Genomic DNA, 72,089 nt, shown 5'->3' on the forward strand with positions numbered 1-72,089 from the left:
GAAATTACAGCGTAAGGGATTGGCTGGATGGACACAGGCAGAGAGTTGTGGTCAATGGCTCTATGCCCAGTGGAGGTAGGTGACAAGTGGTGTCCCTCAGGGCTCTGTCCTGGGACTGGTGCTCTTCAATATCTTCCTCAATGACATAGACAGTGGAATTAAGTGCACCCTGAGCAGGTTTGCAGATGGCACCAAGCAAAGTGGTGCTGTTGGCACAACAGAGGGACAGGATGACATCCAGGGGGATCAAGCTTGTGAAGTGGGCCCATAAGAATCTCATGAAGTTGAACAAGTCCAAGTGCATCAGGGAAATCCCAGACATGATCATAGCCTGGGAGAGGAACTCATTGAGAGTAGCCCTGACAAGAAGGTCTTGGGGATTGTTGTGGATGGAAAGCTGGACATCACCCTGTGATCACTCACAGCCCAGAGTGTACTCCTGGGCTGCTTCAAAAGCAGCGTGGACAGAGGGTTGAAGGAGATGATTCTGCCTGTATTCCCCTCTGGTGACACCCCACCTTGACTGGTGTGTCCAGCTCTAGGGTCCCCACCACATGAATGGCGTGGATTTGTTATAGATCCATGGGAGGGACGAGAAGAGGATCAGAGGGATGGAGCACCTCTCCTATGCAGACCAGCTGGAAGAACTGAGTTGTTCAGCCTGGAGAAGAAAAGGCTCTGGAAGGACTTCATTATGACCTTCCAGTACCTAAAGGGGGCTTGTCAAAAAGGAGGGAGAGGGATTTTTTAATACAGGCAAATAGTGACAGGACAAGGGACAATGACTTTAAATTAAAGGAGGGTAGGTTTAGATTAGAAGAATGCCTTACTCAGAGGATGACTGGCAGTGGAACAGGTTGCTCAGAGAGGTTGTGGATGTCTTATCCCTGGAAGTGTTCAAGGCCAGGTTGGATACAGCCCTGAGGAAACTGATCTAGTGAGTGGTATCCCTACCTATTGTAGGGGAGACTGGGACTAGATTGTCTTTAAGGACCCTTCCAATCCAGGCCATTCTGATTCTATGATAAAAGTTAAACAGTAGAGGGCAACAAGTTTTGATCAGCCCACAGCTACAAACACAGCTTAGTTTGGACATCAAGGGAATTCTTGAATCTTGAGCAAACTGTCTTTTAATGAAAAATCAAGTGGCATAACATTATCCAAGTGTGTATTTCACCTGGGCAACCATGAAGTTGACTATATTTCTTTGCAAAAGTTTGCATGGACTTTCTGAAAATTGCAAATGGCCAACATCCCACTAGTGAACCTCATCGTGTGACTTGCATTCTTCTCACTTCTTCTGCATGTTCAGGAAAATCCTGAACAGTTATGAAAAGCATAGTGACATTTTAAGTATCAGTTGCTGTATTCTGTGTTTTTTGCACAAGTTTCCTCCAGAAGAGTAGCAAAAGCAATTTAAAGAATAAAAGTCTGTTTACTATAAAAGAAGGACTAGAAAGACAAAAGAGAAAAGTCAGGGAGAGAAAAGATATTTTTAATATGTATTTAAAAAATTAAATTTTTCTACTGTCATTATATGATGTATTTTTATTTTGATACAGAGAAACATAGTTGAGCATAATGGAACTTCATACTTTATCACCTTATCCAAGGTTATAAAAACATGTTGGCTCTGTAGTTAAGAGACATAAAAGAGTAACCTAGACTACCACTGTCACAAACCCCCCTTGGATATCCAAGTACAGGTAACCAGGTATGGTAACTAAAACAAGACTGGATGTAGGCATTGGCCTAGACCTGGGAATCACCTAGAACTACAGTGAAATACCTGACTCAAATACTCTGAGCACAGATCAAGAATGAGGTGCTTCAAATGTCATGGAAGTTGGAGGCAGACCTGAGTTTTTAATTCTAGGGACAAGGCAGGGTGATCTCCTTTTTTCCCTTCCCTTGATTCCTCCAGTCCCTTGTATTTACAACTACACCTGGGAAGGGAAAAATCTTTCTCCTTCTTCCACATCTCCTATCCATTTGTAAAATTTCCATAGTGTAATAAGTAATAATAACAACTTTGCAGTGGTTGTCTTCCAGGCTGTTTTTCTCTCACTATTTCCCAAACCCATATTAAAGTGACCTCTGCTTATTTGCAAACAGAGCGCAGAACTAAAACCAACGGAGGAGGACAGAACTCTTTGGCTGGGTTCAAATATTTTATTAAACATGATGCATGTCTCTTTGCAGATGAAAACAGACAAGATAAGAGGAATGACCTTCACTTTCTCATTAGAGAAATGTTTCTCCTTATTCCCTCCTGTTTTTGCTTTGTTTTGAATATCTTTTCTTGCAAGAAAAGCTTGTACAGAGACAGTAATCAAATGTTTTTTACAGTTATTAAACCACTATTGCGGTGGAAGCAACAGTTCTCTTACTCAAAAATGTGTGTGTAAAGTAGTCTAAAAATAGGAAGTGAAGTCCCCATGAACCATGATTGTTTTGTGCTTTCCCTGCTTACAGGCTGGAGTATTTGGTAAAACACAAGTTTCTAAGTTAATGCAGAGCTTTTAGGTGCCAGAATTGGCTGTTACCTGAGCATAAGAAAGGCCCAAGCAGCGTCCTCAGGACAAATTTTTAGAAGCAAATTGTTGTCTAATGAAAAAAGAGGGGCAGAAATACTTATGGTCCTTTTGAGTGTCTGTGTGAAATGTGTGTCAGCTTGGAGATATCCCATCTAGGAGGGATATACACTTTCCATGACCTCTGCAGTCACACAGTCTATTCCAAAAGACAGGACAGAGTTTACACCAGTTTTCCCTCTTCTCCCCATCCTACTTGTCTCCTGCACCCAGTCACAGATCTCCAACCCAAAATGCAGGTGCCAGACATTAAGACATGCAGGTAGAATGTTTGAAGGGGTGGTGTCTTTATAAAAAAGTTCAAATTCTGAGCAAAGAGTTCAGTACAGCTGTGTCTCTCCTGGATGAGTTGCAGGAATAAGGCTAAAAAGCTGTTAATTTGGTGTGCTGGCTTTAGCTGTGTTAATTTTCTTCACAATACCTGGTATGAGGCCATGTTTTGGATTTGTGAGGAAAACAGTGTTGGTCATTCAGGGATGTTTTAGTTATTGCTGAGCAGTGCTTACCTAGAGTCAAAGTCTTTACTACCTTGCACGCCCCCCCACCAGTGAGAAGGCTGAGGGTGTGCAAGAAGCTGGGAGAGGACACAGCCAGGACAACTGACCCACACAGGCCACAGGGACATTCCATACCATATGGCATCATGATCAGTATATAGAGCTGAGGGAATAAGAAGGAAGAGGTGTTTGTCTTCCCAAGTTACCATCAAGAGTGATGAAGCCCTCCTGTCCTGGAGATGGCTGAACACCTGCCTGCCCATAGTGGTGAATAAATTCTTTGTTTTCCTCTGCTTGCGTGCACAGCTTTTGTTTTACCTTTAAACTGTCTTTATCCCAATGCATGTGTTTTCTTACCTTTACCCTTCCAATTCTCTCATGCATCCCAACAAGGGAGAATAAGCGAGCATCAGGATGGTACTTCATTGCCAGCTGGGGTTAAACCATGGCACATAATCAACAGCCACACTGTAAAGGCCATGCTCAGACTAGAGCTGCTGGATCCAGTGTCACAAGAAGAGTTACATTTATATTCTTGATGCACTTGTATTCAGAGACCATCTATTCAAGATCACAAGACAGAAATGGTTTAGCCTTGACATCATTGGCAATTCTAAAATTGAAAAGGGTTTGTTGTTTTTCTCTCTCCCTTAGAGAATTATGCTCAATATTTTCAAGGAACTGTCATTTCCTGTAAAATAATGTTTATGGTGGCAGGCTCTCAGTCTTTCTGGTAATTTATTTTCAGAACATTATTATTTATTGTAGCTGTTCTTTGTTCTCTGGGTTTTTTTCTGGCTTTCAGCAGGACTGCCCCATGTCTTTCCAAACTGTGGAGATCTTACAGTGTAATGGCTCAGAGTCATTTCAAGCTATTTAAATGAATGCTGAAAATGCCATCAAACTTCAGCGCCCACTTGAAGAACACTGTAAAATTAACATCAAAGGAAGGGAATGCCCATGTCTGCATTTTCTCCCTCAAAAGCACTGGGCCACTCCATGCAACAGCCATGTTTGTTTAAATCAACATGATGTGGGAAGCTGTCTTTCAGTTTGCTGCTTTTCCTTAGATCTGCCAATAGCCACCCTATATCCTGATCACCATTAGGTTCATATAGATGAGTGATGTTCAACCACACACATTTACCATGAAAAGTAATATAAGGAGGATGCTGAAGACCTTGGCATGACAAAATAGATTCCTATTACTAGGTCATTCCTAGTTATTACTAGTCATTTCTAGAGTTCCACCTCTACCTCAAATCTTCTGGATAAATCTGCTGTCCAGTTGTAAACAGAAGGCAATCACACAGTATCAGAATTTAGATCTAGATCTAGCTTTTCTTGAAGGAACTTATCTCAATATGCTGCCCAGTTAATCCTCAAAAGAAATCAGTCACAAACGTGCTTCTGACACTAGGAAATGCTGCCACAGCATTTTCAAATCTGCTAGACTTCAAAAGCAAAATTATTTGCCCCATTCACAGTCCTTGTGAGCAATGTACTTTCCATTGGCTGCAAAAAACAGTAAGAATTGCTTAGTGGCAAAACATGAAATTGGCAATGCAGTTTGTGGTCACTAAAAGGAAATCCCATGACAACAATGACTTCAGGGAACAGGTTATGGCTCAAAGGCATGAAAAGAAAGGAATGAAAGGCTCAAGTTCAGTGCCTTTCCCTAGAGACAAAATGTCTACCAAAAGCATACTGTGACTGGTGACCTACTGGGGCTGAGACCCAAAGTGCATTGGGTCATGAAAGGTGCTGACAGCATCTCCCCAGAATGTGGAGTTAGAAGGAATATAGGCATAATATTCTGCTTCATTTTTACTAGGAAATGTGGAGACAGCAGGCAGTGTTCTCCCACTTCCCCTCTGCTCTCTCTCACAGACACTTCCTTTGTCTGTACCAGCTGGGTTATTAACAGAATATTGTTTTTCATTCCACTTCTCCTCCCTTTGGGCTTTCTATACTTCTGGTCACAGAGAATAAGGTAAATAAACCTTTTTAATTACATAGTCTGTCAGAATTTTTCCACACTCACCCAATCTATTAATTTTTTTGTACTTCAGATTTGTTTTTAACCCCTTTCCTTACACTTAGCCTCTTTCAGTTTGTATCTGAATGTACCAATAGAAAAAAGCACAACCCTTTCCCTGCAGAAATCCAAAAACAGTTCTTGCAAGACTCATTTTATGACATCAATTTTTCCCTTTATGTAGAAAAACTAATGCTTCTATAGACCTGAGAAATGGTCCAAAAGGGAAGATACTTATCATTACCTTCCAGCTGCGCAGTTTTCAAATCAGAGAACCAAATGGGCTTTGGTTTCTTGTCAGATGACTTTCACAGATATATAAGAATATATTTCTTACTTTCCAAGTGGACTTTAAATGTAACTACATTTTAAGAGCTGGTACTCCACAGACCAAACTTTGACAACAGAGGAAAAATACAATTTGGTATATTACCTTCCAGACTAGCATTACTTTGGCTTTTTGAGCTAAGTTGAATTGGTGCTGAAACTTGTCCTCCTGTAGGAAAACAACTATTTTAGCCTTGAGGAATCTTAAACACAGGGCATGGAGTCAACTGACATAAAAGAGTACAAAGATAATTTCTGTGCTAAATAAGAAAATAATTCCTTATTTGTAAGCATGATGGTTCAGATACAAGGAAGATCAAATAGTAGCTCATTTCTAAATGCATATGCAAACATATTTTCATTCATACCACCACTTCCTCTGCTTACCATTCCCTGAAACTACTTGTCCCTGTTCTGCCAGACACTCATCTCTAGCTCTTCCACGCTTACCCATGGAGACCCAGGACTCTGGATTCCCTCTTAATGCATATACAAAGAAAATCCTGGGCTACTCTTGAAAATACACTTTTCTGAACCCTTTCCCATGAAAACAGAGCAAGTAGCAAAGGCAATTGCCAAATGGAGATAGCCAGCAGTTTACTGTCATCAATTCACAGAGACAACCTGGACACTGAGAGAAGAATAATGTTTTGTGTGCTAGCAAAGTCTTGGGAATGAGAAATGTCACATATTTTTCAGCAAGAAAAGAAAGACTAGCTTTTTTCCTTTCAAAAAGAATTTGCAATCTTCTTTTAACCTCTAAGAATATTTGTATTCTATTGAAATATATATTTCTCCTGTATGTATACGCACATATAGTAATAGTCTAAGAAAGTGATAACCTCTCCAGAGATTTTTGAATTCACCTTATGAAATGAGAACTTAATGCTGTCAGCAGTGAGCAGGCCAACTATATTATGACTGCATTCAGATTCAGACTATTTCATGGTCCATTCCTCCCTCCTTCCCTCCATCCCTTTCTCCAGAAGAGGTAGTTCAGGTACAGAACCAAGGACCCTTGCCTGATCCAGAAGCTTACTTTCAAAGTCCCACTGTTAGACAGACCCTGCTCCTACCTTCCTTCCTGTATCCAACCAAATGCTGCTGTTGGCTAAAAGCAGGAAGCAATGGAGGTTGAAAATGCCACCCCCTACAGTCTGCCCTTTCTTTATGTGCCTGCCCCTGCTCCCCAAAAGCCTCAGAGAGGGAAGACAGAGGCAGGTCTGGGGACTGCAATGTTTTTTACTAACGACTTGTGAGACTGCTTTAGTTCCCCTGCAGAGAGATGCCTGGAAGAGTTGTCTCAGCATGAGTTTGAATCCCATTTCTGGCTGTTGTTATGAGCAAGTGGTTTCTACATGACCCTCTTGCTGTCCCACTCCAGCCTGGAGCAAGCTGTGGGGGTGTGGGTCCCTCTTCTCAGCCTGAGCCTCAGCCCTGCTGCACCTTTCAAAGCCTTTGCAGAAAGGAGCTAAGAGACAATCACAGTCTGTTTTCCCTGGTGTTCAAAAGCCTGCATTGGACAAGGAAAAAGATTTATGAGATCAGGACACTTTATTCAAGCCAAAATGAACTAATTAGACATAGATTTAACAAAATGTACAGCAGAAATGCTCATTGATTTCCCTGACCTCATGTAAAGGCCTTTATTGTATTGCTGCTTGCGTTACCATCCTTAACCAGAATGTCTGTGCTCCCATAAGGCTTGGTGGAGTGGTGGGAGGGGACCACACAGGAGTGATGGGGAGCCTGAGCACTCAGTGCATCCTTTACTAGAAGTGCTGTTATACAGCAGCTATGGGATCACCTGCAAGGGGGCTTTCTGAACTGGACAGTAACAGAGCAGAAACCAACATAGATGTGGCAGCAAGTAGCAGGGCCACAGTTGCCAATAAAACGTAACTAATTCCCAGATATTGCCTCAAACATCACACAGGTAACTGCAGTCATCGTGGTTCAGAGACAAGCCTGAAACATCTCACAGAGTGGCACATAAGAAATCTTTTCAAGATGAAAACTGCACCCTTCTTCTTTAAGCCTCCCTGACTTCTCCAGGCATTAGGTATTCGCCATAACCATCATGGGCACTGTTGTCATTGAGAACATTATCAGCTAGGTTATTCTTGTGCCTATTGGAGCAGACTGTAGAGTACTCACTGAATTTTTGGCTTGAGACCCAGTCTTTTGGTGGAGGAGGAGAACAGCATTGAATAAAAATATCTTGGAAATGAACTGGCTAGAAAAGGAGAACGTTGTGGGAGGCAGGGAGTAGCTCATGCTCAGTGCTTGGTTCACCCCCGCCGCTGAATGCTTTTACTGCACAGTCTGCCTGCTCAGGAATGAAATGCCTTCTTGTCAGGCAGTTTGAGGGACATCCAACTCATAGTCTGGCATTTCCAGGGTAAAAAGGCTACAAGAGACCTTCTGCTACTTGAGTCCAATTTTAGAACAGAGGCACTGCTCCCCATCAGCATCACCAGGACGCCATTGTCAATAGGCAGGGTGATAAAACAGACTAACGCCTTGCTGCACTGACACACATGAATTTCCATGGTCAGCAAAAGATCCTAATTTGAGGAAAACTGATCATTAAGTATCAACTCATTTGTGCTGAACCATCATCTGAAAGAGGATTTTAAAAGGCATACTGGGGGCTTAGCTGTCATAACTTGCTAATATGTAAGCAACTTCTATCCACAAAGCAACACGGAGACTGTTGCTGTTCCTTTTTGCAATTTTTTATGTCCTCAAGTGAACAATAAAACTTAAATAATGGGTAAATTTTTAGGGGGAAAAAAAAAAGAGGAAAGGAAGCTGGCCTCATCTCTTATTTTAACTGGATCTTTCAAGAGGAAATGCTATAAATTGTACATGTTACTATATAAGCATCCTATTAGTGACCACTGAAAAAAGTCCTAAAGAGACAAATGGGTTTTTTGCACGCACTACTTTGCTGTGAGTAGATGTATACGTTCTTAATTTATTTTCTTCACTATTATCAAATACAATAGTATTAAACCCTCAGGCATTAAGATGAAAGCCAGAAATGAGAATGGTGAGAGGAAGAAAAAATCCTGAAGTACCAAACTGAATGAGTGTAAGCTGCCAGGCAATACCCCTGACTGGCAGCTCCCCCAAAAAATGCTAGCTCTTTGCAGTGGTGAGATTTAACATGAAATATGTTCTTGCATCTTAGAGATGCTGGATTAAGGAAGAAGCTGGGGAGTCTGACCGGCCTGTCAAGACTGTGTTTAAAAAGGAGATAAAACACAAAGAAATAGAAAGAAACAAGAAAAGGATATTCATATCTCCTTGGGGCTGCTCTGTGCAGCTTCTAGCCAGCACTGAATAAATCTCAAACACAGATCTTCTGGGAATTCCAGTGCCTGGTTCTCAGCAGTACTTCTAGGCAAAGGTTCAGCAGATGCTTACCTTGGGGAACCTGTCTTAATGTGCATGGAAACACCCAGGGTACATCCATCCAGGTATCCCATAGCACTACATGATTCTGGGCAAATAGTGGCTAAGTAGGGAAATCTGCCTTCATAAAGCTGCACAGGGGTATAACAAAATAACACTTAAGATCTGCATAATGCAGCTGCTGTAACAATCTGTGATCATATTTGGCTGTTCTCATGTCTTATCTTAAAAATTAGAAACTTTCCTGGATCTACTCTCACGGAGCAGAGGTGATGTGATTGTGTCTAAGGAGCTGCATGCTGGGAAAAATACGCACTCTTTGAACACATTGTAACAGCCTCCAGTTATCCCAGCTATCAGAGTGAGTCAATATGGATTAAGGCCTGCCATCCCACTCAGCCAGTGCAGAAGCACACACTAACCACATCCTTGCAAGATAGCTTTGGTGCCATGTTGTTGAAGCTTATATCATACTTAGAGCACTTTGCATCCTGAAATTCCCCAACTCCAGCTTCTCTTTTGAACTCACAAGTTGCAACTGAAACCAACAAAAAGCTCTATTAAACATTATCCTTACCTAATTGAATATATTAGTTGCATATAGCAATTACCTTCTCCTTTTTACAGTATAGTAAAGCACTTATGGTATAATAAAATCTACCACACAGTGCTCAACAGCCCAGTGTGTTGAGCAATTCAGTTTTTAGTGCTTCATGTAGGTTAGGAATTGATTTTAATTGCCTGGCATAAATCACACAGTCCTACTGTAGAGACCCTTATTATTTCACAGACAGGGCTGGTTTTAAACCTGCATATTCATGAGGAATAAGAAGGAAGCAGAACAAAAAGAAAATCACATTTCAGAAGGTTACCTCTGAGGAAGAGAGATTTGTTCTGAATTCAATGAAAATTTAAGAAATGCTCTGTACATATAATGAGCACAGTAGTAAAGAAAAGTTTGTACATCACACTAAACCTCAGGCACTGCAATGGTTTCATGAGGTAAACCTTGACAAACTATGTGAGACTTACATAGAGAATTTGCAGTACAGATGGAAATTTATTTTGCTTACACAACTGCTTTAACCTCTTCCTAACATATCCAGAAATAATATCTCCATGTATTTTGCATGTATGTTTGGATTTACAATGCATGTGAGAGGGAAGAACTCTCTCATTAAGTTTGGATCCCATTTGTAGGTTTTCTGTTCCAACACAGTTGAGTCATTTGTCTTAGTAATAACTTAAGTAAAATGAAAACTAAACCTAAAACTAAACCAAAACATCCTGCATTAAAAAAAATAGCTGAAAATGTCTATTTAAGAGTGAAATTGAAGTGGAAATGATCTAGACATGATTGTGAGCCATCAGCCAATTAGTACATTCATGATGACACCATTTTTTTGTCTATACTGCACAATAGCTCCTGGGGACATATGAACATTACAGGAACGAGATTTTCATCTCATATCTTCAAACATCTAGACCACAAATTCAGGTCTAATCAATACTGATCCACCTTTTTGTGCAAATACCAGCCCTGAACATTCAGTGTCTGCAGTGTTAAAGCAAGTCTCCTTGGCATTGCAGAATTCTGATGTATCTATATTGTCTGTTTGGGGAAAAAGCAAAAGACAAGCACTCAGATCCCACAGAGAGGAGTTAAATGTTAGAGTCAAAAGCAATATTTATGGTGATAGAAAGAGATATCTTATGCTTTAGTTACAAGTATCTTATGATTTAGTTACAAGATTTTAAATCTTCAAAGCTATACTTCAAGGCTCAAAGAGGTTTTTTTATGTAGAGAGAAAAAACATCAATAATTTAAAAATCTGAAGTAATTTGCAAAGCAAACTGAAAAATCATTTACCTCTAATTAATCCTATTCTGAAGATGCTTAATTATTGCTTTCAGCATTTTTTAAGACCTTTTAAATTCATTATTGGACTATCAGCTGCAGATTTATCAAATCTGGACAGGCTAGGCCATCATTCATGGAACCAATTTATACAAGCACCAGTTAACCACCACATGCAAAAACTGGCTTTTAAAGTTCACAGTGCTGTTAAAAAGGTCATGGTGATACTTAGTGAAAATTGAATCATGCAGAAGTCGATACAAAAAGACATATTGTCTTCCTTCAATAAGGAGCTTTAATGCTATGCCAGTTTACTTACCATCAAACTCTGCAAAGTCAGCAAGCTAATAAAGAATTTAGGATTTATGGGCCCTTTAATTCAGCATAGAAAAAAATAGTTAGAAAGGGACAGACTAATAGGCCAATTATCTGAAGAATATTTTGTTTATTTGGCAGAAATTACAAGGAGATGCATAATAAAAACACCTTCAATAACCAATTTACTCCTACATTAAAATAAACTCATTCACGACTACTGTGCTACAGAAAGTACCATTAAAATGTTCAAAGTTCTTTCCTGATGCCAAACAAAAACTCTTAACCAAGGCAATATACAATATTAATATGGTTTTATGGTCAATTTATGTCTAGACACAAGCAATAAGAGGTGGAAGAATACTACAGAAATTACAGCTTTTATGCAGGAAACAGGAACAAAGCCCCAAAGGATTGTATCCACATTTGTCTTACTCCAGATTTAGAAATTATTATTTTTTCCGTATTAGGTATGGGTCTAAAATATTAGCTGTTTTCTTTGCATGAATGAACTCTGGAGAGGGAATAGTCTGACCGTTTTTTATTAAAAAATACTTGAATAAAATTTTGCCTTTTTTATTTAGCTGACATAACCCAGTTGTACTGTGCTTCATACTGGCTAACAAATGGACTTCATGAAAATAACCACAAGTGTCCGCAGACTCTGACTAATGACTCGGACTAAAGACCACAAACATCACATACTTTAGAAGTTTAAGCTCTGCTGAAAATTAAAGAAATGCAAGCCACTATGTTTCTAAAGCAATCAAAATAATGGTATCCCCATATTCTGTGATTTCACAAGCTTTGGCATGAGACATGAAAGAAAGTTTAAGCACTGTTTTTCTATTTGGGGTACTTTATAAAGAGCATGTCTGCATTAATAATCATAGGAAGATATTACAGCTTCAGTATGAAAAAAAAAATAACATACCAATGTATAGTTCACATATAATTAGTCCTATACATTATCTCCTCTGAGCATTGACTTCACTAAAAATAAAATAGATAAGGAGGTATAACTGCACAATTTCCTTACTAGGTCATGGGAAAAATGTTATTAGAGAACAATATTCTCAGGATTTTCTGAAATGACTAGTGTCTCTAAATATCCTAATCTGGGTCACCACTATTTAGGCATAAGGATTTTCATTGTTAAATCTTTAACAATGAAAATGTTAAGGATTTAGCAATGAAATCCTTGTGCCTAAATAGTGATGACCCAGATTAATGGGCTCTTCCATTTCTAAAATCAAGTTTCTTCAAGATACAAGAAACTGAACTTTGGGAATTAAGACACACATATCACTTTCAAAGTTCTTGGCTGGAATTTTAGTTTGAGTTGGTAGAAGAAAGAAAAAGCTATGAACTAATTTCTGTAGCCACTGAGTAACCTTTAGACCTAGCTTCTTCCCATATATGAGATTCCAGGAAACCAAGATATTTTGTTCCTACTAGATAACAGTAAATTCTTATTAAAGAGTTACTTGTTTTTCTCCATGAACTCAAATTTTGGATCAGTTGCTGAGACATGGTGGCCAGTGCTATCCTGTCCAATTGGTGCTCCTAGAACTGTCAGTCTCAAGATTAGTGTTTGCTTAAAGGAAATATAAACCAAAAAAACATACCAGCATAAAGAAAATTGTAATACTAAATTTGTCTGATTTTTACAGTGGAATTTTCCACTTACCAAAGAAAATTCCAGCAGACAGAGAACTACGCAATGTCAGAGTTTTGTTTTTTCATTTGTATTTAATGAAGAAGATAAAAGGAATCATTCATGTGGCAGATGAATCAAACCATCCTTTTATTGAAATACAATTATAGGTATAATGTACAGCAAATCAGACTGCTAAAGTGATCCCACACTAAAACAGTGGTTTGATAGCTTTCTCTCCTGCTTGTATGAGTTTGCAATGAAGTAATTTTTTTATGAGGCAACAGAGACACACCTGCACTATTCTACAAGATGCTTTGTAGGTTGGACAATAATTTCTAGATTTTTATTTCTCACAATTTCAGCTTTCTTACTGTCCATAGATCAGAGAATCATGTCAAAAGGAACTTGTGGAGATCCTCTAGTACAATTCACAGGATCAGGACTGGATCTGATATGTATCATCACCTGTTAAAGTCTTTTTATTTCAACCCATGAGTTTTTCTCCCTTTGACCCTTATGATTCTCTCCCCCATCCCACCAGGGGAGAGTGAGTGAGCATCTATGTATGGCTTAGTTGCCAGATGGAGTAAAACTAAGATGGAAATTTATGGGCCAGAATGCAGGCATAAAAATGACAGCTATTTTCTTGAGAGCTCATAGAAATTCAGTAGAATGAGTTGGAAAAATTCCTCAATTTATGCAGAACCCTCCTGCTCTAATACTATCAATTGTGTATCGTGTCCTCAGTACAGCCATTGTCTTCCTTTTCCCTTAGCAAAACCCATGATTTTGGTACTCAACAAACAAGGTAGAAATGCGGTGATTCACAAATACAGGTAGAACCACCAACCAAAATTCTGACAAAATTTTCATAAGAATTAAATCTTTTCAGATTATCACTCAGGGGTACTGAGTGATTTTCTAGAATAAGTTTATATAGTCATTAGTGAGGGGGAATGGGAAACAAGGCTGACATAATCAGCTTCAGTGCACCAAAACTTTCAATAAACACACTCTTTGGTAAGGTACAGTGCTGTAAAGGGCCCTCTACACAGCACAGAAGGAACGTAGATACTTTTTTGTTGAATGACTGAAAAAAAACCCAATCCAAAGGATCTAGAAGGGGGAAGCAAAGAGATAAAGCAGTATCTCTCACCAATGCATTTTTACCTGCAAATGCTTAGTGAAGAGCCCATGGGTAGATGCCTCACAGAAATAAAATTAAATAACAGAATTGTTCGATGAAATTAGTTCAAGTGTGTCACATGAGAGCTTTTTCAAGGACCATGGTTGCTTTCACAAAATAAGCGTACAACAATTAAAAACCAGCAGAAATGAGGACAGGGAAAGAGAAAATGCCTTACAGTAACAGTTTTAAAGGTTTTTTTCCTTTCAGTTTCAGGCAGGTAGTTCTGCTTTTGCCTGGAGCTGGGTGAAAGCAGAGCTCAGCTCTGCAAGTGTCTGCTGAGGGAGCACAGCCCTTGTCACCATCGGTGCTCTGGAGGCAGGGGAGCTGCATGACTGCTGCTGAACGAGAGCAGCCAGAAACCAGGCAGGGTCTTGGCAAGTTTCCCCATGCAGCATCCCTATGCTACTCTTTCTTAAGTGCCTCCTATGAAAGGGGTACTTTTCTACCAGGGAAAGACCAACTCTGCCCATGTGCCTGATGAGCTCCCAATTCCTTCACAGAGGCTGTTGACACAGCTGCCAATTAATGCCATTTGGGATGTACACAAATGACTACAGAGTCTTTGCACAGGCCAAACAGCACGTGGACTTTCATCCATTACTGACATAGGTTAAATTTAAGCTGGTGACAGAGAACAGATGTGAGGGGCCCTTTAATCTTGAGCTTTTCCATCCAGGCCTGGAAGTATTTCCAGGGATTTTTCTGAGGGCTATAGACCCAGTTAATACTGCATAAAAAATTATCAAGGTCACCAAAGGTCCATGTTTTGACAGTATCCAAGCAAAAGCACTTTACCCTGAGCACCTTTGACATAACCTTCATTCAAATCCAAATCTTGAGGCATTATTCTGCTATACAGAAGCAGAAGAAAGACTGTCAGCCATATCTCTGCACTGATCAGCCCCTCCCCAGATAAGAGGAAGAAAATTACACAGAGACCTTTGTTATTTTTGTATGAGTCATCAAGAGACAAAGTAAAAAGAGATGGATCCTCCATCCTACTGAAATGCATATGGCAGTGGCAGGCAGGACTAGTTTCTTCCACTATTCTCACCTCAGAAGATCCAAATCCTTCTAGGATGCCATTGTCACATCCCCAGCTGACCCGTAAGCACAGAGCATTTACTGCCGTGTTCTGGGGATGCACTTCCACAGCTATAGCTATGCTCCAATATCAAATTCCCTCCCTCTGTGGCTCAGTGTTAACATTAGTATGTGTCTGAATACAGAGGTGAATTTCCTCGTGTCTTCCCTATCATTGTGAGTCCTCACATATCCATAGTGTTAGTTCCAGAATACTACATTTACTACATAATACTACAAACCATTTAAATTGTATTTTACACTGAGAAAAACAATCCCACACAGACTAACTGCCCAGTTGCTTCATGTGTGGTATTCAGTAATTGCATGCACAGGGAGGTGATGATCTGTTGCTCTTTCAAAAATCTAGTAAGGATTAATGCAATCATATCATCTCTGTTCCAAACAGTCGGGCAACAGATATCAATGCAAAACAGGAGAGACCTTGACCCACTGACTTCAGGAAGAACCAGGTGTCTACTATACTGTTCCAAATCTGTTTGCACTTCTGAACTCTGCAGCTGTTAATATCTCTCCACAATCATCTAGCTAAACTGCTTCTATGCACATCTGTATCTGACAGGCTCAATTCTCCTGAGCACTTGAAATAACATACAACATGCAGAGATACCATTAATAGGAATTCAGATGGTGAGGCTGATATTTTCTTTCTTCATCAACATCAAGCATTTTCCTGGGAAAACAACATTTTCCTGCTCTTAGGATTCCAGTCACAGAAGCAGAAAAGGGAAGTAGGTAAAACTAGTAAAAACATTCAGGAAAGTAGACTGTACCATTCTGTGGATCACTTTTCATGATCATCTCATTTATTTTCTGTTTACAAGAAAAATTCTGGAGTAAAATATCTGAAAAACAGTCACAGAAAAAATCAGGTCTAATAGAGAGAAACAGCCCACAATTTAAATCCTTTTCTCTCTATTAAAGTACATTAGGGCTATTTCTGATGTTTTCTGGCTGTTTTGAAGGTGAAGCCACTCACATCAATAAATCTCTCCCTGATGCGTTGATTTCATTTTACTTTGTCTTTTTTATTGGCAAAGAGGTTAAAAGACATATTTACACATTAATTTCTACGATCTTTGGCTCAGGCAAAATAATCTACATCTACAGAAAAACAAACAGCCAACAAATGGATTATAGAGCAGTTGCCAAAGGTTCATACTCATTGCTGAATAATTTTTTCCTTTTAGTTTGGATACTAGCCCACAGTACTGAAAATTTACATTGCAAGTATAAGGAATGACCTTCATTTTGTCTATTCTATTGTAGGCACAGCAATGAAAACAAGAAAATAATGTTAGGCAAAATCAGCTTTCCATCTTACTTAAAATCCATACATTGATTTTCATTGACAAACTGAATAATATAATTGGGGAGGGACCTCTGATCCAGCCCACAGCCCAAATTAAGGCCATCCTCAAAGTTAGACCAGCTTTTTCAGTTCTTAGAGTCTCCAAGGATGGAAATTACGCAGTCTCAGTGCAGTTTGCTTCAGTGTTTGATGACTCTCATTATTAAAAAAAAAAAATATCCTAATATCCATTTGGAATTTCTGTTTTGTCCATTGCCTCTTGTCCTTTTGCTGTGCACTTCCAAAGAGAATATGGTCTCAGCTTCCTTATAACCAGACATTAGGTAACTGAAGGCAGCAATAAGATCCTCTCTTGGCCTTCCCTTTCTCAGACAGAAAAAATAGTTCTCTCTGCAGCATTTCCTACATCTAATGCTCCAGCCCCAGCCATCCTGGTGGCCCTCTGCTGAACTCATTCCAGTGATGTAATGACTTTTTGCATCGTCTATGCCTACTGTATCTTGGTACATTCCATAAACACCATCTTCAGCTAATGAGATGAAGCTTAAGCTCACATGTGTGGGTGAATTTGGTGCTAACAGCAAATGAATGATCACCAGCTGGTAGCAGACAGATATTTTGCAAACAAAATCTCAGTTCCCTTCGTTCCTACATGTGCCAGTACACCATAGCACATCCAGTCCAGCACGTGCCTTGAGAAGACCAGACACATGCCCAGTTATATGGCAATGTGTTACGTAAAGTGTGCTAGTGTGTAAGAAGTCAGCTCTGTTGCCTAAAGCCTAAGCAAAATTATCACTTTCTTTATTAAATTATGGATTTCAACAAGCAGATACACTATGTACCCTCAGAACTTCGATGTCATAATAAGAAAAAGTCATTCAGCAAAACTTAACCCCAGCAAGTAAGAAGATGGTGCTGCAGGGAGAAATACAGAGGCATTTTGATTCCACAAATGATGACCTATATTGCCAGGTATGTAACATTTGCCAACAAATTAAAGACCAAATTAAAGACTCATTTGAAATTGCGTGTAAAACAGCTCTTCCCATCTAAATTCTGTGATTCATATTCCTCAGATAACACAACATATGCAGTGCTGCTAATAAAATACCACAGAGTTTTCTAACGTGGTCTGGCAATAGTTAAGCATTATAATTTGAACAATGGGTCAGTGTTGAGGTGACTGCAGTTCAGCTCTCTTTTGCCAGCTATGGCCTACCAGTGACTAAAGAGAAAGCAATTCCTGTGTATTAGCAGCTTTGAGACCAGCTAGCAGAGCCAAATGGTGCAGTTAACCAGTGTGGGAAACACAGTAAAGGTAAAAAGACTTTTAGAAAGCTGTGAAAGTAGGTTTTAGAAATAGAAAGAGTAGAGACCTTAGAGTTGTAAAGTTTGAAAGTAGAAAAGTTATAATAGTACAGTAAATAAGGTCATTAAATAATAGTTTGAGTTTTAGGGTTGGCTAAGATAGACCTTAAGGCTGTAGAAAAATATACTTAGTAAGTTAGTAGAAAGTTTAAGTCTCATAATAGAGTATTGTGTAATGTTAATAGAAAGTATATAAATAAACATTGTTTGAAGTAAACGTATGTGTGTTTTAGTGATTGGTTAGAATAATTATTTATAAGTTTTAGTAATATGTTATTAGCTAGAAAGTTTTTAAAATGTTCTGTAACAAAGAAATCTTTGGCTATTGTTGGTAAGATGTGAGTGGTTGCTATTTTTCAATTATCTCAACTATGTAATGAGACTGATGTTATAATTTAAAGAACATTCCATCACTTAATGGAATCACATGCTCCTTAAATAAGCAAAAAAAAAAATTAAATAGTGAGAAACTTTAAATTTTACTAACGTACTTTTGTGTAAAAATCATATAACACTGTTTTACTAGATAAAAACAGGCATATTATACTAGAACTATGTAACACAAATTAGTTAATAAACAACAAAGAAAGTTTCTCTGTATTTGTACTGAGAGGGGGAATTGTGGGAGACATAGTATAGGTAAGAAGACTTTCAGAAAGCTGTGAAAGCAGCCCTCAGAAACAGAAAGAGCAAAGAACAGAAAGAGCAAAGAGCTGAAAATTCTGAAAGTAGAAAAGTTACAATAGTACAGCAAACAAGGACATGAAACAATAGTTTGAGTTTTAGGCTTGGCCAAGATAGACCTCAAGACTGCAGTAAAATATACCTAGCAAGACAGTAGAATGTTTTAAGCTTAATAATAGAAAATTGCGTATTGTTACTAGAAAACATACAAGCAGGCATTGTGTATGTATGCTTTTAGTGACTGGCTAGGACACTTCTCTGTAAGCTTTAGCAATATGTAGTTAGCTAGAAAGTTTTTTAAATGCTCTGTAACAAAGAAATCTTGGCTGCTGCTGGCAAGACATGAGCTGTTGCCATCTTTCAATTGTCTCAAACATGTAATGAGACAGATGCCACAATAAAGCTCAAAGACCATATCCCAACAGTCCTGTCCTGTTTGTACAAACCTCCAACACAAACCAAGGGATAACATGCAAAAACAAAAGCATTTTTCCTATTCTCATAACTATGGATCAAAGTTTGCCCCAAGGACTACACTAAATTTTATTATTCACTTTTTAAGTCTGCTTTGCAGTATTTTCTATTAGTGAAAGACTGAATCCATCTATGCTGTTTTCATTTCTATCTAACTAGAAAACTCATGTTGTCTTCATTAGAAATCCCAGACCCCAAAAAAAAGGCTGAATTTTCATCAAAGCGCAGCAAAATATTGAAGATCTGTTTTTGTATCTCTTTTGTGGACAAATTTCTCTTAAATTACTGGTTATGTTAAAGCTCATGCTCTAAAGCCTTTGCAGATGTGTTGTTACCTGGTACAGTGTATACAGACTCCATGTCTTTGCCACTGCTCCTGTATAGGCTGCGAGCTTGGGGTTGGAATGTCAGCCAGCACTTCCAAGCACTTATTTTAATGGATGAAATGATCACAGAACTTTTCTTACATCTCTGACACTGGTCCATTACTTTTACAATTTAAACAAGTAAAACAAGGGTAAAAAACCCAGGCCAACTCCTTCAAGCTTTTTTTTATAAATGTCAGACTGGAAACTATGCTTTGAGAATGTTGTATTCACTTCATGAATCGTAAATAGATATCATTATAAATTGATCAGAAGAGCAAAAATTAGAGTACCATTTAAACTGCATTTTCACAAATATTCATTAAGAAATGCATGTGGTCTTGCATACCTCATAAAAAATAATGATCTGACTTTCTTTTCTTTTTTTTCATTGGTTAAGGGTTCTCCGACAAACAGAACTCTCTCCTGGAAAAGGAGATATCATGATTTGCATTATTTTTAAAAAGAATCAATATACTTAAAAGTGAGAAGAGTCGAATTTCATTCCATGGAATATGAAGAGATGGTATGACCAAGAGCACACTTCAGATACGTACCTTCTCTTAATGGTGAAACTCCTGAAGCAGTGATGAAAATTTCTTCAGGTGTGTTTCGTGAATATTTACCCAGAATGACACTTTTGAAGAATTTGATGCCAATTTCACAGGTCTCTGACTCAGAAAATAAATTTCATGTCTTGATTGAATGCTGGCACCTGAAACAGAACAGCAAGGCAGAAAGGTAATCTTCACTCACTTGAATCTGCCATCTATATGAGAAAAATAGTATGCAAAAATCAAAAAGAAAAATTACACTGACAACTTTCTTATATCTTACAGTTTTTTTTCAAAAATGTTTTTCTTTCTAGCTCAAAAAAAGAACAAATATTTAGAAGCCTAGACTTCTACAGCAAATTCTTTACATTAAAGAGAAATATGTTTCTTCTTGCTGTTATAATCTGAGAAACAAAACAATGCTGTACTCATAAACAATTATGTGATAGTCACATTTCATGAGAATACATATCTATCTCTGCTTCAAATTTAAACCTTGAAAGAAATCTCCATTTCAAGCTCCAGATTCCTTAGTTTATCTCTGGTCTAACTGCAATACATAGACCATTTGCCTCATTTTACACTGAAAATTATTTTGGAAATATAGCATTTTCTGCCAACTTAAAACCTTTTAAAAAAATTTACAGAACCTTAAGAATTTTGGTAAAAGTCCTGAATGCCAAAACTTCAAATAATAAAACAAGACAGATAAATGAGCTTTAATTACTGGAACAAGAGAGCTTTATGCTATGTATAGACTACGTAAAATTCTTACTGAAACTAGCAGAATTTTTTGCAATCACATCACAAATCCTTCACATAAGATGAAAATATATACACTAATAGTTAGTCCTATGCCAAGGAAATATTAATGAAACCACATGAAGTACTAGCTGTTTTACTAACTTCTTCTATATGGTAGCAATCATAAATACTTATAATGATGCCAAAATAACATCAAAACAGAAAGAATTTGAAAGACCTCAGCTTCCAAAATGAAGATTCAGAGCTACTTTCCTTTAACATCTTTAGTTAGACATCACTATCAAGTATCTGTGATAGTGCTAAGCTTCATTGAATGCCAAGTTATTAAATTTCAAATGAAAAAGCCAACAAGCATTTTACAGTGGCATTAATTCAAGAGTAAAAAAAATGGTCAAGTTTGGATGTGTATTGATGTTGGATCAATATTAGAATTTAAATACAGGCTAGATACAGGGTCCAATTCAATTAAATCACAGACATCTCTATCTTATTCATCAAAGTTCAGGGTTTCTCCACAGCTGTTTCACTTCAGTTTATGAGGGAAACAAGGGCCTATTCCTAACTATGAAGTAGTTCTGAATCCAAAATTTCCACATGTTTGGATCCAACATTTGGGTCCTGGCCCACTTTTGCAACAGGTCAGAGCAAAGCCTTAAGACATCAAGTAAGAGGGGATTTTGGAATTAGAGGCAAAAAAGGAATTTTAAAATCTAATTAGAAATATTATGAATTATCCCCTCTGTACTATATCTATTATTGCAGCATGTGTCCCAGGTATAACCCACTTCCTGATAAAAACATTTTTAAAATAAAACTGGGCTACTGAAGTATCAGTGGGCATTTTGGTGATTCTGTTCTCTGTAACAACAATATTGAGCAAATGCTTTACTTATAAAATGTTTCTAATATCTCACCTAGCTCAAAAATAATATTTTGGGGAAACTGCCAGGAATATATATCTTGTTTTTTAAATTACAGTGGTTTCAGTAATGAATCTGCTTCCTTCACACCTGGAAGTATTCAAGGCCAGGCTGGATGAGGCATTGAGCAACCTAATCTAGCGAGTGATGTCCCTGCCCATGACAGGAGGGTTGGAACTGGGTGATCTTTAAGGTCCCTTCCAGCCCAAACCATTCTATGATTCTGTGACTCAAATCTCAGTAAGTGCTTTTGATTAATTTCTAAGAATGACAAGTTGACAAAATGTATAAAATTTATTTATTCATGATTTATACCATGAAACTTCCCTGCTTGCATTTACCAATGGGTTATTTTATTTAGTTTAAATTCAATTTTATGATTAAAGAATGACCTCATGCTACTGTAGTGAACATGAGAATATATAGCTGCAATATGACATAGCACTGTGACTCAGTCCAAGCCCAGCCTGTAGGATGTTGCAATTGTGATGGCAGAGCAGCTCTGGTGAAAGTTTATTAAGACCTTCATTACAAAATTATTTCAAAAGACAGAGACATCTTATGTCACTTTGTTTGAAAAGTCATGTAACTTTAAATATTTATCACTAATGTTTGAGCTAGTAGTTAGTGGTGCTTCACTAACTACTGACATTCCATGTACTAAATCTTCTCTTTCTCACTGTCAAATGCAAATGGTCTGCCAGTGTGACTGTAAAGCTGTGATCAAAAGCATAGTGAAGAGTTGTCCTTGGGCATAAGGAGCATTGCAATCCTGCCTTCTGGAATCTAAGTGCCATTGCATTTCATTGTCTGTATGGCAGCTTTTCAGATCTAGAGTTTTAAGATACACTGAATGTTCTTTACTGAATATTTCAGTATTTTCCAACTTTTCAAGCATATATGCAAGCTTTTTCAGAAGAACATATTACCTACTTCCTTACTCGTCCAAAATAATGACCTTGTGCTTTTAAACACCCATAAAATGAAGCCTTCTTGCTAAACATTTTATTCCAAGCAAAAATACACATTTATCTCCTAGACAGTCTTTGAAATTTTGTAAATGCAGTAAGTTTAACCAGTGATTTGAATTTCCTAAATTCTGCATATTTTACTGCAAATAGGAAGATATTAAATGTAACTGTACTCTGGAGTATAGGGGTTTTTTTTATATTTCATTGTCTGCATCCATACAGAGGAGCTAATATAAAAATTGGAAATGTGACATAATGGAATTAAAGTGTAGTCAAGCTAAGTGATATTTGATATGCTTCCGTGAAGTGAAAAGCAAATTTAATTGAAATTAGCTCTTAACTGAAAAGTACAGGTCAGATCCAAATAGTGACTAAAAATGAAAGTGAATTATGGTACCTCAGTGTCTGCTAGCAAATGCAACATTTTATAGTTAAAGTCATAGACTCCAGGCCTGGCAAAGGAAACCAAAATCCTGGAAGTTCCTGAGTGCATCCCAAGGGTATGCATGAGTATTTTTAAGGAAAAATTATTATTATTATCCATTCCAATGGGTGCATTAAGTGTAAGAGATCATGTCAGCATTTACAGAGTATCAAAAACAACTATGTCACCAAATAGAAAACTCCTTTATGCAAGTCCCTGCTCCATATTGGTTTGTCCCTACAGAAACTAAAAGGAACCCAGACATATTTTGATTACTAAAACTTATTTTGAAATTTTGAAACTCTCCAAAAGAAGTTTTAGTAAAACCATAACAAAATTCTCTATGTTAAGTGATGTCATCCTGATGTTTTCTGACTTTCTCAAACACCAGAATGTTCTTTGAACTGTACTGCAAGAGCTTGGAATGCTTTTCAGACAGAAGTACCACCAAAGAATTCAAATGGAAAGCAATTTCTGTTTTACTTCACTTTTCTCTGCATGATTAGTAGCTGAAAATTAATAAAAAAATATTTCTAATTTGTCTCAAAGCAAATGATGGAGTTTTAGGAGTACTGCTAATTTCTTTAATCATTGCCCAAGGCTAACACTAATTTAAAAGCTAACTTCTTCCAAAAAGTTTATTGTTTCTTCAAAAACTATTCTTCATCAGGAAAGCTTCCAAGTATCAATGAAAAAAATATGTGTTTATTTACAGTGATCAAAACCTAGCATCATTTGCTTTGGAGTAATTTTAGCAGAAACAGCACAAACTTTTTCCAGTCTCTTTTTTTCTTTTTTTCCCCTTTAAGGAAAATATATTCTCTGTTTCATTTTACCATCTCAAAGGCCATGTTAATATAAATGCCTAAATCCTAGAGTGAAAATGAATGGATGGGAACAGGAATTCACTCTCTGAGTAATTAATTTAAATCAGGTAGGAGAGGGTTTGTTTCCCCCTAGTAGTTAGGAAATAAAGCTCATGTCATAGCAAACAACTAATATGCCACAGGAGCTGCAGATTTTTTAAGTGTGCAAATAAATTTTATCTAGATTAAGGTTTTTTGCAAAAAATGTTTGTCTCTGTTGTGATTGATAAAGTCACGTGTCATAAACACACACAATTACAACAGATTCAAGTCCCAGTTTAAGTGATCCAATGAAGGTGATCTTTATTGCTTCAAAAGAATAAGCACAAATGCACAGAACGCTGTGTACCTCATTTAGTTTTAGTGCTGTATTTTATTAATATCAACCTACCTTGGTTGCCAGATGTAGCAATGACTAACGGAAAGAAACAACATGTTATTTATAATTTTATAACACTGAGTGTGCTATCCTAAAGATATTTATTTGCATAAAACTAGGACAAAAAAGAAAGAAGTTGATGAACATTATAAAAAAAGCAAACTTGTTTTAACATTATTTGATTTTCAGAATGTGGTTTATCTCTTTACATTTTTAATAAATTCACATATGTGTATTAGAATTCAGCTTATTCACTTTTAATTGTCTAGTAGATCCAAAGTACCAAATCCATAGGGAAACAAGAGGCTTTCATGCAACTTTCTGCCAGTACAATATCATTCTTAGAAAATAGCATTTCCTGCATCAAACAGTACAGTAATTTCTAATTTAATATAAGAATCTCTTGTAGAAGAACAATCACATCTCTAATGCTATTACACTTCCAGAACAATTATGCTAAATACAATCACTCAGATTGTATTGTTAATTTTATGTTGTACGGATCTTCTCTGTAGGGAGGGGTTACAGATGCTGTTAATATCTGAGGAGTTTAATAGAGCAAGGCTACAAGTTAGAAACAGAACTTCATAAGGGTGAAATTTGAAATTCCCTGAGCTCAAGGGTGACTGACTTAGCCAGCCACCAGGTGAAGGACATGTCAAATCTCTGTTTCCAGGCTTCCACCCCGTAAGACTACACCTTCCTTTAGTTAGGGCAGGCTAGACACCATAGACCACACATGGGAACATTCAGGAGGGCATTTAAAATTGAAGGCCTCAATCACAACCCCAATCCTATTCTGCAGAGTTTGAGGTAGCTTCTGATTTTGCAAGAAACATTGCAGACACCAACTAGACTTACTAAAGTCAATAAATAAATAAAAACCCACTGTTGACTTCATAGCAGTGGTGATAGATTTATCTCAGGATTTTAATCAGACCTCAGGAAGGCAATTTTTAGCTGTGGCTTTGAGTGTTGACTATCTGAAGAGAGTAGCTGAATTCCTCAGTCAAGAGGCCTCTTTGCAAGAAGTTGCCACAGCTCTTCAGGGTTTGGCATCCCAAGGAAGTGGCAGTGGCTAATGAGCAGTCCTGAGTCTGATGTCTGACCTCCAGGGACACACTCAAGAGACCAGCAGCCCCTGTGCTCAGCACAAGTCTGCCTTGCGTCACCTTTAAGAGGCACATAAAACTCTCTCTTTCCTTGTTATGCTGAAGGTCAAGGGAACTAATTGTACCCCTCCACTCTGGTGAGACCCCACTTGGAGTGCTGTGTCCTGCTCTGGGACCCCCAGAACAGGAAAGACTTGGACCTGTTGTCATGACTCCAAAGGAGGGCCACAGAAACAGTCAGAGGGAGGGAGCATCACTCCTGTGAAGAGGGCTGAAAGTTTTGGGATTGTTCAGCCCAGAAAAGAGAAGGCTCCAGGGAGAATTTAACTGCAGCCTTCCAGTACTTGAAGGGGGCTTAGAAGAAAGATGAGGACAAATTTTGAACTGGGTCTGTTGCAATAGGACAGGGGGCAATGGTTGTTTAAAACCTTTAAGGAAGGTCAGTTCAGAGGAGATATAAGGAACAAAGTTTTTATGATTATGGTAGTGAAGCACTGGAACAGAGAAGCTGTGGGTGCCCTATCCCTGGAAGTGTTCAAGGTCAGGTTGGATGGGGCTCTGAGAAACCTGGTCTAGTAGAAGGTGTCCTTGCCATGGCAGAGGGGCTGGACTAGATGACCTTTAAAGGTCCCTTCCAGTTGAAAACATTCTATGATTTCATGATTCCCTGCCTACCTTTGGCAGCCTGAGTTACCTTCTGTAAGCCAGATACTCATCCATACTTAGTCTGAATCCTACTGAGCAAGGGTCACATTTGCTTCATGTTGTCTCTCTCTCCCCTTCAAGAAACTGCTTCATACAATGCACTTTCTTTTACATTCATTTCTATGAGTTTGTGACAGAGAAAATGAGACTGCAGAAGCTTGCCTGGAATTTAGTTTGGAAGATGATGAAAGAAAGAGAAAATTCCCTCTGCTTCAGTACCAAGATTACAGGCAATTTTTCCAAGAGATTTTTATTTTGTTTTGTCTCTGGATAGATGATGTTGAAATACTTCAAAACAAAAATTTAGTCATATCAAGGAACTAAAATGTTTCAGCTTAGGCCAGTTCCATTTACAATTACACTGGTGAGAGGATACACCCAAATTATCATACAAAACCTTTATAGCTTCTGAAAATTGAATTTTTCAGTGAAATGTTTACTAGTCATGTATTTCATGAAACCATTTACATCAAAACATATTTTACAAGATCCTAGGATAATGCATCTAGAAAAAAAAACCTCAAGAAAACTTCTTGTGTTGGGAAAGGATAAACAATTGACCTGATCACAATAAAAACTCTTTGCAATCATAATGAAATAGTCTTTCCATCAACTTGTCATCATCAATTTTTTGTCAGCTTCCACTAAGACAGGTTGTACCTTATCCAAAGTATCTATTCTAGGGGTGGGAAAGGCAATCAGGAGGGAAGAAGGAGGGGAAGGGGATGATTTCAACTGCTCCCTGTTTAGAAAGGATTAAGGCCATGTTTTTACAGACATTCAGATAAATCAAGTATCAAAAAAGGTAATTATCTATAAATTTCTTCGCCATACTCTAGATTGTAGTGAATATATTTTTACAAAAGATAGGACAAACTCCCTTTCCTACTACACACTTGGAAAACAAACAAACAAAACCAACACAAAAAAAGGGGGCAAAGAAGAAATATACTGTCACAAAGTGGAACTTTATATTTCTTAAAGCTCTTTTTCTCCATATGCTACTTTCGTATAGTCTTCCCCAGAGATGTGACTTTTTTTTTTCTGTAAAATAGTTTGACTTTTCATTCTCACTAGTTTTCTGTAATACAGGAAAAGTAAAGAAAACATGTTCTTATTGCAGCATTGTTAGTTTTATCCATCTGGAAAGCATAGGTTTTCCTCTGTGGCATCCCAGTGACCATAAGAACGGAAACATAATGACAAAGTTAGGTGGTTTAATAAACTCCAAAGTAATTTAATTAAGGAAAACCTACTGAGCTTTTAAGCATGTGTTAGCACATGAGATAACATACAAAGAAAAGATCCCTGTGCTTGCACCCTGATTTAAGACCTTGAGAATTTGGCACTATGTTCAGTGGACACAGGTTCCATGACCAGAGGAAAAGCATTCTCTGCCCCTTATAGTATAAAACATGCAAGGTCGTACCTCATAATTTAGCTCACTACTGAATAAGTGAACTAGCTAAAAGCACTGAATGCTTTTAGAGTTTGACCATGGAGACTAAAACTCCATACCATGTTGGGTAAACATGAGTAATCTAGGCCATTGAAAACAAAATTGTTTATAAACAAAAGATTTCGAAATACAGAAGCATTAAGAGTTCATAGAGGGCTGGAAAAATACATCATAACAACTGAAAAATGAGAAAACAAAATTTCCCTGATAAAAAGGACACAAAATCTACAGAGTAGCCCAAGATCCCTTAGCCATTCATTTATATCAGAATTGCTGGAACAGGTGGAGCAATATGAAATTGATTTTTTTAAACAGCCATCAATGGATATTGCATACCTACACTAGCTACATATGTAACCTGTGAAATCAATCTGTGTGCACTATTAAGATAAAGTTACTCATTTGAAGGGCAAATCCAATACTAAGTGTACAGTATTTTGCTATTCCATTAACTCTGAGCATACATTATGTTTCTAAAATTAACATCTGCCTCCCAGTAATCAATGAAGAGTGTGAAAAACACTTCTAGGAATCATCGTCTTATTATAACAGAGGCAGTGTTGAAACAAAATGTATTTAAGCTGGAAAAGGGAAGAAAGGATTCCTTTGAAATACCAGAGAAGTTGAACTTACTCTAATCACAGGTATAGGATCTAACCTTTAAAAATTCTAGTTAGACTAATTGGACATTTGCCTGTCTGGAGTCAAGGCTGGGAACTGTTCAAGGGATGCAGTAGTGTGAACTGCAGCAGGGATGCAGTAATGTGAATTGCAGAATGACAACAGCAGACACGCGGGCAGCAGAGCTTGGGCTGCACAAAATATAGCAGGACAAATGCACCTCTTGCACTGACTTTCAAAAACTACTTGGCCTACATGGCTGTGTAGTGTTATGGGAAAGGTTTATCTGCTTGTCATCTATGCTACAAAACACTATTGCACTTCCTGGATTGACTGCATCCCAGGGTCATCATCTCCTCTTGTCTGCTGACTGCTGGCTGTCCACAGGACTAACCACAGTCACCAGTGCTGTGGGATTGCACCTTCTTGGTGAGATCCTCTGCATCTGGGTTGTCCTTTGCTATGAGCTCATCCTCCTCTGTGGAACAATGTGACCTTACTGCTCCCCAGCAATTAGAATTATGCCAAAAGCACTCTTAAATGAAATATCTCTCTGAAGGGTCAAACCCTAGAGAAGAAAAACCTTCTTGTGTTGCCAATTCAAGAGGAAATGAAGTTGTGCATTTAATATGCAGGCAAGAGAATGGCTGTGGCACCTCCAGATACTCCAGACTTAGTAAAAAAATCAATTCAGACAGAGAGTGGGCAAATTAATACTGTGGAATACAGTGGCTGTACTGTATAATCTGTATAAACACTCAATTTCTTTCTCTACATTTCAGCAAAGATTTAATACAGGAGTCTGTGGTGAGCTGACATAATACTGAGATTTCATTTTATTTTTAAAATACACCACAGATCATTTATTAATACATGAAGGATTATAAATATTTAAAACAGGTCTGTAATTGTCAAAATCAATGCACAAAATATATTAGCTGATTTTTGCACTTACACTGTTTATTTGCTTACTCAGGAATTTGGAAAAGTCTAATTTACAATGGATTGCATCAGTAATGTTTTTCTAACATAAACATATTTTGTAAACTAAATTGTCTGTTAGTAACATAAATCTAGACAGTCAGTTATACCATGACTTCTCTCTTGCCTTCAAAAACAAACCCTAATCTCACCACTATCTAATCCTAGAATTTTTTTGGCTCAGGAAAATTTTCTCATAAAAGTCAATAGCAACAGCAAATTAAATCCAGCAGAAATTTTACATGAATAAGGCCATTGTGAAACTTACAGATGAATTTTTTTCTTGTCATCACACAGAGGAAAGGATAAGAAATTCCCTTTTCTCCTCTTTCATGACTCTTTCAAAAGCTGATGCCAGAGCAAGCTATGAACAATAATCTACACAATCTGGAAAAAAACTGTGCACTTGAAATGATGTTTGGTTTCTTTTTCCCACACATCATGACTTGTTTTACAAAACTTAGGAATCAGCCTAAGTTTCCTAGTGTGTTACATACAATAACATAACTATATTCAGAGGTATGTGCGTGTCTATTTTATACAGAGATCTTCTAACATTCATTAACTGTGTTCCTAGGGGATACCAGGAGAGTGTGTGAAGGGAAAGGAGAGAAAGAAGAAAACCTGTCCAAGCCTTCCTAAGCAACAGCCACCCAGGAAGAAAACCTGTCCAAGCCTTCCTAAGCAACAGCCACCCAGCTAATAAATTACACCCTGTGAAAGGGCACCCACAGCCGCGTCTTTGTATACCTGCTGGTTCCCGTGAGGCATTCCCTCAGGACTCGGGCAGAACCTGGCATAACTGGACAGGAGGACGCATGTCTGTAAGCCCCACTGAGCCTAAAAGAAGATTTTGGTCTTACATCAAATTTTAGCAACTCAAATACAGGACAAATTCTTCACAAGAATAACACGTAAGTATACTGACTATCACGGAAGGGCAATGATTGAGAGTAGTTAAGATCTGAGCTATTTATTTAGTAGTGTTTTTTAATTTCAAAATCCATTTCACTTGTGCACCTCTGGTTGAACTGTTATGACTTAGTTATGACTTCCATTCTTTGGAAGTAGCAGCCATAGCCCTGTCTTTTTGTGTAAGTTATGGCCCAATAAAATTGTATTCAAACACTTCAGTGTAAAATACCAACATTAAGAGTTTGAAAGTTTAAAAAAAAATGCCCAATCCAAAAATCTTAAAAACCTTCACCTAACTACTGTTGTTGAGGTTATAAGGCCAATTCCAATGAAAATCTTAAAACCACTTTTTTTTTCCTTTTTTTTTCTTTTTTTACAGTATTAATGCAAATCTTTTTCTATAAGGCTGCTGGCAGACAAATAAAAAAACACCTGGGATTTGTCCTAGATGATTTCTGGGTTTCACTTTCTCCAATATCTCTCACATCTGGTCTGTTTTTGGCTTTTTCTGGTTTCTCTTTGAAATAACTACAAAGACAGTCTGTTCTCCATGTTGAGATTTACCCAGTCACTACCCATCTCATGTCCCACATGTTCTGTCTTCCAGGTGTTAGCTTTATTTCTCAGTGTTAAGCTCGCTTCCCTAAATCCATTCAAAATGCTGATGTCCAAATTACCTTTCTGTTTTATGACTGTTGCCATGATGATCCCTTTGCTTCTTCATTTACCTCTCCAGACAGCAAAAGTTTCCTGTCTACCTATTTAGGGCTCTTGATTTTGGTGTTAATTGAAGTACTCTTTGTGTGGTAATAACAATAACCCTCCAGAACATTTTTAGCTAATCAAACACATTATAAAACATTTCTTGAAGAAAAAAAATTCTAGTCTAGATTAAAAGAGTCTAGACCTTACCCACACCAGGGCAAGTCTCATGGCCTCTCCAGCTGGAGCTGTTTTCAGAAGAGAGCTTGGCTGCCTGCTCCAGGGGAACAAACAGTGTGGCACAACAGAGAGAAGCTGGCAGGAGTTGGGGACCCACTGAGAGAGATCTTGACAGGCTGGAGAAGGAGGCAAACAAGAAGTTTGCCTCATGAAGTTCAGCAAAGGCAGATGTGAAGTCCTGCACCCTGGAATGATCATTGGATGCACCAGTACAGGCTGGGAGTTCCTGGCTGGAAAGCAGCTCTGCAGAAAGGACCTGGGAGTCCCAGTGAACAGCAGTGGCCATGAGCCAGCAATGTTCCCTTGGAGCTAAGGAGACCAACAGCCACCAGGAGGTCCAGTGAGGTGAACCTTCCCCTCTCCTCAGCTCTGGTAAGACACAGCTGGAGTTCAGGGTCTAGTTCTGGGCTCTCCAGTACATGAACAATGTGGGTATTCCAGAGCAAGTCCAGCAAAAGGCCACAAAGGTGATTAAGGGTTTGGAGCCTGTCATAGGAGGAGAGGCTGAAAGAGCAAGGACTCTTCTTGGAGAAAGAAAGACCGCAGGGGGAACTTACAAATATGCAAAATACATTGATGGAGGGAATAAAGATGGAGTTTGACTCTTCTCAGTGGAGCCCGAGAAATTCCACTTATATATAAAGATGATTGATGCCTCCCTCTCTAGGCTGGGAGGTTGTGGAGTCTCAGTTCTTGGAGCTATCCAAAATCCAACTGGGCACAGCCTGGAACAACCTGCTATAGTTGACCCTAATTTGAACCAGGGGATTGTATCAATGATCTCCAGAGGTATCTCTCAGTCTGAGACTTATTCTGTCAAGTCTCTGTTCTAAGAAATATGAATAACTTTTTAAAAAAAGAAAAAAAGTCTGAGAGACATCTGCCTCCTAAAAGCCTCGTGGAGAACATACTATCCTGTGATATGAGAGTCCAAAGCATCTGTTTCAGGTCAGGAATACAAGACAGTGCCCTGTCTATTCCTGGGGGAGAATCTCTTTGGAGCAAGGCATCTCGCTATCCCTGAAACACTCCAGGCTAATCCTACCTATTGAATGTTTCAACAAAAAGGATGTATTTTTATAGAAAAATACTGACTTTTCAAAATAATCTGCTACTCATATTCCAAACAGATGCATAGATAAACACCTCATTTTGTGCTTAAGCATGTTCTATTGTGGTGTCATTTATCATTATCAAGCATACAAGTATTTTAAAAGCGCAGAACGAGTTGACTGCAATATAAACTTCCATACATCTATCTTAAAATGTGCTTGTGCTTTGAACAAAAGCTAGGGAGAGCTTTTTATCCAGACTTCTTAACCACAGCAGGCCTTTTTTTCCCTAGGTCCACCTGCTATGGGTGAAATGGAAAAGACATTGTTACACTACTACACAGCTTCTGTCAACAGACACTGTGCGTCTTACCTGTAACTCAACTTTTTTCTACGATCTTGTACTCACTAACATAAATTGCAGTCTTCCTTCTAGTGAATTTTTCTTTTTTATCATATTATTTCCTTTTTTTCCTCAAGGTTATTCCAAAAAGGTGTCTCCAGAATGCATTTTGAGGTATTCATCCAAGTTAATCCATTTATAGAATCATAGAATCATAGAATCATTGAAGTTGGGAAAGACCTTTAAGATCAGAAATTCCAACCATAAATCTAACACTCCCAACTCAGTCACTGAAATGTTCCTAAGTGCCATTTATACATGTATTTTAAGTACCTCCAGATATGGTGACTCCATCATTTCCCTGGGAAGCCTGTTCCAATACTGGACAACCCCATGCATGAGGAAATTTTTCAATCTAAACCTCTCTCAGGGAAACTTGAAATATCTCTTCTTGTGCTGTCATTCATTTAACAGGTAGGCTAATTCCCACCTGGCTACACCCTCCTTTCAGGTAGCTGTTGAGAGCGGTAAGGTCCCCCCTGAGCCTCCTTGTCTCCAGGCTCAATGCCCTCAGCTCCAATGCCCTCAATGCCTGCAGCTGCTCCTCACAGCACATGTGCTCCAGACCCTTCACCAGCTTCATTGCCCTTCTCTGGACAGGGTCCAGCCCCTCAATGTCCTTCTTGTGTGAGGGGCCCAAAACTGAATACAGGATTCAAGCTGTGACCTCACCAGTGCGGAGTACAGAAGGATGATCCTAATCCTGCTGACCACACTATTTCTGAGCCAAGCCAGAATGCCACTGGCCTTCTTGGCCACCTGGTCACACTCTGGCTCATGTTCAGCTGCTGTTGACCAGCACTCCCAGGCCCTTTTCCACTGGAATATTTCCAGCCACTCTGCCACCCAGCCTCCAAGTTTGTGTGGTGTTACTGTGACCAAAGTGCAGGACTCACCTCTTTGTCTCATTGAACATCATACCACTGGGCTCAGCCCATAGTTCCAGCTTGTCCAAATTACTCTGCAGAGCCTTCCTACCCTCAAGAAGATCAAGATTCCTGCCCAACCTGATGTCATCTGCAAAGTTACTGAAAGTGCCCTTGATCCCCTCATCAAAGTCATCAGAAAAGATATTAAACAGGGCAGGTCCCAACACTGAGCCGTGGGGAATGCCACTAGTGACAGATGTCAGCTGGATGTAACTCCATTCACCATCACTCTGAACCCAGCCACCCAACCAGTTTTATTTCCATCAAGAATGCTAGTGCTCACTGTCAGGAGTTGCATTTATTCTGGGCTTTCAAGAATTTCCCCCAGCACCACCATCCTGTTACATTTCAGGTCACTGGGTAGGAAAAAGTAATTTGCTTTGAAGACAGTATCCTGGCACTATCAGGCCCAAGAGCCTTGATGTCATGCCTGCTACATGACATTGCCTTGTTGTGACCTAAAGATTAAATGCCATTTCTGAAGATAATTTAGAAATAGGATGAATATGCCCTTACATTATAGACCAAAAGAAATAAGTAGTTCTCTTTGAAAAAAGTAAATATTTGTTACTGTAGGTGGATATTATTCTGACTTTTTGAGTGAAGAGTACTAACAGCATGAAAGACAGCCAGATGTGCACCAATCTTTTTATGTTCCTGCCAAAGGTTATTAGCCAATGCTGTTCCAAAGGAGTTAATCCACAAGAATTCAAACACTGATAGCAACTGAGAGCAAGCAGCTAAAATCATTGCATTGCTTGATCCATTCATGCACATGGAAGTACTCTGCACAGTTAGAGGAGAAACTCACACATGTTTTGCTGGAGAGGTGCAGTGCAGCACCACCCTCTTACTGTTGGCTTTATGACAAGGCTTTTCTCAGAGCAGGCTTCCAGCCAAACTGCTAGAAGGGGGAGGCTGAACTGCTGCAGCAAACCAGACACACAATAGTAAGCAAGCTTAGCACTGCTACTGCTTCTTTCTTTTTCACAGGTCTGTATAAACCTAGCACTCCATGGATTTCCCTTTTTATTCTTTTGCTCAAAATGCTTTAATTATTTTTTTTAACTGACTAAGGTCTCCTAAAGTTTAACTTAGTAGAGATACTGTCAGCACATGAGATGAGAAAAGGTAGCCTTTCAGGTGATCTCCTTTCTTGCTGGGCAGGCCAAATCCTGCCTAGGGAGGCATGAAATATTTTATTTTTTATTAAATTTACTTTACTACATGTTTTCCATTTTTGTGAAATTTCACATCTAAACCTGACCATTCAAATTCAAGTTCTGCCTGCATCAACTTTTTTTCCCCCTGAAAGATCTGGAAAATTATCACAAATGATCAAAATTTAAAAATTTGACAATTCTTTCAAATATATTATAAAATGGTCAACTGAAATGTTATGATGGATTAGAGGAAAAATCGCCAGAAAAGGTATTGCCAACTAGCACAACAATCAGAAACTCCACTTTCATTGTTAAAGTGGATCATTATAACACAAGTCTCTATTTCAGAATGATTCAGCTCTTGTCAGAAATGGTGAAATTTAAAAAAAAAGAAGAAGCATACATAGAATCTCAGGAAGGAATCAAGCAGAAATTGTAGTTACAAGGGACACAATTGAAGTCTTTTCTGGGAAATTAATAAAACTTTAAAGAGCCCTTATTTCATTTCATACAAACTCAATACTGGGCAAATCCCTGAGGTAGTGAAGTTTGCTTTTCTCTTAATTTAGTCACGATCCTTAAGAAATATTCTGCCTGCTCCTAGCAACAAATCCTTGGATGACTGACAATGCAATAGATTGGTTATTATATCAAATCAATCAATCAATACCAAGTGAAATGAGTAAATGAATACTCTGTGGGTTTCTACAGTCTAAGATCTTAGAAAAAAATGCTACTTTAAACTTAAATTTAGAGGCTTAAAATATTATCCATAATTCAGAAAATTTAAAAATTAGTAATTTTAAGGAAGACGCAAAGGGGAAAATATTCAATCTTTACAGAAGAAGAACAATCCTCTGAACACAGAGACTGAACATGTGGGGCTTGTCCTCTGTGTGATTCAGTCAGGGAGTCAACACACTGAGTCATCTTGTACCATGGTGGAGGTTCAAGGACAACACAGTGTGTAACCACCCTGCAAAACCCTGCAATCCACTTCTAACAATCCATTTCTTATGCCTTCTGTCTTCAAGCCCATGTTATTCTGTATACAAACAATCATCCATAATGTGCAGAAAGCACCCTATGTTGCTGATTCAAAATATTCACACATTACTGTGACAACATCCAAACAAAGCTGGTTGAAAAGCAGCACTCATAATAGGGAGAGCAATGTGCCATCAGATGACAGTTTCCAAACACCTCTCTACAATTAATTTTAAATAATTTTATCTTAGTAGATGTCTGAGCTCTTAGGAACTGTCTGAGCTCTTCCAGAGACAGAGGAGGGTTTGTGCTGATCTGAGGAAAGCTCATCACACATGGGAAACGGAAGCATTGCTACAGGCTGCACTGCCCTCACCCTGTCTCATCACTTCCATTTCCCTCTGTCCTGCCTGCCCCAAAGTCTGGGCAGTAACAATCCAGAAGTCATGGCCAGCGATGAGGCAGGATGAGTTCTTGCTTTCCTCTTCAGAGGAATGCAGATAAGACTATTTTGCCCTGACGGCTTCTCAAAGCTCACACTTTCTATATAGGGAAAGCAAAACTGCATGGAAAGACTTAAAAGACAGAAATGTCAGGTTCTCATTCCTGAGTGTATCATTCCTACAGACATTTCATGCCCATGTCATGTCATGTCATGTCATGTCATGTCATGTCATGTCATGTCACACATGTGCCAGCGGGGCAGGCTGTCCAGGCTGCTGTGTCCCAGCAGCTCCAGTGTTTAATAAAAATAATAATCAGGTAATGATTTTTAAAGGGTACCTAGAGTATACATAGCCAGCACTACACAAGCAGGGGTCATTAAGGTCAGCACATTCCTCTCACAAAAGCAGCACAACAAAATGAAAGTTGCCACATGTACATTAGTTGTCTTCAATGGAACCCCATTTCTTTCCTCTTTCACCTTATAAACCACTGCACCATGCAACAAAGCTCCTCCTCTAACATGTCAGGCAGGATGAGGCCATTAGCCCCATCCCAAGCCTTAGGTGCAGCCCTTACATACTTGATAATGGTCATCATACACAACTCAGACAGCAAATATTAGGGAAATTTTGGCACACACAAGCCTCACGGTACTTCAGCTCAATGAACTGAGATAAAAGAGCATAGCAACAACAATTGAGATTCAGTGTATTCAGAAGAAGGCATCCTTAATGAATTTAAAACATTATATTAACAACATTATATTAACAACAAGACAGGGTTGGGGCACTCCCGGGGCAAGGGCTGGTGGCCCTGGGGGCCTGAAGTAAGGTCCTGGGCCATATTGGAGGATCCCTGGAGCCCATCCAGTGAGGGAGGCCTGATGGCAACAGGTCAGTGGACTCAAGCAGCTGGTGCTGACGAAATTATTTTCATCCTTCACTAACTCCAGGAGTGTTACCGAAAATTCTGTTGGATCCATCCCCACAGACTGAGCCCTCCTGAGCAGGTGGAGCACACTATTTCTGCTCCCAGAACAGAGCACATTAGATGATTTACTTTACTCTAAACAGAGTCTGGTCCAAGTACTCTGGAAATGTTTTGCAATCCAAGCAAAGAAAATCAGGAAATTTTTCTCTAATGTAGACTCCAATACAAGTGAAGGTATACCTGTACTCTCAGCCCTACTTATTTTTTAATCCAGTTTTTTCTTGATTATTTCTACCTTTGGGATGCAAATAAACCACCTCAGACTTTCCCACTGCCAACAAAGGTGGTAGTTTTTGATTTAGTAATTTTAAAAATTAACACGTTCCCCCCACCCTTATACGCAAAGTGGAAATTAAAAAAGTCTGCATGAAAATATGTGAAGAGCTACTTGTAGGAAATTCTTGGAAGGTACTGGAACCAAGAGACTTTAAAAGCCAGTCTCTATGCAAAAAATTCTGAAAGAAAAACCTGGGACTGGTTAAATCTCCTTAGAATTCAGGCATGAAATGTCTAGTATTACAGTGCTTGCTTCGTACAAGTAATGACTGCTTGGAGAGACATTACAATAATTTCGGTTCCTGAAATTTTCCCCAGTCCATTTTTTAAAACACATTTTAAATAGGTTATACATTGTTTGTATATGTCTACCTTTGAAATTTAGAAACTGAGGCAAATAAAATTTAAGTAAATTGTTCAAGGTCCCATGGAAGTCTGTGTCAGAATCTCGTTTTCAGAGGTGAATTATGCTGTGCACATTAATAACATAAAGTGTAGTGGTCCAAGCTGCCATTTAGCTTTTCCTTCTTTATAAAAGCAGGAACTTTTCCTAGGTGAGTAGGGGACACCATATAAAAATAACTGTATTCTGGAGAAATACTCAAAATATATCATATTCCTCTTGAGCCTATGATGGTTCTATTAAGCAAAATTATGGAAGATGCCATTAAGAGAATCCACTGGCATCATTTCTAGTAGTGCAAACATCCTGATACTAAACCTTCAGTGAAAGACAGAATTCCTCATTATTAGCATCCTGGAAGAAAAAAATAGAACAACCTTCAGTGGAATAAAGCAAACAGCCTTATGTTGTGTTTGGGCAGATTTTAATATGGACAATTTCTATTATCCAAGTATGGATAAAGGTAGTGCATATCTAATAAGTAGTTGACCAAAATCAGATGGATTAAAGATAAAAGTTCTGAATAAGTTTTGAAAGTATCTGTAGGTAAATTCATAGCCCTTGTTCATGCATTTGAAAACATATAAAAAAATAATTGGTTCTCACAAGTTCCACTCCTACATCTTATCTTTCTTTCACCACTATTTACCACAATGGAAGTGGTGATACACAGCTCTCATCAATAATTTTCCTAAAAATATGGGAGCTAATTTGGGAATATACATATTCCTTAAACAGATCTCCTCTTTTGAACAGATGCAACCTTTATTTTTTAGAGATATGGTTGCACCCTCTATTTACTTTCATCTCTGAATAAATTCCTGTTTATTCATTACCAAAGCTGGCAATCTTCTGACTTCAGCCAGCTGAGGCAGAACAGTAGGCAGAGAAGACCTCAGGGTGCCCTGAGCAAAGCCTACCTGATAAAAGTACATTAAGTCTCTGCAGACAGAGCTCTAACTCCAAACCAGACATTTTTAAAATAAAAAAAATAAGATTAGTAGGGAAAAAAATGCAAGGTGCTGAGGAGAGAATAGGAATTCTTCGGAAAGTTTTAGTTTGCAAAATGGGGCAGGTGTATGCAAATGTTTGAGCTTTTAAGTGGTGAGGGGGATTTTTTGCAATATTTTTTTTTGCAGTAAGTATTGGGTGAAATTTCTTCATAGATTTGCTTAGTATAGTGCCAAATGCTCATAGTTTGGACTGATGAGGAAACCACATTGAAAGACTGCAGCAGGGGATAAAATTTCTCCAGCTGCTGTGGCAATACATTTGTCTGTGCACTGCACTCTACATAATCCTAAAGAATATTACCTGGCTCAAGAAGAAAGAATATATATTTCCATAATATATGTCAAAAATAAACAAAACTAAAACCTACCAGGCCACTGCTTCTATATGAGACCAGAAAATTAGAACAGAGCATGCCATTAGGCAGGAATACAACCACAGGTGACTGGGACATAAAAGAAGGACACAATCCCAAATTTTTTATTCCTTAAAACTAATTTGAAAAGTCCACTCTACTGCCTTTGCCTTTGTGTCTAAAGAATTTACCAGTGTAGCAATGGAAAGCACCATGCAAAATCTCTTTTGTCTGATTGTATTAATGTGGTCCTCAATTAATTCAAAGTAAATTAGAGATGAACACCACCAAGGAGATGCATGCTTAAATAGCCACAAAACCATAGTCAAAAGAAAAGAAGAAATCAATTAATGATACAAGCTTTCAAGACTTCTGGATATCATCAGCTGGTAGCTAATGAGATGAAGAAAGATCTTGACCTACAAGCAAGTACTGGCAGCAATAATACACCAGCCAAAATGGGATGCAAATTTGATCAAGGAAAGCCATGCACCCATCACACCATCACACTGAATTCAAAGGTATTAGATAGGATCAGACAGTTTTTGAATTTTTTACATATCACACAGCAATCAGGTGGAGGTCCATAGCTCAGTGGTCATGGTTATAGTATCATGGCTAGGAATTTAAAGCAGGACAGATGGAATTTCCTTCATTTAGGGAATCCCAAAAGTCTGCAAGAAACATTTGACATGCTCAAATGGTTTTTATGAATAGAACACTGTTATCTAACATGAAATTTTGCCATTTCTAGACCAGAACTCAGCTAATATAAATTAGCACGGGCTTTCCTGCAGGAAGTAAAAAATAAATATATCCTGTTAGAACTACAGAGGGAATTTCATGTAGGCAAAATCTAATTACACAAGATGGAGTACAGCCAGTGACACCAAGTAACACACTTACTCTTTTGAAATGTGTAGTAGAAATTTTTTTTAATAGTTAGGCTTTCTCTGGGCCTTCCTTTTTATTCATCTGAAATGCTCATTTGTGCAAAATCAGTTGTAATGGATATAATGAAAATTTACACAGGTCTTGTATAACTGGATTTAACAGCTAGAATCTGAAGTTTAGGTTTGGCCAGCATCAGGCCACAAAGGCACCTTTGTATAGTGTCAAATTTTTTTTTGCAGAAACTGGAGACAAGTGGCAATAAAAATTAAAGTGTTGAGACTGTCTTTTAAAATACTTCACACACTTCATAAATAAAGCTCTGTATTTTTAGAATATTAATAAAACTGTCCTATTTCTACCCCTCCGGTTTTAAGTATCCATCGTGTCCCTTTAAAGCAGTGACCCCTAAAAAAGGGAAGGAGGCAGAAAGCAAAGCCAGTAATAGAGTACATATCCTGATGAAACAAAACCAGAAGATTACTGAAATACTCCCCACAGAACTGTTCTAAACCTACACAGCAAATTTCAAAACATCAATTTGTAATTTTGTGTGTGTGTGTGTGTGTCTAATGCCAACAAAATGGCAGTGGAAGTTATATGTGATTTCCACATTGCCCAGAGTTATAGGTGGCTCATTGAGACCTGTGCCAAATTCAGTGAATTCCTCATGTGTTTAGTGGCAAGCACTGTTGATCATGCAATGGTAGTACTGGTGCTCTGTACCAAGAGCTGGCATTTCTAGTTCTGTTAAAATGTTTTAATTCCTTCCTCATGCTTTTGGAGTAATTCTGCTGTGAAAAAACTTGCCACTGCCACTGAGCCTGCCACTCAAAGGCAGAAAGAACTTCACGGTGTGCAATTAGCAAGAGAAGAAACCCAGGAAGAGTGAGTATAGCTGCAACCACCCCTTGTATAGACAGCTCTTTGGCTTATTGATTAAGGCTCCCAGAAAGTGTATTCCACACACTAGCATCAAGAAAACAGTGAGCAAAATCTATCAGCAATAGTAATTTTTTTCTCCAGGTTCTAGGATTTTTTTTAAAACGTGGAGCAGTGCAAAGTCATGCCCCAGACGTTTCATATTACATTTACATATGGCTTGCTCATCACCCCTTTTTGTCTTTCCCATTCCAAAACAAACAAAATTCTCTTCCATTTGCTCATAAAAGAAAATATGCTCATATCCACATTACATGTGGAAGAGATTCCAGTCAGGATGATGCCCAGTTATCTCTGCAAAGCTAAAAAGATCCCCAAACATGAAGTGATTTTAAAACCCAGACATGACAATAGGCATTTCAGAAGTTAGTCTTCATCAGCTTCATCTTGTTCTGTGTTTGAGATTCTTTCTTTTTTAATTGGATTCCGTAAATACATATCTGATAACTAACTGTACTAAATAATCAATATCAACAAAACAAGTCCATAAACTGAAACAACGTTATAAAATCAAATACATATTCAAGTATCAAAAAAAATTGAGTTTTTAATCATTTTCCCACTGTAGCAATCTCACTCACATATATATTTTGCATTATTAAATCCAGTTAGTAAAAAAAGTCACTTTTTACATACAAAAGTACTATTCTGGAACATATATTGTTGGGATAAGGGGCATAGTTAAGGTAATACCTTGGGAGAACTCTAGGCAAAACCAGAAAGCAAAATTTGGACCAGAACACTCCCTCTGTTCAGAGTTAGTTTGAAGCAGAGTATTTTTATCCAGGCCTCTCTGGAAATTGTTCCTGTAAGCAGAAAATCTACTCTTTGACTAGCTTCTAGCACTTCAAAGTCTGGGCTCGTGTCACAGGATGAAATTGCTATTGAGTGAGAAAGGGAGCTAAAGCTTTCTGAAGCCACCTTGCCAACATGACTCAAGACAACTATGAAGGGACCATCTATAAAGCTTGAAAGTTAAAACTCTCTTCACACAGCATATTTTTACCTTTCTGCTAAAACTGCCAGAAAGCATCATTTAGTTCTTTAGAGCGTCTGGCATCTCCAACCAGCCTGAAACCACTAGAGTTTGTCTTTTGAAGGGCAACGATTTTTTTCACATTTTTGCTTACTGTAACAGTAAAGATTTAATACAATGTGATCTATGAATACTTTATATTTGTCCTGAATATTAATGGCCATAGCAGGAAAATGATTGTGCTGCGCAGCCAGTGCATGGCTAGACAGTAGAGAAAATATTTCTAGAGCAAATAAACAATGTAGCAGACATGGGTATGCCTGAGTTTATTTCAGGTGATCAAGTGATTAGCTGTTGTTTGAATTCCTGAAAGGAAAGCTGCCATCATCAACAAGGTTTTCTTTTAATTTTTCTGCCAAATAAATAGGTATGTACACAGGAGATTTCCTCTTGTACCATAACATCTGTATTCAGAGCATGAGACAAACAATTAGTCTGTGTTAGCTGTCAGAGGTCATTAAAGAAAAATGGGAAACAAAAGAAAAAAGAGAGCACTGGAGGAATGGGGAAAACAGACTGTGTACGTGTTTCTGTTTAAACATTTGCCAAGCAGACCTCACCTACATCTTAAACACATACATGACACAAAAACGAAGGAAAATCCATTTCATGAGGAACACTCTGTTTAGGATATTTCTTTAATCATGTGTTTATCAAAGTTTTTGTATTTGTGTTTATCTATAGAGTTTAAAATTACTACTCATATTTTAAAAACCTTTTGCTTGTTCAAAGAATAGTCCTTTCCCACAGCTTGAAACCTGTAATTTTGCCCACATTTTCTCTGTGCCTTGTGTCAGCTTCTCATCTTTCACACGGTTGGCAACTTTCAGCATTAAAATATGTGTAAATTACTACTTTTGCAAGCAATATTAGCAAGTCATTACAGCTAGTTAAAAAGAAAGAGTAAATAGGGAAATAGAAATATTAAAAATACTGTCTTCCCAGAGTCCCTGAATGCAAGAAGTATTCCATTAAAAAAAAAAAAATCAAAGTTTTCCAGACACTTTATATGAAACAAACAACTATTGCTCTCAAATTCAAGAAGTTTTGAGGAAGGTATTGGTGTTAGTAGATGTTATGTTCCATCATTATAAAATTTTTTTAACCTTATTCTGAGACCAAGTGGAAAAAAAAATTAAAATTTATTACAAAGGGGAATCAGCATTCTGAGTCTCTAGATATGTATCCTGAATAATAAAAAAGTGGGGGTCTTTTGTTGTGTAGAAAAGCATTGCTGTAATTTTTTAGAGTTTTTGAATGTCAGAGCAATATGAGGGAATTAAAATATGAACTGGAAAATTAAATCCTAAGGGGGGGGTTTTTAGGTAGATAAGAGTTATGTGGTGATGCTGGCTTTGATATTTTGATATTAATCTTACTTTTTCTTCTCTGCAGATCATAACTTTCTTAAATATTATTTACATTTGAAACTAGTCTCAAAGTCATCAAGAGCTGTATTATCAATGAAGTTGAACCAGTGCTACCAAACTGCCTGCTCTCTTTAGTTGTAACAGAAAAATTTCAGGTGACAGAAATTCAATGTAGCATGCAATCTACTAAAATGTATTTACCAAATTGTTAAAAACAAGACATACACCAACTGATGTCTACCTTTCTAATATTATTTTACTAGTCTAAAATGCTTGAACCTAACAGGAGAGGTGTCTTACATATTTTTTATAATAGACATTGAATCCATAGGAACTGAAGGGAAGCTGAAATATTACAGGTGGTATTCTGAGAGAATGAACAAGACAAATGTACCATGAAAAGGATGGATAATAAAAACACTTCTGCAGATGAAACTGACTTATTTTAACAACATATAAACTTAATAAGTCATAATCATTATTTAAATAGGGAGATCCATGTCATTTGTGGAGAACAAACCACCAATAGACTCTGTGAAGCTTCAGTCCATTAAACACAGAGGAGTTTAATACTATAATAGAAATATTATAAAAAATTTAATTGTTGGTGTCTTTTTGTGCAAAAAAAAAGTATATCCTTAACTCTGACGCCAAATCCAGTCACAGTGAGAAAGCATTTAAAACACAAGGTTCTTAAAATGCAGTTGAAACGAAAACAATGGCAGCACCATAAAAAACATGAGGAGAGTGAATAGTGGTGAGTATTTTGCACAAGAAGAGAACATTCAGTGGAACCATTGGGTGTCAAATTTTAAGCAAATGGAAGCCACAAAGTACTTCTCAAAATAATGTATATTTATGGTGTGGAATCCATTGCCACAGGACACTGCAAATGCCAGAACTATAAATACATGGAAGAAAGGTCCATCAGGGGCTATTAACATACTAGATGCAATGACCAGTTCAGGAAGTCCCCAAACTTTAAGCATTCATGTAGTGGTCCTTGTCAGTGGCAGAACACTGGGCTAGAAGAGCTGTAGGTTTGCTTGGGTATGACAAGTCTTAGTTCTCTTGATGCAGAAACATGCCAGCAAGCCGCTGATTTCAAGTGAAGGAAAATATAAATAAGAAGGAGCTTAGCTCAGTGTGGCCTGGAATACACCATTTAGAAAAAGAAAACCATGTAAGGACAGAACCTTAAATGCAACTATATACACAAGGTACTTGGCCACTCAAAGTTGTGGCAGGTTAAATTGAAGGAGTTCATCATATTGGTAATTCAGAGAAACCCATTTAAGTTAATGGAATAAGATGCTGATGGAAGTCCTACAGAAGCACACAGTTAAAATCAATCCAAGTGAAAAGTGGAAGCATTTTTGGGAAGTAGGATATCAAATGACACACTGGATGGCTACACAGGTTTTGGATTAAGATCAGGAGATAAGATGAAGTAATGCTTTTTTATCATAAGTATATGCCACAGAAAAGTGTCAGGTGAAGTCTGCACATAGTCCTTAAACATTCTTAATTATATCAGAAAAGAATTTTGAATTTTGTAGTGTGCAAAATTTTCACATTTATTCAAGAGATATTCCTTAAAACGTATCCAATGTCTAGGACCACTCTTCTCACCATGATATGTTTTCTGTGTAGTGGTGCAGTGCTCTGCACAGGTACACCTTCATATGATGTATCACCTTTTACAGCTGGCACATGACATTAAAGTAGATGAGCATGGACATTTGTCTGCAATATAAAAGTGGAATAAGAACTGCTTATTTGGAAGACAAGACATGAAAATGCAGCTCAGAGGCAGCTTTAATTTTATATTGGACATTACAGGTTATATTGCAGGTCTTTCAAACAAAATACAAATAGCTTGTTCAAGCTCAGTAATTACAGTTGCTGGTATTTCAGGAATATCACAAAATAAAAGTTACATAATAACATCAGAACTTAATTTTTTCTAAGTCTTTTCCTGGATCAAGCTGCAACAGGCAACAATTTCACTTGTGAAATATTTGGCGGGTAAATTTTGTTTAATGGTTGGTTACTAATCTCCCTAATTCAAAAGTCATTAAAGCATTCCTGCTTACTCACTGGTCAATCTACTTATTAAGGACAGTTCTATTTGCATAATGAGTGGTTACACTGGTGAGCCTCAGCTTAAGCTGCAGAGGCCACACAGTTTAACTGGAGATGTTCACAATGTCATGCCCAAATTAGAGGCAGCTCAAGTGTTTCAAGGACCCTGAGTAACAATCCTTTGTGAAAGTCACCTTTAACACCATCTGTTTTAATATCCTAAATCAGAAATAGGTCTAAATAAAAGTTATAATTTCTTTACAAGCAGAATAAGAGTAAGTGAATATCTAGTAGACCACTCTCTTCTTACTATCAGTGAAATCTCTTTCCTGGGGACAGGTCAATTCATAATTGTCCATACGTAAATAAGTCTTGTATGGAACAATTGCCTAAATAGGAGGAGCTGTCTGACAGTTAAGTCCTGACTCTGAGGTGTTTATGGTCTTAGAAATGAAATTGTTGAAGTGTACAAATATCACCTGATTCAATGCTGGCAAAATTATTAATATGCAAATTACAACAGGAAGATTAAGTGCCTGTACCAAATCAGGGAATCCATTTCAGGTGCAGAGTCATACTCCAGCACTATAGATGCTCAAAAACCCTTCCATCTACCCAGGGCAGAGGGTGTGGTTTTGGTAGTTCTGGCTACAGACAAACACTTGGATATGAAGAAAAGGCAGAGATTACACTGGTTTAGTTTGTAAGAACAAAGAGTCAAAAGCCACAAACCTATTAATAATTCTACAGATTATGGGATGAAATATTTAATGCATACTAAACCAGGAATTAATATCCATATCTATCAAGTATGCTGTACTTTCAGGAAGGGGGTGAAAAAATGTATTTCCCATTTTGAAAGATGAAATTTCAACTCAGCATTTTCAAAATTTGCAGGTGTCTGTACTACAGAATTCTCTCACTCATGGGATTGGTGAGCTCTATAGCTCAGTTATACAGGAGAAGCTACTCAGACTGGAAAAATGAAAGTGTAACACTAAATTCACTTAAAAAGTGAATGTAGGACTTAATAATGAGAGTTCTTTGGACATTTTTCCAAAAGAAGGTTTTCTTGATAGGAAGATGTCTTTTAGATGATTCAGAAACATGCAATGATTTAGATAACTTTCACGACTCTACTCCAAACTATTTCAGAAGCCACAACTTTATCAGACAATCTGATCTCAGTGTCCAGTAATTAGTGCAGTGTCTTCACCCTGGGTAGACATAATTCTTCTGTATTTTATATTTTTGATCATATGGGATGGGCTGTGTTTCAAGGAGCAGGTCCAGTCCTTCAGCAGACACACCGACTACCCTTCCAGTTTCAGAATAGGGACTTCTGACACAAATAGTTCTTGGCTTCCAAGGAAGCTTAATACTTGTGCTCAAAATATCTGGGAAGCATGGAGTTGCAAAACTATGCTGGAAGAAATTTATTTCACCCCAAATACTTATATAATTCAGTCTCAGACTTCACCAGAGATATTTAAATACTATGCCAGAGCAACATACCAACCCCACTCTCTTATCAAAATGCAAACTACAGCCAAAGGGCTTGATCTGTGCTAGAAAAAGCAATATTAATGAAGAAAGATCTCACAAAATCTTAGTTAATCTTTACTCTAATCTCGTTTTCCACAATTGTTCATTTTGTGCCCCTTCTATTCTTTGTCTTTCATGTACCTTTGACTGCATTTCAATTTTTATGCCCCCTATAGTTTTTTTTTTTTTTTGCTCCTCTACTCATTCTTATGAGGTTTTCACCATCTTCTTGTAACCCAAACATCCACTTCCTATTTATTTTCATGTCATCAAAAATGCATTTTTCCATCCATCCATCCATCCATCCATCCATCCATCCATCCATCCATCCATCCATCCAAGTAAGACCTGTCTTTGTAGGAATGGTCTTACTTGGAAACTGAAGTGGAAAGCGAGTAAGAGTCTGCTTTTTCTCTCTGTTTTTGCCTCCTTAAGTACTCTGTAGTTCTTGTTGCCGTTTTGTTACTACTTATGAAAAGGCACACAAACATATGCATGGAGAAAATACAGAAAGGGAGTTTTTTTAATGTACAATCAAATTTTTGGTTTGCAACTTCTTTGTATTGAGGTTTCCAGCTAAGAATGATTCAATGAAAACTAACTGCCTGTAAGTTAGATTTTCTACATCCTACATCAAGTAAAGCAGCAGAGTGGTTTATACTTAATAAAACAGTCTTTGATTCAAGCTGACAATGTTAATTATGTGTGCATTCATAGTGATGTTTATGGTGAGAAAGCTGAACAGAAAAGAGGAATGATAATATGAATTAATACGGGAGCAGATACTGCTGCTTGTTAAGTTAAAAAATTCTTTTGGTGAGAGTTTCCCACCAAAACTCCCCCTGTTGTAACTTAAAGTACTGTTTTAAAAAATAATGATTGGTTTGGATGTCATATTAAATTATGTTTCCAGTTCAGTTATAGTACCAACAACATTTTTAAGTTGATTACATACAAATATGGAGTTTTTTGTGTATCAGGTCCAACAAGCAACAGTCTTATAGACTTTGCTTCCATTTGAACTACAAATTTACAGCAAACCACACAGCAAAAAGGCAAAATAAAAACTGTTACGTGCTATACAATTTCATCTTCTTTGTACAGTTTTGTTTGCATAGAAAGCATCAGGGGTTACTTTTCTTTTTTTTAGCACATAGAAGTGCCATCTTCCTGGATCTGCTTAAAACTGAATTATGCAGAAGACCATAGTTAAGCAACTCATCTTTAATTTCAGTTAAAATTTAGACTCAGATGTTGCACTGCTTGTGAGGCTTTGCCTGGGGTGTGGGGAGATGTTGGAAATCTGCCAGTCAAGTCACTGCATTTCTAATGCCAGTTCTCATATCCAATACTCCCACAATTTGCTTTCTCTGCTTAATAGGAGTCTTATCTCACTGAACTCTGCTGAGTGGACTGAAATGGTAGAAATTTGTATCTGTTCACTTTACACATCTCCCATCCTCCTGCCTGGATGCATTTTCAATGTTCAGTTCCCGAGTTTCTCTAATGTAAGGGTTTCAGTTTTGACTTTTCAAGCAGCTTCTAGCAGGCTTTTAGGTGTTATACAACAAGGGTTGCCTGAGACACTTTTTATTTGTTTTTCATAACCTGAGAAGATATTTTGTGGAGTTGGCTGCACTCCAGTTACACTTCTGTTGAAATGGTTTCAGAGGCACAGAAACTCTTTCCTTAGCAGCATTCCCAGCCCCGTAGCAGAGCAGCTGGCAAAGCACATACTCAAATACTGTTGATTGCTAAAATGCAGCCTTATTCTGCTCCAGTTTGAGCATGGGTACCACCAGACATTTCTCACCTCCCTTACAGAAAAAGGAGCCAGAATTTAGCACCTTCCCTTGTAAGTCCCCTTTGGACCTTCTCTGGGTTTTATATCTATTTAGGTACTAATCTGGAGGAGATAGAGGCAGCAACAGAGAGTAACTTTATTTTATGGCCCACAGTCAGAGCACACAGTTGGGAGGTGGGATAACAGTGTTGAAGCTGTATGGATTAAAGCAGCTTTTCCCACACTGGATGGAAGAGCTCAGTGTCTGTGCCAATAACTATAACATACTTTCTAGTTTATTGTGTAATGTCAAGAATATTTGGTGCATGTTATTTATTCCTTTGCCAGTCTGGCTGTTAATTTCTCTTTCTTCTAGTTTACAGTCTTAAAAACAATTTTTTTTGCATTACATTTAAAAGTGTTGCCCATGCCTGAGTTGATCTCAGACAACTTTGGACAGTCTAGTTTAGAGATGCCAGCCAGTCTACCTGTTAAACAATATGGAGATATGCCTTGGCCTTTTGCCAGGCTTTGTTGTTTTTCCACTGTGACTGCCCTTGGGTCCTTTTTTAAACAGGATGGAGAGGGGGTTTAGTATTGCCCACTTGTTCTACATTTTAAACAAGATGAAAAGTATTATGATTATCTGTGAATTTAAACCAAAATGGAGAGTGGAAAAACAGACACTCATCAACATTGAAGCGCCACATAACCTGATCATTATCATCATTCTTTTAATTCTACTACTTCACAGTGTGTACTGTGAAGAACCTATGAGAACCTATTCTTTTGGTGGCTTCACTCTTATCTAACAAAAAATGGCTTGACTTTGCTGCCAACTTTTGTCTCCATTTCTTCTCCAGACATGTCCCCTCTTACCCACAAGTACCAAGTTTTCTCCTTCACCTTTACTGCCCCCTCCCCTTTGTTCAGACAACAGTCTTCATGCTTCTGTTCACAGGATTTTCACACAGCAATTAGAGCTCACAGGAAGAAGATTCACAGAAAGCTCTTTCCCAGTGAGATTCTTTTATAAACAAATTCAGCATGTGCAGCTCTTATTTAGCGCATTTCACACAGTGTGTTCTGAACTGCTGTGTAAGAGGAGCCATATTTTATTAACTTCCTGCATTTTTATACCAGAAGTCCCAGCAAAGTTGACTGGGTCTAGAATCTAGAGCAGGATGATCAGGTTCTAGTAATTAGTCACAGAATAAACTTTTAGCTATTTGTCAAACAGCCCTAGGCAGCTGCAGATCTTGGGTTCTCTCTTTCCTACAGTAAGCAATAACAAAACCTCAGTCCTCTTCAAATCAGTGAACAGATGGGTAATCACCTAACTGTAGCAACCAAGGATGGCGTGATATCAGATTCAGCTTGATGTACCCACCATTACAGCATCTCTTATGGCATGCAGATTCATAAAGAAGTTGGTAGCACAATCTTGTCAAATTTCTCGGGCATGCAGTTAACTGAAAGGAGAAGCTCCTGTCAGAAAAATATGTATTTCTTAGTTCTCAGCTCACATCATGCTCTTCTCTAAGAAACATATGAACTACCATCCTGAATTAGTCTAATCATCCATGGATCATCCCTATAAGCATATAAAAATAAAAATTAAAAAAAGACTTACCCTTTAGCTCCTAGACATGTATAAACACCAAGATGGTTACACTACTTCTCATCCCTGGATGAAGAACATTTCTTTCTGTTTATACCAAAGTAAAGTTACCTATTCAGTTTGTCGTTCATTGTTTTTATATTTGTTGGTCTGTCATACCATATTCCCCACTTCCTTTTCCAATTACACATCATGTCTTGTGATATTTAAATAACTGCTACTAAATAAAATGTCACTTTTCCTCGCTCAATGAAAGGAACACACTGTACCAATTAAAGAGCTTTCTATGAAGAAATCTAATTATAAAAACACAAGGCCTAATTCAAAGCCTATTTTAGCCCATGGAAATACTTCTATTGACTTCTTTAGCCTCAAGTCCATATTCAGCAATATTTAAGTTGAATAAGAGAGCTTATTTCCAGTTAACAAAAAAATCATGGGCATATTAAATGCAAATATATACTTATATTATCTCTACATGTTCCTATAAGGCATGTAAATTAACCACTTTGCAAATACAGTGTTGTGCCAAAGCAAAAACTTCACATGAAAACTCATATATTCCTGCATATCTATACAGGATTTTTACAGATAACATATGGAATGAGGAAAGAATTTCCTCTGTGAACATCACATAATGAGGATGTGAAAGCTTCTCTGGGAAATTTGAGTATTCTTCAAGTTAAAATTCCTCATTTGATAACTTCCCATAAGTTTAATGTCCAGATTTCTAGAGTGGTCAAATAGCCAGAGGCTATACTTATTAGTGGGAATTTCTGCAGCCTTGAAAACCTATATTTATCAAGGGACTCGAGCACAGAAATTTTCTCTCTTTCTTCCCCTCAGCAGGACAGTGGAAGCAATGGGATTTGCTCCTTTTTTGCATTGCCTGTTTTGTGAAAGACCCAGTGAGGAAGCCATGAGTAAATAGAGCTAGCAGAGGAAGGGCTTCCTTTGGTTACTGAAAAGACTACACCTAGACCCAGCCTCTGTGCCTGAGACAGTTTGCTGTGCAAAACAAAAGTCTCTGTGTGCAAATTCCCCCATCACACTCTTTCTTTCTCCACCGTGTGAATTCAGCCTGGCTGGGAAACTGCCAGAGCTACCAGCTGAGTAACTCAATAGAGGAGAGTTTGTTTTGAGGAAAGGAACAGGACCTGTGGCTCCAGCCCATCTTAGTGCAGGAGCTGGAAATAAACCACAAATACTGACAAGTTTTTCCTGTTTTCTCCCTCAGTAGAAAGAACTACATTTGCAGAATATTAGCATTGACAGGAATGGGACCAGAACTGCATTTCCAAAATTTTACATGGAGAAAATCCACTGAGTAATCACTAGAGTGACTAAAGATTGTGGAGGTGATGCCAGCTATAAAACATGAATGTATATTTTGAAAGCCAGCCAGAATAATTTTTAATGACCTTTCTCAACCCTTGTGGCCTCTAGATATAAGAGAGACTTTGCTTTGAGTATGTGCTCTGAATGCAGGCAGACCCTGTGTCCTTTGAAAAGGGAGATGAGCTTAAAACAGTAAATTTCTGCTAAATTCAAAGTTATTTCAGAGCAGAACTTTGCATCTTGGGCTTATTCTGTCTCAACACGCACATTCATGTTTATTTCCCAACCCATATTTTTAACACAGCTGGCTAATTCTGCCTTCCCACAACTTTATTTAAGGAAAGCTATCCAAGTGTTTTCTGGACAATATTAACTTCCCATTAACATTGCTAGATCTCCAGAAAGCAAAATCCTTTATAAAGGCATCGTAGCACATTCTCAGCAGCAAAATACTATCAGATGAATCATGACATTATTATTTGAGTATCCATAATCTTTTGTGAAGTAAATATGACTGACAAAAAACAAACTTCCAGTGCAAATATTGGAACCTCATAATAATAGGCATTAACATTACAGGTCTTGACTGAAGTTTCTTGAAAGCATGTCCACATGTAAAACTATGTAAATACTTCAATGTTAATTAGATGTGTGCATTTGATTCACTGTAATTCATCAGACTACTCAAAAAACCAAACCAAACCAAAAAAATGTAAAGGCTGTCAAGTCCAAGTATAATAGAAATTGTCACAAATTATGTAAGACAACATTCCCTTCTTGCAAAAGATAAAATAGAATTACAGGAACAGAACTATACATGTTGTGAGCAGCACTGTGGATATAATTATCTCATGTAGAAATTCATTAGGAGTTTCCTTCCAGTTTTGATCAAAGATTCAGTTATATCATATTCCCAAATTCACTGCTCTTTTCAAGCCTCTAGACATGAATTTGTTCTAATTATTCTTAAACACAAATCTGTACTTTATTCCTCATTTTTCTCTCATTCTATGAGTTTAACACTTCAGTCTTCATACTGTAAAACAATGAACAGCAGTAATTCAGCCACAGCTGCATTATTAAACAAACATTATTTCTGTGTGCTATGTATTTCTCAAAGAAGACCAAAATTACTCAGTTGCAAAAATCCACTGTATCTAAGCAATTTAAGAACTGACTGTTTGGGAGTATCTTTCAAAAGAAAATGAGAACATACTAATGTGATAGAAAAGCTTGCCTAGTAGAAAAGACCCATTTATAGTAATGGAGATAAAGAGATTAATTGGCTTATAGTGGTTACTAAAAGCCAGTCAATGGAATATCAAATCTCTCAAAAATGGAGGGAGGGAAACAGATTGTAAGCCATCAGTGTTAAATTAATCTTTTAGATTGCAATGACTGACAGACATGTCTAGCCTAAATGTCCTTGGATAAAAATTCAAAATTAGTTTTTCATAACCTGTATACAAAAGGCAGGGAAATATGCTTATGTCTTTCCTTTATCTATTTATGGTGACTTGCTTAAACTCCTGATGAAGCTTCTAAAAAGTCAAGTGGAGTATTCATACTAATTTTCTGGACTGCAGATCACAACTTCAGTATGCAAGAGTTCAGGGACTAAACTCTTCTATCACTTTTGTCATTCCTCCAAATCTATCTAATTTTTGATAAAAATCCATATTACATCATACACATTCATTTGTTACTATTGAAAGAAGATGAAGACCAAGTCAAAAGCTTGCATACAGACCAGCAGAAAAAAACCCACTGGATACACTGAACTATAAACTGAGACTCAAGAGTCAAACTGGGCTATGTTGAAGAGTAGCTAGTTCAGCATATGAATGGAGGCAGGCAGAAAATGGGAGTGCTAAATGTTCAATACTTGGTTAAAAGTAGGCCTTCCAGTTTTAAGAAACATCAATTTTGTAGCACAAATAGATAATCTCATTCAAAAAGAGCTTAACTAACCACTAAATTTATCTCTAAAATCTGATTAATTTGTTCTCTCTTAAAACCATTTTTAATGCCCATTCTCTTTATAACATTACATTTTCTTTCAATGACTCTGTCTCTTTCATGCCTCATCTGAACTAAAATATGGACTTGAACTTTAGATTTCACATAGAGCACCTTCTCTAGCTGTCCTAGAGAAGCCAGACAGACACTAGGAAAATTAATCCCACTTGAGACTAGGAAACACTTGTGGACTCCTGACAAGCCTAAATGCCATTGTTTTCAAGAAGTAGAGGAAGCCAACAGGCAGCTTTTACCACAAGAAACCCAGCTGCCATGCACAGACACAAGTACTGTATTATGTGTGCACCTCTCTCTTTGCACAGATTAAATGTTATTCTTGACCTTGATTCCACTTACTGCACTGCAGGTTGAAATCTGGGGGATGATATGGGCATGGGTGTGGTGTTTTCAGAGGAATGACACAAGACCATTGCGTTGTGGAAACAGAGTGGGGAGAAGAGAAAGTTAATCCAAGTATCTTCTCTGATTTCCTTTATGTGCCATCTGTGAGAAGTTCCTGTCTGAATTCCTTGGACCTGGAGATATCCCAGAGCAATTAGACAGTGCATCCTGTGAATTAGGATTGCAAATTTTCTGAGCCTTCTTAGATCTTTTGATTCTTTTCTGTTCAATTACCTTGGGGGGTAGGGAGGGGAATGCTTAGGGCTGTATCACAGCATAAATCCTTTTCAAGAAGACAAAACAACATGGATCTCTGTTTGTACCCACTCACCAATGTAGCCAACCCTTTTCCTTCTTCAGTTTTTCAGTTTGTAAGAAGTTTTGAAAGTCTGTAAGAAAACAGCAGTCAAAGTCAGGACTGTAGAAAAATGGAAAGCTCATATTTACCTGACTTCCTCTTAAGTGACTTCAAAACCTGTGATGAGATCAACAAAACACAGACAAGAATCTGTATTCCAAACATATTCAAGAGTCACGTGCTAGTTGAGAAGTACATTCAAACAGCAGTTCATTCGAATTATTTCATATTATTGACTATTTGACAATACTTGTGTAAGGCTTCTCAGATGCAACCAAAACCAGGCAGTGCCAAATCTGAAAACCTTATTTACAAGAGATTTAAAGCCAGGGGAACTCAACAGCAGAAGAAAGTTGAAATGTTAGCAGCATTGAATCATGCAAGTTCCAGAGGTCAATTCCTTTCCTTATGTTTTAAAAGATGGCTTTTAAAATGTTGATATAACTCCAAGTGTATGGTGTTACTGGCTTCTTTACATCTTAAATATTATTTGATATACCCACCAAAGCTTTTTAAAGGTCTAGAAGCCAGCTATGCAAAAAAGGAGCTCTCCAGATACTAGACTCTTAACACTGCATTTTTTCAAGTATTGGCACACTATTTATGACAGGCTTCTATAAACTTTTTATTCTGATTCAGCAAAATAATCTGGCTTGCTGCAGAAGGGAAGAAGCTGCTAGACAGAATATTGCACAAAGAGTAGCAAGGTAGGAATACAGTATCTATGTGCATTCTTTGCAATTCTGCTAAGACAAATGCATTATAACTAGCTGAACCTGTGGAAAAAAATAGTCATCAATGTCAGATTAAACAGCACTTGTAACAGAAGAACATTGCTATATCCACTGCTTTTTTTTCTTTCCAGGCTTCAGTCTAAATGAGCTATGTTTTTTTATGTATTTTACGCTCTTCTGAATCATCTAGTAATTGCATATATGGACTTAGGTAAAGATGACAGTTTCCAAATCAACTCAATATATTGCAGCAAGTTCTTATAGATGCTGTAACTTAATGTTCTTGCAGCACTTAACAGTTCTGAGCCTGTGAAGTCTGATGATGCGGGATGGTAAAGAGTGATATCCTTCATCACTGTCTAATATTGGTGTAGTTTCATATCCAGAAAGCCAACTTCTTCATCCTCTTTTTGCTGCAGATGAGCCACAGACAAGTCATTTTCCATGAAAGCATATCATCTCACCTCACTGCATCTACTGTCACAGGGAAGAGAAGACCCCCCTAGTCTCTCCTCTCCTCTCCTCTCCTCTCCTCTCCTCTCCTCTCCTCTCCTCTCCTCTCCTCTCCTCTCCTCTCCTCTCCTCTCCTCTCCTCTCCTCTCCTCTCCTCTCCTCTCCTCTCCTCTCCTCTCCTCTCCTCTCCTCTCCTCTCCTCTCCTCTCCTCTCCTCTCCTCTCCTCTCCTCTCCTCAACAGGGGCTGCTGGGGGAGACCACTCATCACTGATCTCCATCCAGACATTGAGCTGTTGACCATCCATCAGGTCCATCTCTCTCCACTGTCGTGACATGTCAGCTGGGCAAGAAATGTGTTTATATGCATGAAACACAAGCACTCACAGAAATAGGATAACACAGTGTGCCAACTTCCACCGTAAATTTTCTTTCTTAGCGTACCAGAGCAACTGAAGGCACTAGGGACTAATGAAAAACACATATCTCCGTCTTGTGCTCCTGGCTGAAAGTACCTTCAATTAAATGCCAGTCTGATTCCTTTCCCTCTAAAGGGTAAAGTCCTTCATTCATTTTTTGCAATTAAAGTAACAACTCTCATGCCAAGTCATTTTCTCAGTGGTGCATTCTTTATTCTTCACAAACTCTATAGATACCAAAAGATTTACTACAGTTTCGTAATCTGCACCAATCAAAACTCTTTTACAGTGTTTTCACCATCCTGGCTATTATTTCCCCCTTTATGCCACAACTGCAACTCAGTCAACACTGCTTTCTGGGTCTCATTGGACTATAGTAATTTTGAAGTGAAATGTACATTACGAATACATAAATATGTAATTTCTGATATGGTAGCCTTATTCTTGCTTTTGTAAGGGTGTCATGGCTTTAGGAAAACCCTTTAATGAAGCTTTGCCAGGTATATTCTATCCCCAGAGATGTGAACTAGAAAGTTAGAAAGCTGTATTAAAAATACACATGTTCTCTGTCACATTTCCACAATATGTGTGGTTGAGAGCACCATGGAAAAATGAAGCTTCCCCGAACATTTAAGTGCATGACAGCACATTCAACAAGCTCAGACGTAGAAATAATGCAATTTTTTTTTTCCCAAAAGGAGAAAATGCTGCACCATTTTTTGCTGATACATAAAAGTTCTCAGAGCAGGTTTGGCCCAGACATGGCAAGTGAAGTGGATTACAAAACAGAAACAGAGCCTACCTTCATTAGTCTACTGCTATCAGTATTTTATAAACCTTCTATTATTTTGGAGAAAGAGAAGAAGTTCCCATGTGACCAAAGAGGAAAGGTTATTCATATTATTTATGATATTTAGGTTCCTACAGCCATTCAGATGTAAAATAATTCCACCTCTGGGTAAAAGGTTATTTATAAGGGCAGTTTATTTAAACATATCAATTTTTGAAGGTGTTCATATGAAGATTTACTGTTGCTTACTCAATGGTGTGAATAATTCATTCTTTTCAAGACAAGCATACACTCATTTCAGAGAGGAAATGCCTCCAAAACCACATTTATTGACTTGGGGACAAGCATTCACCAAGCAACATCAGATAAGTAACTCACAGTAGGAAGTAAGAGGAGCTTTAAGAAACATGCTGAAATGAGAAAAAAAATTTTTAAAAAGTTTTTTGCCCTTTACTGTTCACAGCAAAACAAATGTTGTTTCTTCAACAATTAAAACCCTATTTCACATTTATTAGCGCCAAAACTTAAAAAGATATTCTGGCTGTAAAATTAAGTAAATGGTGTACCAAGAACAACTGAAAGTAAACAACTGCGTCCTGCCCTTCTCAGTGTCTGGAGTTCTCCGGCACAAGGGCCTGTTAAAAGGCCCAGCAGTGTACCCTGCCCTTGGAGAAATGTAACCAGCTGGTTTGGGGACACAGCCAGATCCACAAAACGACTTGTGGTACTTGGCTACAAGCTCTGAAAGACTGCACAATGCTTCATTCTCAATCGTGCAAGTGGAGCCCTCTTTTGAAGGGTCAGGTCTCTCAGGAAGTATTTAAGGGGGTTGCCAGGGTATGCAGGAAAAAAATTAGGGAGGCCAAAGCTCAATTTCAACTTGATTTGGCAACTTACATAAAGGATAATAAAGAATGTTTTTACAAATATAGTAACGGCAAAAGGAAGGGTAAGACCAACCTTTGCTCTCTACTGATCTGGGAGGGAACTCAGTAACTGCAGATGAAGAGATGACAGAAGTGCTTAACGGCTTCTTTGCCTCAGTCTTTAGTGGGAAGATGGCTTGTCCCCAGGACAGCTGTCCTCCTGAGTTGGTAGATGGCATCAGGGAGCAGAATGGTCCCCGTGTTCTCCAGGAGGAGGCAGTCACAGAACTGCTGAGCCACTTGGATGTTCATAAATTTACGGGCCCAGATGGGGTCCACCCCAGTCTGATGAGGGAGCTGCCAGATGAGCTTGAGAAGCCGCTCTCCGTCATTTACAGATAGTCCTGGCTCACTGGTGAGGTCCCAGATGACTGGAAGCTGGCCAATGTGACACCCATTCACAAAAAGGGTGGGAAGGAGGATCCTGGTAATTATAGACCAGTTAGCCTGACCTCAGTACCCGGTAAGGTAATGGTGCAGTTTATACTGAGTGTCATCAGCCAGCACTTACAGGATGGCCAGGGTATCAGACCCAGTCTAGGAGGGGTAGGTCGTGTTTGACCAACCTGATCTCCTTTTATGACCGGGTGACCTGCCTGGTGAATGAGGGAAAGGCTGTGGATGTTGTTTATTTAGACTTCAGTAAGGCCTTGGACACTGTCTCCCACAGCACACTCCTGGAAAAGCTGGCAGCCCATGGCTTGAACAGGAGCATGCTTTCCTGGGTTAAGAACTGTCTGGATGGTTGGGCCCAGAGAGTGGCGGTGAACAGTGCTGCATCCAGCTGGCAGCCAGTCACCAGTGGTGTCCCTCAGGGATCTCTGCTGGGGCCAGTTCTGTTCAGTATTTTTACTGACAACATGGATGAGGGTATTGAGTCCTTCGTTAGTAAATTTGCAGATGACACTAAGCTGGGAGCATGTGTTAATCTGTTGAAAGGTAAGAAGGCTCTGTAGAGGAACCTGGAATGGCTAGATGGATGGGCAGAGTCCAATAAGATGAAGTTTAGTAAGTCCTGGATTTTGGCTACAATAATGCCCTGCAACATATAGGTTGGGGATGGTGTGGCTGTACAGTGCCCAAGCAGAAAGGGGCCTGTGTCAGGACTAGTGTGGCCAGCAGGAGGAGGGAGGTCATCCTTCCCCTGTACTCTGCACTGGTCAGGCTGCACCTTGAGTACTGTCTCCAGTTCTGGGCCCTCAGTTTGGGAAGGAAGTTGAGATGCTTGAGTACATCCAGAGGAGGCAGCGAGGCTGGTGAGGAGTTGGAACACAAGCCCTGTGAGGAACGACTGAGGGAGCTGGGGGTGTTTAGCCTGGGGAAAAGGAGACTCAGAGGTGACCTTATCCTCTCTACAACTTCCTGAAAGGTGATTGTAGTTAGGTGGGGGTCTGTCTCTTTCTCCAGGCAGCAACTGACAGAATGGGAGGGCACAGTCTCAAGCTGCGTCAAGGGAAAAAAATTTTAAAGAAAGACTGATAAAGTACTGGAATTGTCTACCTAGGGAAGTGGTGGAGTCACCGTCCCTGGATGTGTTTAAAAAAGATTGGATGCGACATTCGGTGCCATGGTTTGGTTGAAGTGTTAGGGCATGGGCTGGACTCTACGATCTTGAAGGTCTCTTCCAACCTAGTGATTCTGTACATCACTGCCTGAGGCAGCCACCTGTGATGGCTCATTCAACTTAGATACAGTATGGAAGCAGTAAGGTATACTTTCTGCCAGATTTTGTAAAAAACCCTCAGAAACTGCCATGGAATGGGTTAGTCTCTGATTTATAGTGAAAATGTAGTTTAAAGAAAGGTTTGTGGACTAAGTGAAATGAAGCAAGGAATTGTGGGGTATGGGTGATAGATGACAACAGACTGCAGAAGAATTTTTCACCAAAATCAAATGAACCAGAAAATACACAACTTCAGAAAGAAAAGTTACCCTCTCATGTAAAGGGCACCCTATTGGCAATTATAAGTGTACTGGATTCACATTCAATTAAAAGGGTTTGATATAGCATTAGACAGCAGGGATCTATTTTCTGCTGCGCTTGAGTCCTGTTAACTCAGCAGAGCTGGGACTAGCTACTGATGTGTACATTCACATGCTGCAGGAAGGACACCAAAGAACATCTGGCTTTTTTTTCAGTGCCAGTTTTTCCCTTCCAGAATGTAGAAAATTCCCTACATAAAAGCATTCTCTCTATATAAAACCCAGTATTTATATAAAAATGGATGTTTATTGTCTCACATTTTGAAGAGAGAGGGAAGGCAAGAAATTCTTAGATGTAAATCTTCAAATGGAGATTTTCAGATCTTTTCTTTTATCTTCCCAAATCCATAAAACAACTGGACCTCCACCCATGAGCAACTTTACAGCATATTACAAAATCTGAATATTTCTTTAATTCAAAACAATCTTTCAGCTCACAAGTTCCGTTACCATTCTTCAGTGAAACAGCAGAAGGATCAGCAAGCCAACACATTGCAACGGACATGCCATAAAAATCCCTTATGCATTTTACAACCAATACGCTGCACATATTCCAAGTAGGTCATTTTAACAGTGTGAAATACAAGCAAAAAATACAAACTTAATATTATCTATAATAAACAAAGGTGTTTCTTTGGAGGCAGTCAGGACATCTCAATGACTTTACAATAATTACTGAAGAATAATCTTCTAAAGAGTCATTTTTTTTCAGTCAGCATTAATTGTACACTTCCAAAAGTGTATCTATTGTACGCTTGCAATAGAATTTGTAAGAGGATCATGACTGAAACTCAGGAGAGAAGTGGAGAAACTCTAGTCCTGTCAACTTTTACTAATGAGAATAGTTGCCTATGGTTTTTATGGCAATATTCACACAAGTAATATTGGACGTTATTAATGTTTGCAAGGTAAAAAAATTAAATTTGCTAAGAAAAGATTATAAGCAATTCTGCTTTGGCATCTTTCCCAATAATGAAATGGGAAACTGTATGAAATCAACCAAAACCAAGTCTTTACACACAATTCTTAAGAACCCTGATACCTAAGAATAAAGTTTTTAAAAGTATCTTGTGTAGCCGGGCTGAAGATAGATCCTTCCCCAACAAATGAACACAAAGCAGAAGTACTCTTTTTATTCAGGATTAGAATCGCATTGGAAAAAAGTTTTTTAAAAGGACACAAAGTATTTTTCATTTTATGGAAATCTACACCATTCATTAGTGAACTGTACTAATAAGACATTCGGTTCAACCCAAACCACCCTTCCTCACTTGCTGGCCATTCCTTTTGAACCAAAAAACCCATCCTCTAAGAATTCTTCTTCAGTCATGTTTACACCCTCACTCCCATTTTTATTAGTTATTTTTATTTCATTGTTCCTGTGAACAAAACCAGAACAGCGACTCATTGTGGCGCAGGCTGCACAAACTGACCAACATCAGGCACTGCCCTGCTGAGCATGCATACAAAATAAGAAAATAGCCATGCATTTCAATAGCACAAATGCCTTTACGAACCAATGTAGAGACAGTCACAAGAAGAGGAAAATGTTTTACAAACCAATCAGGAGGGAACATGCCAAGTTAATATTTCAGAACATATGTGAGCTGATGTAGTTTCAAAATAGCTGTAATATTTTCCATTGTATTTCTCAAAAAATGTTCTTATTATTGAATCTAGAGCTGGACTACAAGTAAGTGGATCAGCTTTCACACACTGCCAGATAAATTGAGGGTTGGTTCAACTCTACCCTAAAAGCACCAAAGGCTGTTCCAATATCAATAGTATTTTCCTGTTTTAATAATCATTATATTTGCTCATACATGCTTTGATTTCACCTTTCATGAATCTGGTACAATAAGCTCAGCATTTATGAGAAAATGAATGGCCAAGGGAAAAGGTTATTTCCTTTGGCTCAGGCCTCACTCTTGCTGGGCTGGGCAGAACTATTCTTGACCCAGTTTTATAGGTTTCACAGTTGGCTGACCCATCCATTGTCAACTGATACGGATGTTAGCTCAACATTGTCCTAGCAACCAAGAAAGCACACAGAGATCTAAAGGAACCCCAGCACTTAAACACATAATCTGATATCTCCCATTCAGTATGGTTTAGACAAGTGCAACAGAGAACACCAGCTAACATGTACTAGGTAACAAGCTGCTTTGTAAAAAAGGCAACAGCTCAGCTGGCTAAAGCAGGGCGCACAGCATGCTGCAAATGACTGCCTAATTAATAAATAGTCTACAGAACATGTGTCCAATCCAGAGATCATGTATCAAAACTGAATGAAGCAGATGTGACTATCCTGAAGCGCGTGCATACTGACACAAGGCGCTTCTCCTTCCAGCAACAAACAATAGGGGTTGTGCACACTCAGAAAGGTTGAGAGTGTCCAAAAACAGCCACAGCAACCCTGATACTTCCCAAGAATCCAGTTTCAATATGCTGTTAATTACTTGTCCTTCCCCTTCTTGTGTTTTAACCGTAAGTAACAATGATGTCACACTTTGTAAAGTGCATCAAGTCCAGGGTCAAAGGGAAGCACTGCTGTAAATAATTTTAAATTTAAAAAGAAACATGTAGTAATGTAGTAAGCGAAGTTCACCAATTACTGTAGAATCTCCACTCATGCACTCTCCTCCAAAATACCTTGGAATTATCATGCTAATTTAAACCTGAAAATCAGGGTAAAAGCAAGAAGATGGAAACTTCAACTTCTTTTAAAATGTTTGCCAAGCTGAAAAATATTCAGAAAAAGAGGTTTAAGAAAAAACAGCTTGCACTGGGAAAACAGTCTTCTCTTTATTACTGTGTCAATGGTTTATAGGTGTTATTTTCATAATTTTTGTAACAAGCTTCTTCATTATATTGTACTACCTGAGTTCATTTCATTACTAACTTTTTATTCTTTCATATATTCAAAATATTTTTTTCTCCTTTTTCCTGTTTTACATGTTCCAGACTATTATCTTGCAAGCTGCTTGCAAGCTTTCTTACAACAAAGCTGCCATAGAAAGACAGGAGCAAAAAGGTCAGTTATAGCTTTCCCATAGCTAAGGTATGTGTGACACTATATTCATATTAGTACTCCTATAGATTTGGTGGAAAGCTCACATGTAGAAATCCTCATGAAATGGACTTTACTGAAAAGTTGCATTTACCCTTGACTAGGTATTCCTGCTATTCCCTATATATAGAAAGTGAAAATGCAAACCTGCCATAGGAAGTTTAACTACAATAGGTCACAAAGAGACAGATTTTAAAGGGTATTCATGGCGCTCACTCTTTCCTATTGCAAAATCTCTTAGTGCATTCCACACAATCAGCTGATTTCCCTGTTTTTCTAACAGGATTGTCCACAGGCATCAGGCACCAGTCAAGGTGCTACTCTGTCATATATTGCTCCAAAACAGCAAATAGGTAGTTATTATTCCCAGTCTTCCTGTAGAATGAGAACAAGATATATTTAGGTCATCTATCTACTGATACCAATGAGATTATGAATTCAAATCCATAACAAGGAAACTCTTCCATTATATAGAGCTTCTGAGTCACAAAACCAGAGAATATGCTGAGTTGGAAGGTATCCACAAAGCTCATTGAGTTCAGCTCCCTGTCCTGCATAGGGCTATCCCCAAGAGTCCCACCGTGTGTCTGAGAGCATTGTCCAAATACTTCCTGAACTCTGCCAGGCTGGTGCTGTGACCACTTCCCTGGAGAGCCTGTTCCAACACAAAACCACCTACTGGGTAAAGAACCTTTTCCTAATATTCAGTCTAAACCTCCCCTGACTCAGCTTTGTGCCATTCTTTCTGGTCCTGTCACTATTCTCACAAAGAGATCCGTGCCTGCCCCTCCTCTTCCCCTCACGAGGAAGTTGTCAACTGCAATGACTCCTGTCAACCTCCTCTTCTCCAGACTGAACAGACCAAGTGAAACCAACATCAGAGCCATGCATTGACCGGATGGATTTGCCTATTTTTATCAATATTATTAGGAGTTAGTATTTGCCACAAAAGCAACAGTTTTCAGAAAACAGTTTTTATTTTGCGACTTATAAACTGGATCTATTCACTCCACATCTGTTGAGCCAAATGCTCTGGAAAAGGTAACTTTTTATCTGAGGGGATTGTTTGTTTGCTGGTGATGGCATTCTTGGCTAGCACAAAATATATGAAGTCCTTATATTGAGAAGGCAGGGATCAAAACAGACAAAACTGGAAATATAGTATCCATTGGGAAATCCAGGGATTATCTGCTTAAATTGTTTCATTCTTGCAGAAACATTTCACCATGGATGATGGATAGTACATTACAATGGATGATGCTATTTTAGCTGCATATACTATATATTCTAATGTGGTAGAGAATAATTCCTTAACTTGAAATCACGTTCTGACAATATTTAAACTAGGTTTAAATTCAAACTGTTTTCTAGATTATAAAGCTTTGCATAGTGCACTTTAATAACTTTCTGGTATTTAAAGCAATTAAGCGGACACCTACTCTTTCAAGTCCCTGTATGGTAAAAGATTCTAAAGTGTCTATTCTGCCATCCTACATTTATAATATTTTTAGTTTTAAAAAGGACTATAAAGTCAATATTTAAGTAGTATTCTTCTCAAATAAAGTTGGGTTTTTTTAGATTTCCTCTGGCAGTACAGAGTGCTGCGTCAGGCCTTTCACAATTCTGGAGGAAGACATTTTTCCTAATTTTTAAAAAGGGAATTGAGATTTACTATGGAACATTTTTAATTGAGCATTCATTAAACAGTATTCAAGAAAGAAGATTGGCAATGTACCTATGCTTTAATGTCTTCAACATTCACCATAGTTTGTCACCAACTGAGTACTTCTCCTAACTGATCAACATTATTTAATAATTTTGTGAAGTCATTCAGAACAGAATTAGAAAATATTAACCCAAGCTAAGACTAAAAATACTAAAATATCTTTTCAGTTAAAATTTTTGTAATCTCATCTGAGAATACAAAGAAAACTCCTGATTGAAATGTTCTGCATTTGTGTTATTGCTTGAATTCTGCTTCTACTTCAGACTTGAGTAGGTAAACAACACTCAGGTCTGTATGTATTCTTCTACCAAGCTTGTAAGAAGTACATAAAAGAAGTAGAAAAAGACCACAAATAATTTATTTGAGTATCCAGAGGATGTCTTACGGTCTTACGGTAATTTACTCCACAAGACATTTCTCCCATTTTGTAAAGAGAATTTGTGTTCTATTATCAAAAAGAAATTCATTTGCATTTCCACACCTGCTGAAAATAATGGAGAGGGAAAAAATCACCAAGAGTGATGTCACCAACTGTGACATTAATAAATAGCCAGAAGTACTACACCAACAAATAATGCAGAACCAGTTAAACCTTTAATGTCAACAGTAATATTGCCCAATGATTAACATAGTTAGAGGGATAGCTTGAAATCAGTCAGAAAATTTTTACTGCCTTTTTGTTAGATTTTGATGCAAAACCATTTCTTAGAAAAAATTTAATCCCTGTATTCAATAATTCTTAATTAAAAACTACTGCAGTTCTCCCCAGGTTTGGAGGAAGAGTGCATGTGAGATGCCAAATACATATAAGTACACGAGTTTGAAGAAATTTAATATGAACAGTTTGGCAATAACCATAAAAAACAGCTTGCACAAAAAGAGAAGAGAGCCACATAAGAGTGGCTCAGCCTTTCTCTTTACCAGTCAAACAGTATCAGCCCCACCACAGATCACAGGACAGACAGCAATAGCTTCATGCTAGAAATGTGACAGAAAACTAAGCTATTGTTCCTTTAATTCTTACAGATATCACAGGCAGCTGAGTCTTGGATTTCCTTGTCTACTTTTTCTAACACAACAGGTGACTCATGGATCTCCCCACTGACCTCCAGGGAGTATATTTTCTTTATCAGGCCTCTTTGTTTTATCATCTACCAGCTTTTTGGTAACAGCATTCTAAAATGCTCATGTACTCATTCTTCTGACGACAATGGGCATAAAGATGAAAGAACAAAAAATACACTCGTGTAAGATGAAAGAACAAAAAATACAGTCATATTTCAAAAATGGAGCACTGTACAAAAATTACTAGAGAATGGCTACTCTGCCACACTTTGAAAACACTGGCATTATAGTAAAAATGTGCATTCTCTCATCTTCAACTGTAGTGATTGTTATGCAGAAGTCACAGATACAGATAGAAGCAAATCTGATGGCAGCAGTTTATGAGCTCTGTAAGATGGATTGGTCACTTTTCCATCAATGACAGCTAGAAGCACTAAATTCTGTAGTTTGTAGATATTTCGTTAAAGAAACATTTCTTCCTATATCAAGAGTGTTTTTCTATTACTGCATCTTTCATAAGCTGAGATCCTTGCTTATTTTGTGCACACATAAAAGTCAACCTGAAAAGGGTTGTGGCAGAAGATTCGGAAATGCTGAAAATACCGAGATTTTATGCGAGATTACTTAGCGAATGCACATTTTTTAAACACCTAAAAAACCCTGCTCAGAAGAATGTAAGAATTTCATTTGGAATGGTCATGGGAAAAGGAATTTTTATGATAAAATAAGGGGTTTACTAGGAATGCTTAGATTTTAAACTGCAAGCTGGCTTCCAATTTCTTCAATCAGTGACAGCATTCAAATCACACAAAATAAAGGCTCAATGAGAGAGGAAGACTGATTTTCCATATTCTAAGTAATTCTAAGTAATCTAATCCAGCTAGAGAATAAGGTTTTAATTAGTCAAAGGCATTACTTTTTTATTTTTAATTATATCCCTCTGTTCCATAATAACAATTTGGAGTTCAGAAGAGGTTATGATTTTCCATTACTAAATCAACTCCATCATAGAATTGTACAAAGGAATATTTTTTTCCCCAGTGAGTGGCAAGATTTTTCACTTTCCAAATATGCTGCAAGGATTCTGTGAAGTTCAGACACTTTCACTAATAATCTATTTCCTTGTAGATCAAAAAAATCCCAAATCTATGTAAATCTAGGTAAATACAGAATCCCATAGTTAAAATGTTTGTCCTTTCATGCCTATAGGAAGATATTTTACATAATATTTTGGACAGAAGCATAGGAACTTTTGTTATTTGTTACTAACAAGGGCTGTAGGAACAAAAGAACTGTTGCTACCATTTCCAAGCTGAAAAAGACATTGAAGTTTTTTGCTCTCAGTAGGCTTTACATGCAGAAGATTGTTCTCATCTATCTAAATTCCCACATATATCCTGACATTATACAAGATATAAACTCACCTTTCATTTCCTCAATATCCAAGAAATAAGGACATAATTTATCATGTGATCTGATTTATGAAAGTCATGAACCCTGAAATTTGGTTGCTTGTGGTCAGGACAAAGAGACACATGAACAGTGGACAGAGCCACATGTGGCACATTAGCCACAATTTGAAACCTTCTGAAAAAAGGTTTTTTCTCCCATTAAGCCCTCTGGAGAAAAGGACCGAGAAGGAAGCATACTATACAAATTAAAGGTGAGACCAAGCAATAAATACAGATTAATAAATTCTGCAAATTAAAGGATTCATTTTTTAAAAGTAAATTATTTACTTTTTCAAGGATAGTTGTTAGACTTCTCTAGAATTAAGTTCCTGATTAAAGGTCAAGAACATAATGTAATTTACAGCTGGTGTCAACACTTCTCATAGGCATAAAAATTTTGTATCCTCTCAATGCAAGTATATATAAAAAATTACTAAGAAGAACTTAGGAACAGGGCAGTCAAATGTAATATTTTTTTTCAAATTTCAAGTAGTGGTGCATTTTAATGTTGGAGGACCATACCTAACTAAGCCATTAACTGATTCCTCAGCAGTCAAAAGACAAACAGGTATCTGAAATACAAAAATTAACTACTATTTCTGCTTCAAACTGATGGCAAAAGCCATTGGGATAAAAACCATCAATTTAAAATTCCTTGGTTTCTGTTATTGTACATGGCAATTTCAATCACAGGACTACCTCAGGTAAAAATAGGTTAGTAAGCCTTCTGTGACATGCTTTCCAGCTAAGAACTCTTTTATGTTTTTACAGTGATTAAAATTCTTGTGGCTGAAAGTAGTTGATATCGTGCATTCAAACCATTTCACTTTATTTTCCTAATTTCCTCATTCTGATTTTCATTTTTTCACTAGGTGGCTTAAAATTTCATTTTATTGGAGCACATATTTCTGTGAATATTTAACACAAAACACATGTTCACTGTTCAGGCCTCTGAGAACTCTGAAATCAACTAAGAATTTTAACTGCAGTACAGTCACTTCGCCATGAAATCTTTATGCCAAAAGATTCATGCCAAAACAAAAGTTTTTTATGAACAGATGTCTTCCTTAATTCTGGTGTTAGGACAGCTTATATTGTCACATCTTACACGGCACTACAGTTTTTGTTTTCCCTTTCACATTTTCAGTATGTAAATTTCTTAGAAATTCATTCATCAAAAAGCCCGACATCAGAAACTGAGAGAATTTATTGAATTTCTTTCAAACACAGTTGATGGCACAAAACAAAAAGCATGTTGTTCTCTTGAACTAAAATACCATGTAATTCCCAGCTGAAAAAGAGAAAATGCCACTTCAAAAGAAAAATCATCAGAACATTTAAAGGAATAAATTTTCAGTGATTTCAGGAACACTTGATCCATATAAATGCCTTAGAAGTAAATGCTTTCAGAGACACGGCTCAAGCAGTGGGCAAAAGAGTTTCCATTTATAAAATGGCTCCAATTTAAGGGAAGGAAGGGAGTGCCCACTCTTGCTAACACGCCGGGGGCTGTTGTTATGCTGCCATTAAAGCTTTCTCTCAACTCATAAACAGAGCCATTTCAGTTTAAATGAAAAGGGGAAAAGTCATTAAAAAAATAAAGAACATGCTAAAGGAAGAGACATTTTGCAAAACACTTAATTGCACTAAGCTTTTTAGAATCACAAACAATAGGGTTGTTCAGTAGAAGCAAATCTCCCAGCTACAGTGACTATAGCTCAGGCAATTTATTAAGTAGCCTTTTGATATCCAAGAGGATTTTTCTTTTTCTTTCTAATTAATAAAAAAGCACAATACTGAAAGGATCATGGGAAATCCTACATATCCATCCCCTTTCTAAGCTGAACTACAAAAGCTACCAGACATGAAATATTAGACGAAGCTTCAAAAATTTGCTCCAGTGTGGTTTTGGCAAGATTTTAGGCTTTGTCTAGCAAATTCTTGCATCTGGAATTCCTTTTTTGGTTAACAAGAACCAAGGACTTCCAGGAGTGAGCACAGGTATATTTGAAAATGGCACTTCCTGCTTCAACAAGAGGAAACCCACCTTCTGATCAGCAAACATGAACTGCTTAAAGAAGCTTACGTGGCAATGACAGAGGCACCGATGATTGATTGCACTGCCAGGTACTCCTCTATTTAATCCCAGTAAAGGTACTGTCAAGGAGGGGATAGCAATATATATTATAGCTTTTTCCAACATCATGCGATGTACCAGTGAACAATTTTTTTTCCTTTTCAGCTTTGTTTCAGGATTACTGTAGCAATCTCTCATTGAATACATCACTTCTCAAAGCTTCCAGTTTATTTCCCTTACCTAATTCCCCTTCTTTATGAAATTTTATGTGAAGTGTAGCTTCTTCCTGAAAATTTTCAACAGCTTTGGTGTTTTTACAAAGCGTGTAGGAATAAAACATTAGTATTCTGGGGGATCCATATCAGATGGAACAATTAAAACAAATTGAAACTTATTAAACATAATTCTCAAGAATTAACTTTGGCAAAAACATTTTAAAGCATTCCTCATACTTGAACAGCGCTCACTAAGGTCTTCGGACAGCGTAGAATGTGCCTCCAGGGTTTTCCTTGGCAAATTAGGAACTGAGTTCCAATCAAAGGCTTTAGTAGTTACCAAGGTAAGTACCTGGAAAGAATCAATGTGAAAAATTTGATAAATAAAGGGAATTCTCATTTAACTATTTGTTTTTTTTTTTTAATTTTATTCAGGGGAAAGAGCATCATTTGAAGAAGCAACAACTGTAAGGCTGCTTTTCCACAAGTTAAAAATCAGTTTCAGGTCTTGCAGTGAAACAGGGGAAAAAGTCACCGACACTTGGCACAACAAAACTAGAAATAACTGCCCCAATGGGCTTGAATTGTCCTTCCTTACAGAGAAGCCAAATTCAGATCTGCTCTAAGCAGTTGTAAATCCATTAACAGTAACAGCATATTCAATTAAAGTTGCATTTGACATAGATCTGAATGCAGCATTATAAACCCACATTAACAGCAGAAAGATTGCCTATTCCAACTCTACAGTAGGGCAGGGTTGAGTGCAAGAAGGTAACCCCAGCCTCTGTAAAAGGGAACTTTGTTGAATGCTAAAAGCTTAAGTCAGAGCCAAATTATAAACCAATTTGCTTTCTGCATGTCAGGCAAGATGAATACCATTCATTGGCATGAATGCCTGCTTTGAAGTGTAAGAAAGCCCCTTCTCTTTTCCAGGAGATGTGTAATTTTAAGATCACAAGATGAAAACTGTGAGGACTCATAAAATAGTCAACCAACCAGAACATGACACACGGTGCCATCGGGCGTTATGTCCCTATTATAATGAAGGGCATCATTTTCCTGGCCCCTGCTGTACAGATTCCAACTCTGCAATGGGAAAACAGTGAGTTTTAAGCATACGTTACTTCCCTGCCATATTATCAAGTCAGAAGGTTTATGATTCCTCCTACAGCATTCCATTGTTGATTAGCAAGTATGTTGGGAGCCCACATTCGTCCATTTATTTGCAAGGAAAATGGCCATTGGGCCATCCTCTAGAGACACTGGACACCCACTTCCATACAGGACTCCTCTGGGTTACCAGTTTATCTTCAACCATTTTTGACACTGAACTTAGCTCCACAGGTCACTTTCATTATAACATCAATAAGCTGCTTTTACAAGTCAGGTCACTGTTTTAAGAAATGTTTTTTGGGCAAATGTTCCCTGGGCAAATGTTCTCTTTAATTATACTGGCACAACCATATCAACTTCAGCAAGGCTGAACAAATATAAACAAGAGCAAACGCTGGACACATGATTTCAAATCAACAACTAGCTGGTCCTAGATGAAAGGCTCTGGATAGACTTTAATAACTTAGTTCCCTTGCTAATTCATTGAGAAGTAAATTACAACACAATCTCTGGAAAATATATCAAGGAGGTATTCAACAAGCATAATCACAAAAAGAATTTGAAATAACATGGGTTCATAAAAGTCCAGAGGCAAAAACTAAAGAAACAATTGATGAGGCTAAATCAAACAAATGGATTGAGTCTATCTTAGAAAACATAAGATAAAATCATAAAATCATCAACTGAAAGCTTGAAACTAACACTTCTAAGTCAATAACAATCCTTTGTAGTATAATGTAAATCATGGAAGAAAATAGCGTTCTTAAATTCCATTATTTAACAGTTAATTATGCATACACAAGATAAGAATAAGCTATTAAGAAATACTCTCTCATTTAGGAAGTGGAAGAAGAGGCTCTAATTGCTGAATAAAGAAGCTTACTGTGAAGAAATATTTGTCTGGTTTGATCAAAATATTCAGTCCTACTTTTATGTCCAAGAATCTAGGTTTTCATGTTTTGAATTTAATATTTATCCCTTCTGAATGCTCCTTTCTCATGAGAAAGCTTCTCTTATTTAGCTGCATTGGCTTTCATGGTCATTCATTTCTGTAGACTTGACCAGAATAAATTTCAATTTCAGCCTCCTAAAGATTTGCTTATTTGGACCAGATACTTTAGAGTCTCTGTACAATTAAAAAAAAAAAAAAACCAAAAACCAGATTCACATTAAACCCTTGCAAAACAAGTCTGCAAGGGAAGAGGGTGCCTGCATAGATTCCTATAGGGTTTACCAGTGGCTGTTTCTACAATCCACTTTTTCTCCTCACATCATTCCTCACAAAGCATCATTCTTTATAATTTTTATCACTTTCCCATCTAGCTTCATGAGAAATCTCTTAACTATGAAGTCCACTTAAAAAAACGCTTTTAGACAGTCATCTACCTTTTCCCTTAGGATCAAAACGGTACACTCATCCCATGAATAAACTCATCATTATAAGGTTTTGGTGTTTCCACAGATAATGGTTTCCAGGTTTGCCCATGCCACATTGGAACTTCACAGTATCAGTTGGAAACCAGGGTCTTGATTTTGGGGGGATATTTTTGGAGCAGTATGTTATGAACAAAATGAAAATATAGTATCTGGTAGATGACATCCATCTCTCCTCTACTTAAATTGTAGGTGTCAAAACCAAATCTGGATGTTTTGAAGCTAGGATTTAAAAATTATTCAGCTAAAGAATTCTATCAATTGAGATTGATTTTTAAGTTTTTTCTTTTAAGCAATGAGAGGGCTGAAGAACTGGAAGGAAGCTGCAAAACCAAGAAGTTTGAATATACCAATTTTAACTGCATTATTATTCCTTCTTTTTGTATAACAATTAGATTTGCACTGAT

This window comes from Fringilla coelebs (assembly GCF_963513975.1).
Source record: "Fringilla coelebs genome assembly, chromosome: 1".
In the NCBI taxonomy this organism is placed as follows: Eukaryota; Metazoa; Chordata; class Aves; order Passeriformes; family Fringillidae; genus Fringilla; species Fringilla coelebs.